Consider the following 72089-nt stretch of genomic DNA (forward strand, 5'->3'; position numbering starts at 1 on the left):
TCTGGTCTCCTTCCAATCAGCACTGTCATCAGTCTCAGGATCAGAAGAGTCTCCAGTCTGGTCTTCAGTCTCTGGTTGTAAAAGTGGATGTAGATATGAGTTCCTGGCTGGTTCTGGTCCTCCACAGTCCTCTCCATCAGCTTCTGTTTCCATGTGTTGACTTTGTCTCTGATGAAGCTGTGAGGACTGAGCTTCCTCTTCATCATCTTCACTCTTCACAGGGACAGGAGTGAATGGGAACTTGGTGATATCAGCCTCCTCCAGCCCTTGAAGCTGCTCTCCCTCCTGACTGATACACAGTTCCTCCTGTTCCTCTTTAATGTGTGGGGGGGGCTCTGGCTCCTGCTGGTCCACACTGGAGCTACACTCCTGCTGGTCCACACTGGAGCTACACTCCTCTTCACCAACAATCACTTTCTGAACGTCTAAAGGTAAAGCTGAAACACAGACAGACAGTTGTTAATGCTTATTTTATCTTTATATGCTCCACTAAAGGTCCCATCTGCACAATCTATCAGTTTTTTATCGTCATCGCAATATCAACCGGCGCTATAAACTCATTTTGAAAGGCTGCGACACATCGCGAAAGACACTCAAGATTGTTTGTTAGTTCAAAGAAAATATCTGTAGAAAACTGCACTTTAAAATGTAGCTTTTATTCTCTTTTTAGTTCTGCCTTTTATATTCAATTCAATGTTCAATAAAATAATGAATAATGGAAAATGACTTCCCTTTCATTTGTTTTAAATTCAACAAGCAGCTTGTTGTTTACATTGAAAGCAGCAGAAATGAGTACACTTTGGTAGATCTCTCTGCTGTTTCTGCGCACAGGAGATTTCTGGTGGCCTTTTTAGGCGTACCAGGGGTTCTGAGTGGATAAACTTTATACCTCAGCTGACATCAAAGGCTCCAGCATAAAGACCAGGTGACCTCAGGTCCTGCAGTAAAGCAATGTGAGGGCGCAATAAGGTGCCTAATAAAATGTATAATACGGATCTACTGTGACACCCTTCACTTAAAGCTGTGAATGACCCTCGTGGAGTTACTGCAGACAGATATAGCCACCTTCTTGGCCAAAGCAGTCATAAGGCAGGTAGACTCTGGGGATCTGCAAGCTGGGCCTTTTATCCACAGGGATCCTACCAGACATCACAGGGGCACAGAGGCCTGTGCTGTGGCGGAATTCGGCCAACATAAACTCTGGTGGATTTATGAGCATAAGTGAATATACCCATGCTAAAGTTGACTAAAAAGAGGAATATAAAAAAAAAAAAAAAAAATTGGAAATTGGTCTTAATGAATTAATTATAAAAATGACATTTAAGGACACCAATTTTCTTTGTGAATGAATAATGTATCGTGAATAAATAAATGTTCTTCCTTAAAATACTGGGGGGATAAGTCAGTACACTCCTATATTAAATTCCCATAGAGTCAGGCATATTTTTATTTTTAAAAGGCCATTGAGAGATGATCTTATGGAAAGTACCCCATGACAATCTCTAGCTATGGTGAAGGGTATGTGATGATGGGTGATGGCCACAGAAGAAAGCAGTAGCCTGCATAGGATATTGCTGTGTGGTGGTGTTCCCTGGTCGAGGGCTGCGAGGACAAACGGACAAGCTAGGAAGAGTGCAGCAGCATCGGAAGAAGCACCTCGGATAAGAGAAGGGGAAGCTAGCGGAACAGCAGAGGGGTGTCATCGTGATACACCCCTCTTCCAGCTTAGGCCTCCTGCACACTGCCTGCGTGACACGCACATTTTCGAAAAAGCGTGCATGCTAGAAATAGAAACGGCACCTATTTTTTTATATGTCATTTAGACACAAAAACATATTAATAAATTACATTTTGATGTTTGAAAGTCTCTATGTTTTGACATAAATGCAGATATAAATGTGATTTTTAAATATTGCACCTTGTCAATACAGAAGGAAATATTCTGTAGCCTATTTTGCCGTCAACACTGCAGATGTTTTCTTTGCTGTAATCAGATCATTACATATTTATGGGAAACACACGTGTCCAGACAAGGCTAGCAGCAACAGCGCCGCGTCAGTAGGGCTGTAGCGATACACTAATCTCACGATACACGATATTCAGCTCACAATACGATATATATCACGATATTCAGCCAACGATACGATTCGATACGATATATTTCGATACACTTACATCATTTTCTGAAAGATTTAAAGGGGACCGAGTGATTCTGGTGACATCTTGTGAGTGTTCCATTTACTTGGATTTAATTAATTGAACTGAAAACATCAATTACACAATATACGTCTCTGACTGGACAGAGAGTCTACAGCAGGGATCATCAACTACATTTTTTTCAGAATTTTTCTAAGCACTATGGCGGCCGGACTTTCAAATAAAGAAAATGAAATGAATTTATACCTAATACGCCTATTCTTGTTCGAAATTTTCAATTTCTTACTGAATTAATGCTACTATTTTTTAACATGTATTAGTGTGAGCAAACTCCTAAAAAACATGGAAACTCCCTAATGATAACTGGCTCTTTAACTAGAGAAAGATCTCAGACTAGGAGGCAGTTCACTGAGGAGTGATGGTTAAAGTCTGTGATTATGGAAACATTATTGTAGTATGCAGCATCCTGATTGGTGGAAAATGCTTGCAGAAAGAAAGGCTGTTGTCAGGTAAACATGTCACTGTCAAAGAGGCTGAAGGGAAAAGTTGACGTGGAAAAGCCAAAAGCCCAGCTTTAATGATGAATGGACTGATAAGCAGGCTATGCACTCGTCACGTATGCCTCATTTGCAATGAAACGATGTTGTTGCAAAATAATACAACCATCATCACTTGAACATAACGATCGCGTCATTCACGTGCATATTAAGTAGCTCCAGATTGTCGCTCTAGCGGAGAGTTTGGTTTGTTCAGCCAGCAGTGAGCAGGCCCGTCGCGACAAGGCAAGCAAACCAAGCAATTGCTTGGGGCCCCGAGCTGGCCTGGGGCCCCAAGACAACGACTGGTTAAGAATAAAATGCAACGACAAACTGTGTGAGCGCCCCTTTGATAGTCAATGCAGTAAAGTGCAATGACACGGTTATCGCGATCCCCCCGAAGGGGCCCCTCTCGTGATCTCTGCTGCCGGCAAAATACAAAACCTCCTCAGTCGGCAGCATAGAATAAGTCATCATGAAGCGGAATTATGCTTCAGGAAGCCAGAAAAGGAAGAAGAGAAAGGAAGAGGAGGATAAGAAAAAACAAGATGGTGGTAAGTGATAAATTACACTGGATAAAATAGCTCTACTTGTCTTGGTGTAATTTTGCAGCAGGTAGGCTAGCAAAAATATGTTTATGTTAGCTAACGTTATATGTTTAATGTTACATACTGTATGTGACATACTGTATGTGGCACAGTAAATCTAGGATTAACTGTATCTGTGGGCTGATATCTTATATAAATGTTTATAATAAAAACATTATTTTTCCCCTGCTACACCGTCAATAGCATCTCTCACAGTGGAAGACACTGCATCCAGAACAGAAATTGAGTCTGCACCACTTCCCAACACTGAGGTTACCTCTACAGCTCAAGGTACCACAAGCACTGCAATTATAGCTGATGACCCTGCACAGTGGCCAGCAGTCCTGACTGATAGTGTGCGCTGTCAAATTGTTAAAAAAGGACCAGTGCAAGTCACAAACATTGTATTCCCTCAAAATTCTGAGAATCCACCTCGAAGATTCACAAATGACAATTACATCAGAAGCATGAAAAATGGGGAGAAAATTCTTCGATCATGGATGTTATATTCCATGAGCACAGACTCAGTGTTCTGTTTTGCTGCACTGTTTTTGGGAAGCGTGACAATGCCTTAAGCAACTGTGGCTTCCGTACATGGAGGAACCTAGCTCATCATTTAAAAGTATATAATAAAATATTCAAAGGGGCATTGTGACAATATGAAACTGGCATGAGCTGCAGAGGAGACTGCAAACCAGTACAACCATAGATCAAAGACAACAAGACTTGATGCAGATCGAGATTGAGCATTGGAAAGGTGTCATAAGGAGAGCCATTGCCATAATTTGTCACTTAGCTGAACGCAACCAGGCTTTAAGAGGGACCACAAGTGAGTTGTATGACCCACAAATGGGAATTTTCTGGCACAAGTTGAACTGATGGCACAGTTGGATTCAGTTATGACTGAACACATAAGAAGGATACAAAACCAAGAGACAAGAGTGCATTACTTGAGTGGAACTATTCAAAATGAAATAATTGCACTAATTGGAAACAAGATACTGGAAGAGATTGTGAGAAGAGTACACAGAGCAAAGTATTACTCTGTTATTATGGATTGCACTCCTGATGTCAGTCATAAGGAACAGCTTTCCATTGTTCTGAGAATTGTCAACTGCGAATCATCTGTGTCCATTGCAGAACATTTCTTTGGATTTTTAGATGTTGAAGACACAACTGGTAAGGGCCTGACTGAAGTCCTGCTTGACCACCTGCAGAAACACAGCCTGAGTCTTTCTGACTGCCGTGGTCAGTCCTATGACAATGGCAGCAATATGATGGGCCATAAACAGGGTGTTCAGGCAAGAATTTTAAAAATTGAACAGCAAAGCATTTTGCATTCCATGCAGCAGTCATACACTTAACCTGGTTGTGGCAGATGCCGCCAAGTCCTCAGTGCTGTCCATCTCCTTGTTTGGTGTGTTGCAAAGACTCTATAACTTATTCAGTTCCTCTGTGCAACGCTGGGCAGTTCTAAAAGGAACATGTGAAGCAGCTCACTTTAAAACCTTTGTCAACAACAAGATGGGAAGCTCGGATTGACTGCGTGAAGGTGGTGCGATACCAGTTACCAGAGATCCTGGATGCATTGTCTGCACTCCAGACGTTTGCTATAGAGAAGGGGGACTCAGAGACCATGTCCACTGCTAAAAGTTTACATGGTGAGTTGAAGACCTGGTCTTTTCTGCTTTGCACAATGACCTGGTACCATGTTTTGTACCAGATCAATCATGTCAGCAAGCTGCTACAAAGTCCAAATGTTTCCATGGAAACACGTAGATCAGAAACAGAAGGAGTAAAAGACTACCTTGAATACTTCAGGGGAAATGGAATTGCTTCCTGTCAAACTGATGCAAAAGACATTGCAGAAAATCTGGATATGGAAATGACCCTTCCTGAGAAAAGGCAGCGTAAAAAGAAAAGACAGTCTCTATATGAAGGTACAGAGGACACTCGGTCTACTCCAGACGAGACTTTCAGAAGAGACCTCTTTCTGCCCACGGTTGACACAGCCCTCTGAAGCCTAAGTGACAGGTTTTCAAGATCGAAGGGTGTTTATGACCTTTATGACTTTCTGTTCTCAAAGGACAACATGAAGCAGACAATAAAGAATGGAAAGCTTCATGAACGACGCAAAAAATTGGAACAAACCATCCATGACATTGATGCTGATGACTTGGCCCTAGAGATCAATTCATCGCTCTACACTTTTCCAGACCATGTAGCCACTTCCCCATTTGACATGCTTTACTACATATACAGTGAGAAGCTACTGGATTTGTACAGTAATTTAAAGTGCCCATATTATGAAAAAAAACACTTTTTCTGTAATTTGGGGTGTTCTTTGTGTCTCTGGTGCTTCCACACACATACAAACTTTGAAAAAAATCCATCCATGCTGTTTTGAGTGAGATCTGGTTTCTGAATGTGTCCTGCCTTCAGTCTCCTGGTGAGCTGTTCAAAATCGGCTCGGACTCGGACTGTGACTGTGAAAAGAGGATCTGCAGCAGTGAGAGAGAGCTGTGCAGTACAACAAAAATATGGTGTTTTTTGAGAATTAAACCATGTAAACCTATTCTGGTACAACATTAAAATACAGTTATGAACCTGAAAATGAGCATAATATGGGCGCTTTAAGCATTGCTTTGCGTCTACTCCTGACTCTCCCTGTGTCAGTAGCCTCTGGTGAGAGGAGCTTTTCAGCTATGAAGCTGATAAAAAATTACACGAGGTCCACCATGGGCCAAGAAAGGCTCACAAGACTGGCACTTACGTCAATTGAGCGCGATGTTCGCCAGTCTCTGGACATGGAGGACATTGTGATTGCCTTTGCAGAAAACAAGGCTCGCAAACAGAAGTTTTAGATAACTTGCACATGTTTGTGAGAACTGAAAAATGTTAAGGTGTGTGTGTGCGTGTTTTTTAAGTGTGTTGGATTTAGTTATTGTGCACTTTTTTAATGTATATTTGATTTTATGGTCCAGTGGTGTTTTTTTTGCAAATGTTCAATTGTTGAAAATGTTAACATTTTATGGACATTATATGCAACAGCAGTATTTGCACTGTATTTTTTTTTAATTTATGCACAGTATATGCAACACGAGTATTTGCACTTTAAACATTTTTTATTTATGCACAGTTTATGCAACAGCAGTTTATGCACTGTAAACCTTTTTTTATTTATATAAAGTGTGGGTGAACTTAAACTTATGGCTATGCTGTGATTCCTGTAGGCTTTGCATGCGTGCGTGCGGGGCAGGGGGTTGGGGGGGCCTCCATGTCCATTTTGCTTGGGGCCCCCAAATTCCTTCAAATGGCCCTGGCAGTGAGGTTTACAAGAATTTCGTCAAACTTTCCAGATTCCCGGCAACCTAAAACAGTTAGACTACAAACCGACAGCTTTTGTTTTAGCCTGTTTGTAAAAAATTCGCTATTTGCAGAGTAGAGCGGTGTTTGGTGGACTGAGCAGAGAGAGCAGATTGAAATATGGCTTTCTACATGTTTATGTCGGTCTACACAGGTGAGTGCATTGATAAGTTTTGACTTTCTACTCACGAAGGTTTAATTGGAGCCTATTTACAGAAAAGAGACCAGCGTGAGTTCATCTGCCCCAGGGCCGTTGGTAACTCTGTATCGTTCCCAGTCAGGTGCTGCGTGTTTTAACCTTTAACACACACACACACACACACACACATAAACCTCAGCTGTGTGTGTTTTAACCTTTAACGCACACACATCTCAGCTCAGCTGTGTGTGTTTTAACCTTTAACGCACACACACCTTGGCTCAGCTGTGTGTGTTTTAACCTTTAACGCACACACATCTCAGCTCAGCTGTGTGTGTTTTAACCTTTAACGCACACACACCTTGGCTCAGCTGTGTGTGTTTTAACCTTTAACGCACACACATCTCGGCTCTTACTGTGTGTGTTTTAACCTTTAACACACACATCGGGCATCGCTGTAGGCTACAGAATCCCGGCATGTGAATAGAGATGTAAATACAGGGGCTGGGTTTTTGCTCCAAATGCTTGAAATGATAAATAACAGAACGCATTTTTTCCTCTTTACATTTTGTGAATTCGTGATTATTCTGCGGGCCAGACTAAAAGCTTTGGCGGCGGGCCAGTTGACGTTGGCTGCTCTACAGCGACACTAGCGGCTGGCTGACCAAATCGCTCTTCCTGCAACGTGAACGGGGGTAAACATGGGGGATTTGAATGGGACTTATGTATCGTACTCGCGGTATAAAAATCAATACTTTCTTGGGGGGAAAAAATATCGATTTATATCGCAGAATCGATAAAATTGCTCAGCCTTACGCGTCAGACACGTTTCTAGTAGGGGTGGTACGGTTCACAAAACCCACGGTTCGGTTCGGATCACGGTTTTAGGGTCACGGTTTTCGGTTCTGTACGGGTCTTGTTGTTATTTTTTCTTTAATCTTTAACACTCCAGAAATATATTTCAGCATATGATATATAGCTTGATTATCCACAATGTAGGACCCAGTATTAAAACATAGTTCTATCTTGTAATCATGCACAAATAGAATTTGACTTTAAGCCCATTATTGGGACCATCTCTGAGGAAAGCCAGGTGAGATTTTGATACAGCAAGAGGGAAGACAATGATGATTTCAACAAGCTTTTCATTTATTTGGCAAAAAAATGAGTCTGTATCGCCATTTACAGGAACATATGTGCCCTTTTTAGCACATGAAGATTGAAATATTACAGAATAACAATTGAAATAACTTGCATTTATCAAACTAACAACTTCAGTGTAGCCCTTACAAAAATACAGGTGACATGACCTGCAGCACTCCACACACCACCGTTGAGGAGAGGTCGGCTCGGCTCGCCGCCTCTCAAAATCTGACAAAAATCGTTTAAGCTGAGCTTTGTCGATCTGAAATGAAGACAGATTCAGCAACTGCACGGCATATTTCTCTCTTAAAATGTTTTTAGAAACACGTTTCGTGAACTATTTTCGTAAAATATGAGATCGTATTCACAACGAGACGCCATTAGAGTCCGTTTTGAAATTTGAGAGCAGCCAGCCCCATGTGACGCGTTCGTCCAAGAGGGCAAAACGGCAGTACCGTATTTTTCGGACTATAAGTCGCTCCGGAGTATAAGTCGCATCAGTCAAAAAATGCGTCATGAAGAGAAAAAAAAAAACATATATAAGTCGCACCGGACTATAAGTCGCATTTATTTAGATTATAAATACAAGAGTTATTCAACTACACAATAGCACACAGAAGAATACGCTGAATACGGTAGGTGTCCGGTATGTTAACGTAACACATTAACAGTTATTGAACTATACAATAGCACACAGAACAACTAGCTAGCAGGGCGTGGAGCATGGAGGTATTAAAAGGCGTGGAGACGAAGCTGCACCGTGAACGAGCCCCTCCAGACTCCTTCCTCCTCCTCTGGCCATCTTTCAGCCCACGATTAGCCGATTAGCCGATTAGCTTTCTTTGTTTTCTTCATTGCAGTAAGAGTCACCTTTTCTCCAGTCTCCCTCATAAGTTTCTCCCTCATTTCAAACTCTCTTTCTGCTGCTCGATTAGCGTTTTCGGGGCTGCATATTTTACTACCTGCAGTTTGTCTCTTTTCTTTCTCAGTTGTCTTTAGCAGCAGCGTTGTAGTTGTAACAAGCCTAGAGCGCCCTCTCTCCGCTGTAGACGGTAATGTTTTCAGTATGAATTAACATGTAAAAACATGTTAAATTATATATATTTTGATATATAAGTCGCACCTGACTATAAGTCGCAGGACCAGCCAAAGTTGGGAAAAAAAGTGCGACTTATAGTAACAGTAACGCAACAGAAAAAGTGCAGCCGGCCTTAGTACCCTGTACAAGTTCAACCTTTGAACTTCGTTTTTTTTTTACTATTGTGAAATGAGAAATTTTATTGTATTATTTTATGGGGGGCGCTTATAAGCTCTTTTGCTTCTGCCCTCTCCCTTTGAGCAGAATGATAACTGCTCAAATAAACTAAACCAAATAGTTTTTAGCAGATCCCTCCTTTTAAATTGAACATTTTTACCCGTGTTGTGATTTTACTATTGAAGAAACGCCCTTGTCTTTTGAATCATTACTTGAGACTCTGGGCTCAGTTTTTTTATTCTTTTTACTCAAAATACATTTTCTGTAAAGTTTCAAATCTTGATGGTATTGTTTTTTTATTTTTATTTTTTTAACTCTGCACACCCCTGATTTTACAGAGTCCTATGCTCTTTTAACCTAGGTGGTATTGTCAGCATTTTTACTATATTTTAGTCTTTTAATATTTTAAATTTGCTTTTGATTAACCGTAAACTCCCGGCCACAACCGTTCCCTGGTTTCTCAGAGGCTTCCAGGAGCCGATCATTATGAGAACGTTTAAGGGCTTGAAATCAGGTTTATAATCGAGCTGCAAAGATAAACTGATAAGTTGTAAACTATTAAATTAATCTCCAACTATTTTGATGATCCTATTTATCATTTTGAGTCATTTTTTAAAATAAAAAAAAAAAAACAGGTAAATTTGTGTGATGTCAGCGTGTTAAATGTGAATATGTTCTAGTGTCTTCTCTCCTCTGGGACAGGAAACTGAATATCTTTGACTTGTGGACAAAACAAGACATTTGAGGACATCATCTTGGGCTTTTTGGGGAACACTGGTCGACATTTTAGAGACCAAACTACTAAAGCATGATTTATGAATCTAAGCTGTGTGTGCCTGTGTGTGAAATCTGTAGCAGGTGTTCTTGATTTCATGTTGTTTATGGAGAAGAAGAGTCGGGGGAAATCCAACGCTACCAAGCCACGATATTCACATCAGGCTACAGCGTAGGGTCTGTATTTCCACATACCTACGTACATAGCCACGGCCTGGACTCTCTTCCTTGGGTGATATTCCTTCTATAAGCCCCTAATCTCAACTGCAAAATCTTTATTTTTATTACTTTATTTTCTTACGTTAGTGTTGTCTTGATTTCATTGTGCAAAATACACAAATTCCCGAAAATGTAACACAGAAGCATAAATCACGCTTCATCCATTAATCCAGAAAACAATCTACAGGAATCCAGACTGCGACCAAATGCGCATTTGCTCTTAATTTAATTTTAAATTAATTAATTGTAATTGTAGACTGGAGACTAGAGCTGGTATATTTTTTTAATATTTGTACTGTCAGCAATGGTTCTGTCAGTTTACCTTTTATGTTGCATCTTCAAAAGTGCACAATAAAATGTGAAACTAAATTTGAAACAGCACATTGTAATTTCTATTATCAAAGTTTTTATTAGTAATACAGTGGAAATTAGTAGAAATGTGAATATTTGGTTAGCATGTTGATTTACGGTGTGTGCCCCTAAATATTCTGGTTGCGCCCCTAAAAGTTTCAGTTGGGGGCCACTGTGCTCCTAGTGAAAAAAAGTTAGTCTGGAGCCCTAATCTACACATTAATCCACCATGAACGTAATCAGTAGTCGCAGTACCTACAATACCATGACACATTGCAATCTGCACTATTAAACATTAATCTGCAACATTTGACGATGGGGTTTAACTGATGGCGCAGTGGATATGACACATGCCGTTGGTATGTTCGCCTCAGGTTCGATTCCCACTGCGATACATCAACTCATGTGTCCCTGAGCAAGACACTTAACCTTAAATTTAACCCCTAGTTGCTCCAGCGGCGTGACATATATAGCAATTGTAAAATGACATGTAATGTAATGGAACAGCCAAATGAGAAGCTAACTCTAGCGTCACAATAGCCACACACACACACACACACACACACACACACACACACACACACCCCAAATTAACAACTAATGTCCGGTTCTAAAGGTGAGTGTTAATACCAGAGAGCCTTTCCAGTGTGTAGCAGCCTGGTTCTGTTACCTTGGTGGAGGGAACAGGGAGAGGACTGTGTGTGCTGACTGTTCTCAGAGTCCATGTCAGAGTTTAGAAAAGTCTCTCTTCACACTCACTGCTGGCCCACCTGGGTTGGACAAAATACGGAGAAACAGCAACACGTTAGCAGGAGCTAGCTGCTAGCGGCTAACCTTAGCTTTACAACAAGCTGGAGAAATAACACGTAAGCAGGAGCTAGCTGCTAGCGGCTAACCTTAGCTTTACAATAAGCTGGAGAAACAACAGCAACACGTTAGCAGGAGCTAGCTGCTAGCGGCTAACCTTAGCTTTACAATAAGCTGGAGAAACAACAGCAACACGTTAGCAGGAGCTAGCTGCTAGCGGCTAACCTTAGCTTTACAACAAGCTGGAGAAACAACAGCAACACGTTAGCAGGAGCTAGCTGCTAGCGGCTAACCTTAGCTGTAGCAACATGTACCGCGTTTTAACAACAGACCTGCTCTGTGTAGCTTCGTTTCAGCTTTTAAAACCACATCCAGCAGTTTGGGGCCTTTCTTTCTTTTAGGAATCTGAACTAATCGCGTTACGCTCCTCAGGCTTCATAACGCGATAAAACCAGTGACATATATACAGGATAAAACACAGACAGTTAGTTCCATGGACGGACGAATTACAGGTTGTACCAACAACTTCCGGGACCCGGAATCACAAACACAACTTCCGCCCCTTCAGAATAAAACAGATTTTTCAGTATTTTTTTTACCTATGTCTTTATACATTGCTCTGGAACAATTTGGGGCGTCACTATACAGAAAGCAGTTTCTTCTGAACATTTTGATATGCAACACACAGGGTTCAGTTATATGCAAATACCCTAAAAAGGAGAATTCAAAAAGATAAAAAAAAAAAAAAATGCCCTCAGACCTCAGAGGGTGAAATTGTTCATGTTTCTATTTTATTTTGATATGTGTGTGAGCCATGAAGACCAGCAGCAAACACTTTGTAGAAGCTGATTCGATCAAGAAAAAAAGAGAATCACTTTATCAATAACTGCATGTTTGAGCAGCCGATCCAACAAACTTTATCCAACAAAGTTGTAGTCAGAAACAGAGACAGACAGGAAGGTCCCAGTTTGTGTTTTATTGTCATCTTTCTGCAGAAACAAATCATCTAAATGTTGGTTTGAAAGGTGTAAAAGTATCCAGTGATGAACACATGGGTTAGGGTTAGGGTTAGCACACGCACACGCACACACACACACACAACACATTTACTTATTCATAAAACACACTGCTGGATGACAAACAGGACTGAATGCTGCCGTCCATATTTCAAAGTTCTGTCAGTGGCACAAACAGAACTTTTACGGGAAGCCAACTGACGCTGAACATTTGTCCTATAGGCACCTGAATGCCTTTCCTGTGATAATGCCCCTTACTTCTATCATACTTCTTTCTCCTATTAAGTGAGATCACATGTTATGGTCATTTATTCCTAAAATGAACTGTTTCACATGAAACCTCAAATGCAGGATACTGATTGCATGAGATGAAGTTTGTCTGTATGAGTTTGTAAATGGCAGCCTGACATACTATTTCTCATCAAACTGTGATTAAATTCAGTAAATATACATCTGTTGCCACCCCATAAATATTTTTCTAGATCCGCCCCAGCCTATAGGGTTACACTGCAGCCCGGTTCACGGATCCCAACTGAGGCGGTCAACTTCATCCACTAAAAGTTCTGTTTCTGCCGCTGACAGACTCAGATTATTATTCTAAGTGTTTGACAACATTATAGAAAGGATCCCTACAGAGATAGACCTTTAAAACCTCTTTGAGACCTTTCTGTTTAACCAGAAACAGCTCTGAAGTCGCCAGCTCTAAACCCACCAGACTCCATGTAAAAAAAAACAATACTTGTGAAGCGCCTGGTGCAGGTGTGTTAAGGGCGTGTCCAAATCCATCCGCTGCTAGTTTGACGGCGCAAAAAAGTGTCCGTGCACCGGGCGCATGGTCCTAAAGGGTTGTCCTTAGTGTCTTCATTAATCAGAGGTGTGTTTTTGGGCGTAACATGCAATCAACCAATCAGAGATCATCTCCCATTCTCTTTAAAAGCCAGGCGCGTTTGGACCTTGGAGCATCGCTGTTATGATGGAGGATTTGCACCGTAATAATGTTATTTGTAATCTTCTGCATGTGTGTGTGCTGCTGTGCATCCCTGTGTGTGTGTGTGTGTGTGTGTGTGTGTGTGTGTGTGTGTGTGTGTGTGTGTGTGTGTGTGTGTGTGTGCTGCTGTGCGTCCCTGTGTGTGTAACAAGCATAGTGTGTGCGTGCTGTGCACGAGCCTATAGGAGCATTTTACTAATGCTCTGTTAAAATAACAATGAAACGCTGCGTTATTGACTTTAGACCAGGACAATGGCACGCTCACTTCCCGCTGCGTCAAGATAGCAATTCAAGAGCATTTGTTATTTAAACGACGTGGGCGCTGGACGGGAAATTGACAACCGCGTCGGTCTTAAACTAGCAAAGACACTTGTGTCTGGCTTTGCGCTGAGCTGGGTGCGAGATAGGGCCCTAAAACCCTTTGACATGCTTACATCTTTTGTGTTTAGCCAGCTACAGGCACTTTTGTTAGCATTTCAACCCTTAGTTGCCTGTCGTTCCCCCCCTCCCCTCCGGAGGGTGTGGCTTTGGGACACCACGCGACCACGTATCTATGCATGTCCATCGGAGGCCTCCCCGACACACTGGTGGTACTTGAGCTCTGTGTACCAAGCGAAGCCGTGGCCGCAGATGCTGCAGCTGTAGCGTTTCTCCACCGTGTGGACGGCCGCCATGTGCGACTGCATGCTCGCCTTGTGTGCGTACTTTTTCCCACAAACTGGGCACGGGAACGGCTTCTCCCCCGTGTGAGTCCTCATGTGGATCTTCAGGTGGGACCGGTATAGACACTTCAGGCCGCAAACGGAGCAGAAGAAGGCTCGCTCTCCTGTGTGATATTTGGTGTGGTTCTTCAGGTTGCAGAGGTTGAGGAACCTCTTCCCGCACTCCGGGCAGCCGAACGGCTTCCTCAGAGGGTCATCGCATCTCACGTCACGTTCGGAGCTGCCGTCGCTGTTGTTCGGAGAGTCTAAACCGGACTGAGGTTTCCTGTCGTCCTTCCAGAAGTCGCTGTCAACGCTGTCGTCGCCGCTTTCGGGTTTCCGACGTTCTCTGGTCTCCTTCCAAAAATCACTGTCGGCGCTGTCGTCCGTCTCCGGTTGTACAAGTGTACGTGGATGCGAGTTCCTGGATGGAGGCTCTGCCTTTCTGTTCTCCTCAGTTTCACCGTCAACGCATCGATGTTCTTGGAACTGCGGGCGCCGGGCAAATCTTTCGTTACAAAATCTGCAGCTGAATCGTTTCTCCCCTGCGTGGATTCTCGTGTGTCTCCTTAGAGTTGTCTTGCAGCCAAATCTCCTCCCACACTCGGAGCAGCTGAATGTTTCCTTACATGTTGAATCATGTTTCAGAGAGTTTAAAGCTGACTGAGGTTCTCTGGTCTCCTTCCAATCAGCACTGTCATCAGTCTCAGGATCAGAAGAGTCTCCAGTCTGGTTTTCAGTCTCTGGTTGTAAAAGTGGATGTGAGTTCCTGGCTGGTTCTGGTCCTCCACAGTCCTCTCCATCAGCTTCTGTTTCCGTGTGTTGAGTTTGTCTCTGATGAAGACTGTCGAGACTCTCCTTTGTGTGAACTTCCATGTGTTTGGTCAGATACCGTCGCCATGCAAATTCTTTCCCGCAGACGGCGCAGCTGAACTGCGTTTGCCTCGTGTGAATCCTCATGTGTTGGACCAACGCCTCGCTGTCGGCGAAAGCCGCGGCGCACACCGAGCAGCGGAAAGCCGCCTCCGCCGCGTGTGAACCGTCCCGCTTGGGAAACGTTTTGCCGCGAACTGAGCGACCTTTCAGCGCCGCGTGAAGTCTGATGGGAACCTGCAGCTGGTGCTTACGGTTATACCCTCTCCCCAACAGTCTGTGCCGCAGCTCCTCAGTGAAGCTTTTCTCAAAAACGCTGCCGCTGCTGAGCGCTTTCTCTCCCACGTGGACAGCTTTCCCACAAAATGATAGAGGTTTCTCTTCTGCGGGGGAGTTCTGGTGTGTCAGCAGAGTGTCGTCACATCTTTCCTGGCGCTCAGAAAAGCTGAAGGGTTTCTCTTTTGTATCCCCGGTAGAGATGTGCTCAGCTTTCAGCGCATCACGACCGGACTGAGGCTGCCTGCTCGGTTCCACACTTTGCTCGGCGCCGGCTGCAGTTCCAGTGTTACATCCATCCCTTACGTTTTTATTCCTCCGATAAGTGAACCCTGACTGATGTCGCCGGGTCTCTTTCCAAAACTCAGCATCAGCTTCAGTTTCGGGCGACGCTTCAGTCTTTCGATACGCACCCGCCGTTAAATGTCCAGCTGCCTCTGCTCCTCCGTAGTTCTCTCCATTAAAGCCGGCTCTTCTCCGCTGCGAGAACGCGCCGAGACACTTGTGCTTTTTGATCTGGAAGTGCCAAAAGAAGCGGCGGCCGCAGACGGCGCAGCTGAACGGCTTCACGCCGGAGTGCACCGCCATGTGCTGCGACATGATACCTCTCTGGGAGAACGTTTTGCCGCAGACGGAGCAGCTGTACGGCTTCTCGCCCGTGTGGGTTCTCATGTGTATCGCCAGGTGGGAACTGAACTGGCGTTTCTGGCCACAGATGGAGCACGTGAACAGTTTCTTTCCTTTGTGCATTCTCGTGTGGGTCACCAGGAGGTAATTGTTTGGAAACGTTGCGTCGCACTCGGAGCAGCTCAGCGGCTTCCGGCCCGCCTCGCTCCGTTTCCCGTGAAGCTCCGAGTGCTCGCCCACGCACTTGTGGGCTCTGAGCTGCGATGCCGCCCGGAATCTTTTCTTGCACGCGCCGCAGCTGAACGCTTTCAGCCCTGTGTGCGTCGCCATGTGGTATGTCACGCCTCCTTTGTTCCTGAACGTCTTCCCGCAGACGGAGCAGCTGAACGGCTTCTCTCCTGTGTGAGTCCTCAAGTGGTAGTCCAGCCCGGCTTTCTGCGTGAACGTTTTGCCACACAAAGAGCAGCGGAAAGGTTTCTCTCCTGTGTGCGTTCTCATGTGTATGTTCAGATTTCCCCTGTGTTTAAATGTCTTGGCACACACGGAGCAGCGGAATGGCTTTCCGTTGGGATCCTCGCACTCTTTTTCAGTTTCAGAAGAGTATGAAGTCTCGTCTTCAGTATCGCTTTCGAAATGTACATCTAGGTGTGAGTTCTTGGCTGGTTCTGGTACTCCACAGTCCTCTCTATCAGCTTCCTCTTTAATGTGCGGGGGCTCCTGCTTGACCCCCATGTGCAACCCTGTAAAATGTTCCTCTCCTGTGCGAGTTCTCATGTGTCTGTTCAGATTTGACTTGCAGTTAAATCTTCTCCCACACTCGGAGCAGCTGAATGTTTTCTTACATCTTGAATCATGTTTCAGAGAGTTTAAAGCTGACTGAGGTTCTCTGGTCTCCTTCCAATCAGCACTGTCATCAGTCTCAGGATCAGAAGAGTCTCCAGTCTGGTCTTCAGTCTCTGGTTGTAAAAGTGGATGTGAGTTCCTGGCTGGTTCTGGTCCTCCACAGTCCTCTCCATCAGCTTCTGTTTCCATGTGTTGAGTTTGTCTCTGATGAAGCTGTGAGGACTGAGCTTCCTCTTCATCATCTTCACTCTTCACAGGGACAGGAGTGAATGGGAACTTGGTGATATCAGCCTCCTCCAGCCCTTGAAGCTGCTCTCCCTCCTGACTGCTCCACAGTTCCTCCTGTTCCTCTTTAATGTGTGGGGGGGGCTCTGGCTCCTGCTGGTCCACACTGGAGCTACACTCCTGCTGCTCAGGGGGAACCTCTTCTTTAACCACCAACAGCTGCTCAACATCTGCAGGAAACAGGAAACACACATTGAGGAAAACTGGGACTTTAGACAAAACCTAAAAACAACCGCAACATTCAGGAGAACCGGGGCTATCATGATATGTACGCTGCAGGGATGTCACATGAATGTATAACTGTTATATGACTATAAAGACAAAACTAAATGAAAAATTGAATCTCACATAAAAGGTATTGAAATCACACAGATATCAATAATGTGTGAGGCTTTTGGAAGTGATTCTCCCAAGTCTTGGCAATCAGAGGAAAGAAAAATAAACACTATCTAACACAAATATAAAACTCCCCCCTGGTACGTCTAATTATTCATATTCCCTTTCCAGTGACTCATATTTCTGCTTGTACGTTACAGGAAGCTTTCAAAGCTGCAGTTTGAGTTTGATGAACAGATAATCTTCGGTGTTAGTCTTTTAAAGCAGTTAAAACTATGGATTGTCAAAACAGACACATGTCAGCAAAACTAAAACTATTTAACATGTATGTATTCTGTTGATTTGCAACCTTAACAGGCGTATTAGGGGTGGGGTGTGGGAATCAATTTATCAATGTATCGTGTTTTTGACTGACCTAAATGTTATCTGTTAAGGCCCGTAGTCAGCGTAGTGGAAGGGAGGGGATAGGGGGGGTTCTTTTGGCAGTTTTCCCTCATTTGGAATTTAATTATGAGGCTCAAATAGTTCATTATGGTGACTTTATTATGGTATTTATGCACTAGTTTGTGCTGGATTAGTCTGCTGGTATCTTAACCACAGGGCTCGAGAGTGCGACAAAAAATTTGTAAGGGTGCGACTAAGATTTTTCCCAGGTCGCACCGGTGCACCTAAGGTCCTCGCATCCGCTGCCTCTCCACTAACGAAGCGATGTCGTTTATATCGATATTGTTTAATGTTGCGTTACATGACCCATTCCTTCTGGAAAGCCGTGCCTGTGTTTGGATCTCTCCCACACACACACACACACACACACACACACACACACACACACACACACACACACACACACACACACACACACACACACACACACACAGAGAGAGTTTGACTGTACTGACGGATTTATATTTATTCATATAAATTTTATGTATTTCGTAAATATATTTCGAGATATGAAATAATTTCATTGATCCTCAGAGGGGAAACTCTTACTGCCTTTCCTGTCTTTTCTCTTCTACGTGTGACAAAATAAATAAATTGGCTAATTCTGGCATTTTTTCCCCATGTGTAATCATGCTTTTTTATTCATTTGCACTGCCCCCCCTTTCTTAAAGGGGTGATAGAATGCAAAACTGATTTCACCCTGTCATAGTTGAACAACTATGTGGGTAAATAGGACATACATAGAAGCTCAAAGTCCCACTGACACCCCTTTACTATGAACATCTCATATTTTGAAACGGGCGAATTTCAACAAAGCTGGAAGTTGACGTCAACCTCCCAAAAACCGGAGCCCATGGGTGTATTAAGAGAACAGTCACGCCCCAACATTTAGGCTACACAACTGACCTGAGATCAGGTAGTCTTCTGAATCTAGGTCACGCAGATCTCTGCTATTCCATTACAAAATTCACTTCTGAAACTTTTTTATGAGAGAAATCAACTATGCAAGGCTCAAATGTGGGCCGTTTTACAGAAAATGGATGGCTAATTTCAAATTTTGTCCTACTGTGTGTTGGAGGTCAGCGCCGGTGCTGCCTGTGTTGCTGCCTCGCCGCCCGGCCTGCCTTCCTCCCCCCCCGCCCCGACCTGCTCTGAGGTACTGGGAGCTCCGTCACGACTGGCTCTCCATACCCACGCAAAGTCACCGTCTCTTGGGGTAATAGACAACCAAATGCCCCTGTTCTGACAGAGTTCCAGGGCCTGCAACTCCCCTCTTCCTGCTAGCTAAATGCCCGTGTGTAATTATAACGTGTTGAGTTATTTAAAAAAACAATTGGGGAAATAAACGCCGCTTGTCCGCGAGTCTCATTGATAGAGCCGGCGGCTGGATGGAGCTCTATCAATGAGAGCTAGCTAGCCTCCTCTTAGAATTCACAAATATTCATTTACTTGAAATCGGACACCGTTGTTATCTTTATAAAACATTTAGTTAGATGTTGTATACGTGGCGTGACGAAATTCAAACTGTAAATATACTCGGAATTACGCCGAAAATGAAGCTAACTATCCGTGATTTGTAGCTACAAACGGGTTACCTCCAGCAGCAGGCTCTATCAATGGGACTCGCGGACAAGCGGCGTTTATTTCCCCAATCGTTTGTTTAAATAACAACACATTATAATTACACACATTAAAAGATTAACTGGAACCTGTGGTAAGAGATTGCTGGCGTAACAAGCTCTCTGACCACGCTCTCACTCACATACACCGGGCATTTAGCTAGCAGGAAGAGGGGAGCTGCAGGCTTGGACAGTACATAAGGTTGCAGGCCCCTGGAGCTCTGTCAGGGCAGGGGCATTTGGATGTCTATTGGCGCAAAAAAAACAGTGACTTTGCGCGGGTATGGAGTGCTGTGGGCTGCCGTGACGGAGCTCCAAGTACCTCACAGCAGGCCGGGGTCTGTATATAGTTGATTTCTCGCTAAAAAAAAAGTCTCAGAAGTGAATTTAATAACGAAATAGCCCGATAAACAATGTATAACTTTGCAGTGTCTGAAATATGAGCCCTGCTGTCGAGTCTCCCATGTGTTTCTATGTAGTTTACTCAAACCAATCAGCACATAGCTCATTCTGAATATTCATGAGCATACCATATTTGGAAGAAAAGCACTTGTTCCATATAGAGCCATATTCACAGGGTAGTTAAGGGCCTAATAAAATAGCATTTGGGCAATTTTCAGCCCAACCAATGTTACATACCCCATTAGGAGACCTCAAGGAACAGTGTAAAATACCCTATATAATCATTCTATCACCCCTGTAAATGAACGGAGTAATGAGATGGAGTTGTACTTTCTGTCCACTAGATGGAGCCAATGAGCTGGAGATCAGCAGCAGCACATCACAGAGTAGAGAATCACTGGCTACAGGCATACACTCACACAGACAGAATATATTTACTGCAATGTTAATATGCTTACCAAGATCATGTACCACACACACGCACGAACACAGACATGCATACACTCACACAGAGAGACACACAGACATACACACACACTCTCACACAGACACACAAAAGCACACACACACAGACATGCATACACTCACACAGACACACACAGACACACACAGACACACACACACACACACAGAGACACTCACATGGACAGACACACACACAGACACACACTTCAACCCGTGTGTCCCGGATGTAAAGTGTGTTGTTATAAATGTGCACACACACATGCACTAGTTTGTAAATGTGCACACACACATGCACTAGTTTGTGCTGGATTAGTCTGTTGGTATCTTAACCAGCACCGAAAATATTTCCTACAATGTTGTTAATATGCTTACCAAGACGCACGCGCGCGCGCACACACACACACACACACACACACACACACACACACACACACACACACACACACACACACACACACACACACACAGTTGTTTTAAATGTGTTGTAGATGCTAACGTTAGCTTAGCAAAAACAACAGTATCAGAGGCTACAGCTGTTTTCCAACCTGCTTCTCTCCGCAGCTTCATCACATCCGGGCTCCTTTTCATGTCCAATCAGATGTCCGCGAGCCGCGGTCTGAACACACCTCTCATATCCTGAATGATCGAGTCAAAGGAGACGAAATAAAACCGTTTCTGTGCTTATTTACGCTCAAGAGACATGCTAACACCAACACAGGCTATGCTAACTGTGTTCAGTCGGAAAGAAGCGGAAACAAAAACACAACTTCCGCCACATGCTTCTGGCTTTCAGAATAAAAGCATTTACAACGTTCTGTTGAGTTAAACAGATTGGTTGGTCGTGTTAACCTTTGTGTTGTCCTTGGGTCAAAATTGACTCGTTTTAAACGTTTTCTTACATCAAAAATATGGGTTTCTTTCAACCACATTGTCCAAAGATAAAATGGATAAAAAAAATAATGATTACTTTCATTGAACTTTGGGTGTTTTGTTCAACTTCATAGCATTTGAAAAAAATATTTTCATGGTTTCAAAACCATTTCCTGACTAAACTATGACAGATAAGCCAGTCGGTTATCCACTCAACATCCCCTGATCTTAACTCTTATAGTCAAAATAATTCATAATTTTTGCTTTTTTTCAACTCAAAAATTAGATATAATGTCATACAAATTAGATATAATGTCATAAACACATCCTGCACGCACTCTCTTTAACCTCCTCCCCTCTGGCAGACGCTACAGATCCCTGCAGCACACAAAAACAACCAGACATAAGAACAGCTTCTGTCCCTCTTCCATCACTCTACTGAACTGTAGATAAGTGGGCTCATCCCCACTTTGGCCACTCACCCACTTTATCTACACATTACTTATCATTCCAACATTCATTTTGCACACCACTTTGCACTATTACTTTTTGCACTTTACATCCCACTCCATGTGTACTTGTCTTGATATTATGTCTTATTTGTAGATTATGTTGATATGTGCCTATATGTATATTGTTGTCTCTATTGTACACTCTATTTACATAACCTGATGTATAGATATCTGAGTCAGGAAACGACGTTGGCTAACCCTGTACGCAGTTCAGTCCGATTTTCTTCCACACCGTGGAACCAATGGCGAACATGTCTGTATGTTAGACGCTGAACATTGCGGAAGACTTTGTATTTTTATGTTTTTACTCTGTGTGTTTCTTATTGTGATGGATCCCCCTGGGTCTGAAATAAATAATAAAGTCTATTGTACAGTATGTGTCTATATTACTATTTGTGTACAATGTTTACTACTACGTCTACATGTCTATTTGTTGAATGTAAAGAGAGTTAACGCCTACCGAAGTCTATTTGGATCCACAAGGACAACAAGTGGATGACAACACAGGTTAACAGGATCAGATCAGATCAGTGGTGGAATGTAACGGAGTACATTTAAGGAAGTTTGCAGTGTTTTCCCTCACTTTGTGGAATACTTATGGGTCATATCTGGCGGGGGTTTTAGGCATCTTTCCTCAAGAAAATGTATTGTCTTTAAATTATAAAAAAAACATGCCATAGTATACCTGTGTGTCTTTGTGGTAGTTTTGAGTCTCTTTTTTCACATTATTTTGGACCGTTTACCCAGAAACAACTCTGAAGTCGCTAGCTCTAAACACACCAGACTCCATTTAAAAAACAATACTTTTAGCGTGTATAGAGCCAACATATTTTCACATGTAAATCGGTAAACTATGGGTTTATTTCAACCAAAACTAGAGTTGTGATGATTGGAAACTTCGAAAGACGACCGAAAACGGCTATTCATAGTTTTATTTTGTTTCTGTCGACATTGAGTGAAGTGTGTTTTACGATGCTAAAATCACTGATTATTTACATGGAGTTTGGTCGGTTTAGCGAACGCAATTTCGCGGATGTTTTTAGGTTTCAAAAAAGGATCTTACTCTTTAACAGAAAGGTCAATCTCCTTAGAAATCCTCTAAACATAAATACAAGCTGCACAATTGTCCTATTAACACACATTGTAGCTTGTTTCTCCGCTGCCGACTGCAGCGATCTCTCTTAATACCAGACCAATGTCAAAGATTGTTGTTCCCCATCAGTCACTTGGACACAAAAACATAGGCAAATAGGATCCAGGTTGAAAACGTTTTAATTCAATTCAATTTTATTTATAGTATCAAATCATAACAAGAATTATCTCAAGACACTTTACAGATAGAGTAGGTCTAGACCACACCCTATAATTTACAAAGACCCAACAATTCCAGTAAATCCCCCAAGAGCATGCATTCAGTGCGACTGTGGCGAGGAAAAACTCCCTTTTAGGGAGAAACCTTGGGTGGTCAGGAAAACTTCCTTTTTAGGGATAAACCTCAGACAGAGTAGCCTAGTGCATAGGCACACTGTGTGTGTGTGTGTGTGTGTGTGTGTGTGTGTGTGTGTGTGTGTGTGTGTGTGTGTGTGTGTGTGTGTGTGTGTGTGTGTGTGTGTGTGTGTGTGTGTGTGTGTGTTCCATCAGAGCCCCAGTGTGTCTGACTCTGAATCGAGTTGTGGTGCGTTTACTGAGACAGGAGGTAAAATGTGTAAAGTCCAGATGCTGAGAGCGTTGGTGGAGCAGCGACTAACTGCGGCTGCTGAAGAGATATTTGGGCTGTTTGAAAGAACGATAGCAGAGTACGAGGAGGAACTTTGTCGTTCAAAAGAGGAGAACGAGCGACAACGGGAGCTACAGGACGCTGTTTACAACCCTCAGCTTCGGCTACACAGAGCAGGTTTGGTCATTAAACCTTCAGTTGATCTTTCTCTCCTTCCTGGGATCTCTTCTCTCAGCGACGATATGACGATAGGACGTATGGAAATAAGCATTTGCTCATAAGATCTATTGTAATCTTCGCTCTTCAACAGGCCGTGGCCAAATCCACCAGACTCCATGCAAATAATTGTCATTTTAACATCGTAAAACACACTGTATTCAAAGTGGACAGAAAAAAAAAATAAAACTACCAAAAGCCGTCTTGGTTCATCTTTCCACTGTGCCAACAATCACCACTCTGGTTTGGTTGAAATTAACCCTTAATTCACCTATTTACATGTGGAGATATGCTGGCTCTATACACGCTAAAAGTCCTGATTATTTACATGGAGTCTGGTGGGTTCGGTGATGGTGACGTCGGGGCTGTTTTTCTTTTCTCTCCTCCCTCTAACGGTTACGTTGTTTACGTTATTTACGTTCTCTACGTAGCCCAGGAAATTCGACGTGTAACGTTCGATCCGTGGTAACGTAGCATAGCTCACAGGGGAATTTCAGGTTTTATTTTTAATTTCTGATGATGATAGAGGACTTTTGGGAAGAAGCAGGTCAAGGAAACCGTGTCAAAGTGCATTCATATAAACCTGGAAATAAGACAAATAGAGACGTCGGACGGATTCAAGTCCCTCGGTTGTTTCTGCCCCGGAACACAGTTAGCTTAGCATGTCTGCTGAGGGTAAACACTGACAGAAACCGTTGTTATTGGTGTGTGGAAAATGTCCAGATGTCAGGCTCTGACACAGTGGTCCAAACCGCGGCTCGAAGACAGCTGAGTGGACGTTTTCAGACATACGTATCCGGATATTAAACATGGAGCTGCGGAGAAAAGCAGGTTAGTGTCTGCAGCATTAGCTCCAAACTCACAACTACAGCATCGTGCTGGAACATAACAAATATATAATGTAACACACTAAGAGCCGATTGATTGTGTGTGTGTGTGTGTGTGTGTGTGTGTGTGTGTGTGTGTGTGTGTGTGTGTGTGTGTGTGTGTGTGTGTGTGTGTGTGTGTATAATCACTGGAAGTTGTGCAGTTGAGTTTGTTCTTCCCTGTATTGAGTCAAATGAAAACAACCTTTCTCAAATTTTTATATATATGCGCGTTTTGTAGCTACAGAGTTAAGTACAGTAGACAGAGGATAGTTGTAACATATTTGACATTTGTCTGTATCTGATGTGGCAGTAGCTCAGTCCATAGGGACTTGGGTTGGGAACCGGAGGGTCGCTGATTCAAGTCCCAGTGCGGAGCAAAGTACAGCGTGTGAATTGGTAGCTGGAGAGATGCCCGTTCACCTCCTGGGCACTGCCAGGTGCTCTTGAGTACGGAGCAAGGCACCGTACCCCCCAGCCGCTCAGGGTGCTGGTCCAGCACTGGCAGCCCACTCACTCTGACATCTGCATGTGTGTGTGTGTGTGTGTGTATTTCAGGCCTTTGTGTGTAGTGATTTTTTTGTGTAAATTGTGATTTCCCCACTGGGGATCAATAAAGAGTATAAATATAAATAAATAAAATAAATCTTGGAGCTCTTTTAAGCCAGCACGTTCAAAATTGGAAACAAACTAGTTCTATGTGTCTGCTATTAAATGGTGTAGCTCAGGGGTGTCAAACTAAACTACCCTAAGGGCCAGCGAGAGCGAGAGAGCGAGAGAGCGAGAGAGAGCGAGAGAGCGAGCGAGAGCGAGAGCGAGAGCGCGAGAGAGCGAGAGAGCGAGAGAGATGTGGTAGTAGTTCAGGGTTTTCCCTACCATTATAAGCCGCAGCACCCAACTTGTTTGAGCCAAATGAATGTAAAATCAATTTAGTCTTTTACAGTGTTATTTATGTATTATCTGCTCTAGCTTTTCCAATGTTTTAGACACAGATATGGAAAAAAAGAGTCAAATTATGTGAAATTGCAATTTTTTTTTTTTTTTATTGAGAAATTTAACTTTTTTTTAAAAATGTGATCCATAAAATCCCCTGCCAAATGCAAACCTACAGTGAGTCTTACACACACAGCCTTCAACTCTACATTTTTCTGAATGTTCGCTCTGCTAGAATACAAAAAAAAATATAATGTAATGTACACCGTCTGACAGAAAAGATGGCTCGACTTTTGAGAGACGTGACACGGCTGAGTGTGAAGCTGTTTGATGCTCAGTAGTCTCATGTCTAGACCTTCCTCCACAGTGCTGCGGAGGAGATTCAGAGACAGCATTCCTGGATAGGAGACAAACGTGCTCCGGTTTATTGGCATTTCTTTAAACCAATCAAAATCGTCTCGGGCGGTGCTAAGCGTCGGACGGAGCCACGGTGCCTCTGCAAAATAGTCTCAGGAAGGAACTGGTTTTGGTGGAACATGTGTACATTCAAAAGTAGTTTTAAATTGTGCAACAGAGAACTCAGATTGGACAGATAGTCTAGCTAGCTGTCTGGATTTACCCTGCAGAGATCTGAGGAGCAGTTAACCATAGTCCTCACAAATCCACCGGAGGTTAGAACGCCAACACAAAGAAAGAGGAAGAGGACAGACATCCGGACCAAATGAGGGACGTTCGGCAGAATTTCGGCGGCACCGGAGAAATCCCGGAAGTGGAACTTCTTGGATGTAGACTAGATGCTCCGTGATCTGCAGATAGGCTGTGGTTTTAATGCAACATCTCTCAATGTGCGTTTCCTGTTTCCTGCAGATGTTGAGCAGCTGTTGGTGGTTAAAGAAGAGGTTCCCCCTGAGCAGCAGGAGTGTAGCTCCAGTGTGGACCAGCAGGAGCCAGAGCCCCCCCCACACATTAAAGAGGAACAGGAGGAACTGTGCAGCAGTCAGGAGGGAGAGCAGCTTCAAGGGCTGGAGGAGGCTGATATCACCAAGTTCCCATTCACTCCTGTCCCTGTGAAGAGTGAAGATGATGAAGAGGAAGGTAGGAACAACGTGGGCGCTGTTATTTAACCTTTGTGTTGTCCTCCTGGGTAAAATAAAACCCTTTTTTAGACTATTTTTGAAGTTTATATGCATTTATATGAACATTTTACCTAATTTTGAGTTTAAAAAACCCTGAAGTAATGTATTTTGACGAATGTTACGATTTTAGTCTCTTAATTGTTTTTTCAAATGCTATAAAATTAAAAAAATTAATTGAAAGTAATCAGTGAACTGATCCTTAAATTTTACCTGCGAAGAGTAAATGTTGTATGGAACCATTCATATTATTTTTGGGCAATTTGGTTGAAAGAAACCCAAATTTCTGATGTCGAAACTTTGAAAAAAGGGTCAAATTTTGACCCAAGAACAATAGCAGGGTGGATAGGTTTTTAGGTTTTTAGGGGGAACTGAAACAATCCGCAAAAGTCAAGAGCATGCAAGTTCAAGTGAAGCTGGTTTATTTTATCTTAAGAGTGGAAAACACGACTGAACAGTTTCTGAAGGATCTAGCATGGAAATGTCATGTTCTAACTTTCATTACGTTACGGTGAAAGAAAGCGTTTGCTACGCAGCTACCGCTGACCCCCTAATGAAATAGTTTTCTTTTCTCTCACTTGAACAGGGCTTCAACAGAGACAGTCTGAACACATGGAAACAGAAGCTGATGGAGAGGACTGGGGAGGACCAGAACCACTCTTACAGCCAGAGACTGATGACAGCGTCGACAGCGACGTTTGGAAGGACGACGGCGAAAGTCGGTCAGGTTTAAACTCTCTGGAACGTGAGGAAGTTCCCGTCTGTGATGGCAAAGAGTCATTTAGCTGTTTTGAGTGTGGGAAAAGATTTGGAACAAAGCAACATCTGAAGAGACACATGAAGTCCCACACTGGAGAAAAAGCTTTCAGCTGCTCGGTTTGTGGTAAAATATTCATACAGAAGGTGCAACTGACGGAGCACATGAGAACGCACACGGGCGAAAAGCCTTTCAGCTGTTCGGTGTGTCAGAAAGCGTTCGCACGCAGGCAGCATTTACAGAGACACGCGATGATCCACACGGGAGAGAAGCCTTTCAGCTGCTCCGTTTGCGACCAGGGAGTCTTGAGCAAAGAACACCTGAAGACGCACATGAGGACGCACACGGGCGAGAGACCGTTCAGCTGCTCGGTGTGCGGCAAAGCTTTCATCGGAAGTGGGAACCTGAAAAGACACATGAGGAATCACACGGGGGAAAAGCCTTTCAGCTGCTCGGTATGCGACAAAAGCTTCGGGCAGAAGGTGCAACTGACGCAGCACATGAGGGTCCACACGGGAGACAAGCCCTGCGTCTGCTCGGTCTGTGATCTGAGGACTCTGAGTGAGGCGCATCTGAAGGTGCACATGAGAACGCACACGGGCGAGAAGCCGTTCAGCTGCTCGTTTTGCGGCAAAGGTTTCACCCAGGCCGGGAACCTGACGCACCACATGAGAGTCCACACGGGGGAGAAGCGATTCAGCTGCAACGTTTGTGACAAGACGTTTGCCTGGCTGAGTCAGGTAAAAACTCACAAATGTGTCGGTCGTCCGTGCTCACAGCAAACTCAAACGGAGGAGGACAGAGAGGCAGAGCCTCCGGCCAGCAGAGACACTCAACACATGGGAACAGAAGCTGATGGAGAGGACTGTGGAGGACCAGAACCAGCCAGGAACTCACATCCACTTTTACAACCAGAGACTGAAGACCAGACTGGAGACTCTTCTGAACCGGAGACTGGTGACAGTGTGCGTCTATCAGGTTCAAACTCTCTCAAACATGACCAGTTCTCTCAGAGCGATGAAAAATTTAACAACACTACCCTGCAGATCAACAAAAGGAGTCAAACAGGAGAGGGACATTTTACAGAAGCAGGAAGTCTGAGGAGACACATTAAAGAGGAACAGGAGGAACTGTGGAGCAGTCAGGAGGGAGAGCAGCTTCAAGGGCTGGAGGAGGCTGATGTCACCAAGTTCCCATTCAATCCTGTCCCTGTGAAGAGTGAAGATGATGAAGAGGAAGCTCAGTCCTCACAGCTTCATCAGAGACAAACTCAACACATGGAAACAGAAGGTAATTGTGACGTTTTGAAGGAGAGCGGAGAACCTCCGTCAGGTTTGAGAAGTCATGTTAACGCTTGTAGACAAATAATCAGTGCAACTTTCTTCTGTTATCTGAGCCGGTGGAAGCATGTAGATGTTAAACAGAAGAGGCCCCAGGATTTCATATTTATCCGTTCAGATGTTTATCTGTAGACACAAAGTAGTCCCTGTTCTTTAAGTAGGATTCAAACCACACCAGACAATTAAATAACAATAAGTAAAGCCTCAGGTATAATTGTCTTTACAGCACTCGGGCTGAAAGTTAGAATGCAGAAACGTGAAGTACCAGTTTATTTTACCATGTAAAGAGATTTGAAAAGAGACTCTGTACTGTTGATGCTGTCTCTCTCTGTGTCTGTGTTAACGTCTCTCTCAATGTGCCAGAGATGGCGCCGTTAAACCCGGCACTCTCATCCACCGCGGCGGCTTCAGCTCCCCGTTCTCCCGACGACGTTTCAATTCCCCGGCAGCATCCGGACGTGGAGATCCGCGACGTGACACCGGAGGATCACCTGACGCTGCTCAGGATGAGCCAGGGCCGGGCGGATCGCTACGGCTGCTTGCTGTTCCGGTTCGTCACCCCGGAGGAGAAATACCGGGCGTGGTGCGTCACCACAAACTGGGACGGGTCCAGAGAGAAGTGGGCGCTCCCGGGGAACCTGAAGGAGTTTCTCCTGAGCACCCTGCGTCAGAGGTTCCCCCCCGCGGCGGCGGCGACAGAGGAGAAGATGCTGATCGACCGTGTCAACGAGGTGCTAAGGACGGCGCGGCAGTTTCCCGCGGGACTCCTCCCCGACGCCGGCGGCTCCCAAACTACAGCTGCAACCATTGGATCAGTCGACTCATCGATTAGCATCGACAGATCAACATAATCACCAACTGCTTCCATAACAACATTCCTACGTCAGTTGCGTGGCGGCTGCGTGGCGTTTTCGTCCAGAAACGTGTCTGAGGGCCTTGTCTGTACACATGTATGTTTCCCATAAACATAAATATACACCGATTTGATTACAGCAAAGACAACATCGGCAGTAGTGACGGCAAAATAGGCTCCGGAATATTTTGTTCTGTACCGACAGGTGCAATATTTGAAAATCGATCATTATTATTTTTTTTAAATACATTTATATCTGCCTTTATGTCAAAACCTCGAGACTTTCAAACATCAAAATGTCGTTTATTAATATGTATTTGTGTCAAAATGACATAAACATCTTTTTTTCTATTATATTTTGCCTGGAAACGCTTCCAACACGATTGCGTCTCACGTGAAAAATAGGCGTCGGTTCTATTTCTAGCACGCACGCGTTCTGTAGCCTCGCCTGAGACGTGCGTGTCACGCAGGCGGCGTGCCCACTCTCACCCGTTACCATGGGAGCCCAAATAAACACTGACATGCCACCCAGCCAGTGTGCAGGAGGCCTTACACATTCAAAGTGTAGCGCAGCCTTTCAGCACACAGCATTCACACCGCCATTTCTTTAGCAGTGCATTCTCTAGTTGTTCAAATGAATGTCAGAAAAATGCTGTTTTTAGCTTCTTAAATATGGATGTTGTCCTGCTCTTCTCCGATTTATATCATATTAATCTAAATATCTTTTCGGTTTTGGACTTACAAGACAAGACTTTTGACGACATCAGCTTGGGCTTTGAGGAACTGGGAATGGAAATGTTTCACCCTTTTCTGGACATTTGATAGAGCAAACAATGAATCCAATAATTGAGAAAATAATGGGCAGATGAATCCATAATGAAATGAATTAGCTGCAGCCCTCGAGCAAAGCTTTTCCCCTTTTTGTAGATGAAATATTTTGCGACTCCTGCAATCAGGGAAGAGCCCAAACCGATATCGGAGATCATTTGTTCCCTCGGCTGTTGGGTTTTCAAACTAACTACAGGCAAAAACATCAGTCTTCAGTGTATAGATTTTGGGCTGTTTATCTTCCATCACAGTAGAATGCTGGACTTTTACTGTAACAGAGTATTTGTACACTGTAGTATTAGTACTAGTACAACACTTTTGTGTTGAGTGTGGGAACACAGCTTTGTGTTTCAGAGCTACGATACCAAACAAAGGAGAAGAAAGAGTGACTGACCATTTACGCATGCACACACACCGAGACAAACGCACACAGACACACACACACACACACACACACACACACACAGCCCATTTGGGGACTTTAGCCTTAAGTGTGCTCCCTTTTGCCAGAAGTCTAGGTTTCATCTTTGGCCCAGAATTAACATTGTTGTTAATGTAGCTTTTTCTCATCTCAGGACTATTGCTAAACTAAAGTCCTTCCTCTGTCCTAAGGATCAAAAAAGGATCAAACTTTATTCTTAAATCGTCACATACACACAGTACGAAGTAGTGAAAATCTATTACTGCATTTAACCCATCCTAAGTATTAGGAGCAGTGGACAGCTATACATACAGCATCCGGGGAGCAACCTTTTCACCCGAGAGACTCTGTGATTGGTGGACAGGATATGGAGCAGGGGGACTGACGGCGACATAACCAATCACACTAAGACACCAACTGCAGTGTTTAAAAAATGTCATTAGAAATGAAGGGAGCCTACTGGCAGTCTGGTGCACGGTATCGCCGCCTATTGGCTTCTCTTCACTGGTTACCGGTCACCTTTAGAATCTATTTGGTATATAAGGTAATGTTACTTGTTTTTATGTTACTTGCATTACATGGATTGGCCCCTTTTATATATTGCTGATCTCCTCACCTTACATCACTCCTCCATGTAGTTTCGGGACATCTGTATAGAAGTGTGTTGTCTGTATGATGTTCATTGTGTCTACGCTTTTATTGTCTTCCTTTGTTTTTATAACATAATATAACTTTGTACAGCCTAGGTTGGTTTTAAATGTGCTCTATGAATAAATTGACCACACACACACACACACACACACACACACACACACATGTTTCCCTCCACACGTTTTTATCCGAATTACGTGATATCGAATGAAAAATTTCATGAATATCGACTCAAATGAAATACGTTGGATTTTCTCTTGATCTCGCTCTATATACAGTGCAGGCCAAAAGTTTGGACACACCTTCTCATTCAATGTGTTTCCTTTTTATTTTCATGACTGTTTACATTGTAGATTCTCACTGAAGGCATCAAAACTATGAATGAACACATATGGAATTATGTACTTAACAAAAAAGTGTGAAATAACTGAAAACATGTCTTATATTTTAGATTCTTCAAAGTAGCCACCCTTTGCTTTTTTATTAATAAGGGAAATAATTCCACTAATGAACCCTGACAAAGCACACCTGTGAAGGTAAAACCATTTCAGGTGACTACCTCATGAAGCTCATTGAGAGAACACCAAGGGTTTGCAGAGTTATCAAAAAAAGCAAAGGGTGGCTACTTTGAAGAATCTAAAATATAAGACATGTTTTCAGTTATTTCACACTTTTTTGTTAAGTACATAATTCCATATGTGTTCATTCATAGTTTTGACGCCTTCAGTGAGAATCTACAATGTAAATAGTCATGAAAATAAAGAAAATGCATTGAATGAGAAGGTGTGTCCAAACTTTTGGCCTGTACTGTACATGACAACACATACATATATATATATATATATATATATATATATATATATATATATATACACACACACACACACACCAGCGAGGAGACGAGAGACTTTGAATTTAATTTACGAGCAAAATATAACGGCTATTTTAGATAGCAAAAGAAATGCCATAATTTATCAGGAACTCGCGAAAGAAATGACCAACAAAGGTTAGGACAAGCCGTGGGACGTCCTGTGGAGTAAATGGAAGGCGCTCAAACAGCGATACATGTCTCAAAACAGAGGGTTGTCTCTCAAGTTCTACCTTTATAATGAGCTGGATCAGATCCTCGGCTTCTAATATTAACAATAACTACTTTTGTCTAGCAAAACTTTGTTCGCAAATGTTTGCTTGAATGTTGTGCGATTCAGTGCGAAAATGACCACTATTTTCTGACATTTTTGCCACTATTTTCCGAATTTTTTGCCACTATTTTACCTTTTTTTGCAAATGTTTGCTTGAATGTTGTGCGATTCAGTGCGAAAATGAACGGAAACACCTTAAAATGTCTCAAATCAATTCCATATACCAATTTAATCGCAAAACAGCATGTGACGTCATTACGCAACAGGTTTTTATTTGCTTTAAAAGCTGTTGGATTGAAACACACTTCCATCGGCTTTATTCGCAATATATATATTATGAGTTTGTTTTTTTTACCGAAATTCAGATAATTCGATTGACAAGTGGATGGAGACTTAGCTACAGACACAGAGACACACACACACACACACACCTGAAGCAAAGAAATCTAATGATGAACCATAATTTAACAACTATTTGAAGCACCTAACTGCCCTTCAGTGTGCAGTACCGTTCCACCAGTCTTTCCTAACATGGAACAGTGTCATCACAGAGTCCACGCTGATCCCGGCTCTCTGCTGCCTCATCACAGGAACACATATCTACATCTTGTATTTACGTCTTGCGTTTAGCGTTTGTATGACGTGTGACGGCTGTGTTGACAGCGTTGTCTCTCTTCTTTCTACTCTCGGGATGGTTTTTGATCATGCACGGCGAAGACTAAATCCTGTCACCCAGGAAACGCTTGTTTTCCTCGGGAGAGTTTGAATCCAAACCACCATCTCTTCCCTGAACTGAACTTAACCCTCCCATGGTCTTCATGCCGACCACGCACTTGTTGTCCTCGCAGGTCAAAATAGAAAATGAACACTTTTTTTTTTTCTAAGATTTTGTCCCTTTTTCTCTCACTTTTTTCAGTGTTTTTGTCCTGTACTGTATACGTGTCACTCACCAACTTATTACCAACTATACGGTTACACTTATTTTGGGATTTCATGGTCAATAAACCTCTTTAAAAAAAAAAAAAGGAAAATTATACCAAATGTTTTAGTTAAAAAAGCTGAAATGAAGAATTATTTGGACTAATATTAAAGTCATGTATGTTGATGAATAATCACAGACTGGTGTATGTCGAAGTTTAGTCCGAATACGTTTAAGAGACATTTTTTTCAAATGCTATAAAATTGAAGAAAACAGTCATAATATATTGAAAGTCTAGTGATCATTAATTGTACTTGCAAAGAGTGTTGCATGGAACCATTGGTGTTATTTTGGGGTAATTTGGTTAAAAAGAAACCCATATTTCTGAAAAATATTTCTCAAATTCGACCTGAGGACAACATGAGGGTAAACTTAACGAGTCATTTTGGTGCCTAAACTTCACTGTCAGCAACCATTTCTGATGTTTTTTTGGGCACCTTTTGTTGCTTTTTTTTTTTATAAACGTTTTTGTTGCTTATTTCCATGATGGCTAAGGAAGTTTTTTGAGGGCTTTATGAGGCCCAAACTGTAAATAAGAAAGCTATATAAGACATACAATAACACAGTCAAGATATTAGACGGTTTCTGTCATCTGGCCCTAAGTGAAGTTAAACTCTCCGGTTGTCCTCGGGGTCAAATCTGACCCATTTTCAAAAAGTTTCTATATCAGAAATTTGGGTTTCTTTCAAACAAATTGCCCCAAAAAAATAACGTGGATGGTTCCATGCAACGCTCTTAACAAGTTAAATAAATAATCAGTGACATCAAAAGTGACACAAATGTTACAAACAGTGACAAATATGTACAAATAAGTGAAAATAAAGTGACAAAATGTCAGAAAAGGGACAAATGTAAAAGAAAATACTTTAAAATAAGGGGCAAAACTTCCAAAGGCTCAAACAAAGTCGACAAACGTTGAAAAAAGTGACAAAAACGTTGGTGGAAAAGCCACAAGAGGTTTTTCATTTAAAAAGTTGCAGGTCGATGGGAAGAAATCACGAAGGTTAAGTTTGATGCCCCTGATTCAAACTAACTTATTTAAAGACATGCTCACCGTAGTACAGGTGTGATCCAGTTTAGTTCACTTCATCTCAGGTAGGCTTCATTCCTCTTTTCAGTTAAACACAAATCAAACTGATGCTGCTGACACGCGGACTCTGCAGAAAGCTGTTTGCTGATTGCCACACACCTGTACACACCTGTACACACCTGTACCTGTGGCTGCTGATCACCTTCATGCATTCCCTGCGGCGCTGCTCCCCCCCAGTGGTCAAACACACAACTGCACCCACAACTTGAGGCTCCAGAGGGATAGACTCCTGAGGAGATGGGACCCCTGTCCTACTGAAAATGTTTTGAAAGAAGAGAGCGATCAAACCTGAACCCTTACTTTATTTTATTTATTTTTTGGTATTTACTGTTAACACCAATGCATCTTGGGAAAATAAAGGAAAAGGCGAGAATGACAACGCAGCCGGTATATTACTGATACCGTAACATTTAAAAACTGTACGCATACTGCTGTCAGAATATTACTGTAAATTTACTGTGAAAAGTTTTACAGTGATTTTCTGGAGCTATTTTTCAGATGAAATCACACACAGACACACACACACACACACACACACACACACAATCACACACACACACACACACAGTGTTTTTACCTTTGAGACAGGAACGTGATGGTGGAGCGTTTTTAACCCTTGTGTGGTCCTTCGGGTCTTTGTGACCCAAAGGACAAAACAAGGGTTAATACAGCACCTTAGTGCTTGTTTGTACAACATTTTGGCCATCTTAAACTGTGTTTAAATGTGCTCTAGAAACAAACTTTCTTACTTACTTTACAAGAGACCGGGTTTAGAGAGCAATTCTCAACAAAATAAACGGAAGTACATAACCTTTGTGTTGTCCTTTGGGTCCCGGTGACCCGAAGGACAACAAAAGGGTTAAGATTTGCACTCTGGAGGGTGGTTTCACTTTTTTGCATTTTTAAGTCCCAAAAAGGCCATTGGCGTCTAAATGAAAGGCACATCTGATAAAATATTTTGTCGTTTTCACCCGCAAGCGTATTCGAGTAAGCAGGGCCTTAAAGGGTGACCAGTAGCCCGACAGTGACGATATGCATCCTAGTCACCAGCGCGTGCCATCAAGGTTCCAATCGTTAACGAAAACGAACGAAATAACGAAAACTAATGAAAAATGCAAAACTCTTAAAATTAAAAGCCACTAACAGGAAACATCGCTTCACTCTGTAATCAGAATCAGATTTATTGGCCAAGTATACTTACACAAGGAATTTGACTTTGGTAGGTGTTAACTCTCTATACATTCAACAAATAGACATGTAGCAGTAAAACATTCAGTAGACAAATAGTAATATAGACACATCCAGAGCCTCCGAGTGGCATGCCACACAAGAATTTTAAGTTTCACGTTGATGGCATGTATATTGGACGAGATATGCAAAAGTTTGTTTTAAAAGCTAGCTATAAAAGTTTGTTCGTTCACAATTTGCGCTTTTTTTTTTGTTGATCCGAGCTTAATTCTTTTGATAACTTGTTGTCACAGACATGTGGAGATGCTGTATGCAGTTTCAGGAAGATTGGGGGAAAACCCGAGCAGGAGTTGGAAAAAGCAGGTTTTGCCCATTTAGCGAGGTTTGCGCTCCATTCAAGGAACGCGTGAAAGTAAGGTTTTTGAAGTTGTGGTTCTTGGATCTCTGACCATAGTTACATTAATAGATAATCTAAAAATGCGGAATAACTGTTGATAATAATTACATTAAATCCAGAAGTGTCATATTTAGGGAAGACTGCATAAATACAAACTGATGAACATCAGGCTATAAAAACATCACATTAACAACATATTCAGATCAGCACTTTGTTATCGGTGCTTCTTGGTTATTAATGTTAAAAGTGATTATCTGAATTTACAGAAATATACAGTAGATGGCAGAGATAACGGCGGAAATGTTGATTTAATACTGAAAAAATGTATATAGGTTTTACGTTATTGACATAACGGAATTCAGGCCACAAAAGTGCAGATGGTTTTCAAAATAAAATGTTTCAGCGCTACAAGTTCAAAACTTTGTTCTGCTTTTAGCTTCTATACGGCAATGCAGCAACTAACGATTATTTTCATTGATTATTGATTAATCGTTAAGTCATTGTCAAAGTCCAAGATGATGTTAAAGGTCCCATGGCATGAAAATGTCACTTTGAGTTTTTTTAACATTAATATGAGTTCCCCCAGCCTGCCTATGGTCCCCCAGTGGCTAGAAATGGTCATAGGTGTAAACCGAGCCCTGGGTATCCTGCTCTGCCTTTGAGAAAATGAAAGCTCAGATGGACCAATCGGGAATCTTCTCCTTATGAGGTCATAACGGGAAAGGTTACCTCCCCTTTCTCTGGTTTGCCTGCCCATGAGAGAGAGAGAGACATCATGGCTTTCAAACGAGCAAAGTGGCAGTTGGTCAAGACCACACCCCCACTCTCCACCCCCCCCCCCCCCTCTCTCTCCTCCTCAATAGCTACAGACACAGAAATGGTACATCCTAAGGAAAGCTCATTGTGGGACTTGCTCTAGTGGCTGTTATTCTGCACCAAGGCTGAATTTCAGGAAAGAGACTTCAGATACAGTATTAGGGGACCACTAAGGTCTATATAAAAGAGACTTCAGATACAGTATTAGGGGACCACTAAGGTCTATATAAAAGAGACTTCAGATACAGTATTAGGGGACCACTAAGGTCTATATAAAAGAGACTTCAGATACAGTATTAGGGGACCACTAAGGTCTATATAAAAGAGACTTCAGATACAGTATTAGGGGACCACTAAGGTCTATATAAAAGAGACTTCAGATACAGTATTAGGGGACCACTAAGGTCTATATAAAAGAGACTTCAGATACAGTATTAGGGGACCACTAAGGTCTATATAAAAGAGACTTCAGATACAGTATTAGGGGACCACTAAGGTCTATATAAAAGAGACTTCAGATACAGTATTAGGGGACCACTAAGGTCTATATAAAAGCTTCCAAAAAGCAGCATGTCATGGGACCTTTAAACATTTTGTTCATTCCGTGGCTTCAGAGCAAGAAAGTTGCTGTCAACTGTCATCATACAGATGGCCGCCCACCAAGAGCCAGGGTCTGTCCGAGGTTTCTCCCTAAAAGGAAGTTTTTCCTCGCCCGTCGCACCAAATGCTTGCTTATGGGAAATTGATGGGTCTTTGTAAATCATCGAGGGTGGTCTAGACCTACTTTATCTGTAAAGTGTCCTGAGAACTCGTTTTGCGATTTGACACTATGAATAAAATTGAATTGAATAATAAAAATAAATAAATAGTGTTTTAGTTTTAGTTCCCTAATGGACACTTGTTTGGGGCTGCTGTAGTCTCGCTTTGCCAGACCATCCACACGCTGCGGGGGGGTTGGAGGGGCCGCCTAGTCCACACAGCATTCCTGGATGGGAGAAAAACGTTCTCTGGTTTATTGGCATTTCTTTATTTCTTTTGCATGATTTCAGTGTTTGTGTTGTGCACTCCAATTTGTACAGCACTTTGGTTGTTTTAAATGTGCTATATAAATAAACTTGACTTGACTTAAACCAATCACAATTGTCTTGGGCCGTACGGAGCCACGGTGCCTCTGCTAAATAGTTGTGCGATAGAAAACTCTGATTGGACAGATAGTCTAGCTAGCTGTCTGGATTTACCCTGCAGAGATCTGAGGAGCAGTTAACTGTAGTCCTCAGAAATCCGACACAAAGGAAAGGAACATCGGCGAAAATACGTGCATCCGGGGGAATTCCTGCAGCACCGGAGCAATCCCGGAAGTGGAACGTGATGACATAGACTAGGGCGGATGTGCCTCAGGTGGTAAAGCAGTAGCCGGTAGCCTACAAATCAGAAGGTTGGTGGTTCGATCCCTGGCCCTGCAGTGTGGGTTCAGTGTCCTTGGGAAAGACACAGAACCCAGAATTGCCATCAGAGTGTAAATGTGTGTAAATGTTTATCTGATGAGCAGCCTCGGCCACAGTGTATGAATGTGTGTGAATGGTTCCTGTACTATGTTAAATCGCTTTGAGTAGTCGTTAGTAGTAGTCCTAGACTAGAAAAGCGCTATATTAATACAGTCCATTTACATTTACACTTGTTCTTTGTTTCAGGAGCCAGGAGTGAAGAAACTAGAAAATATGTCACGTTTAAGTTTTCACTTTTAGTTGTCAACTATTAAATTAATCTCTAAACTTGTTAAAAGTTAATATTTTCTAGTTTCTTCTCTCCTCTGTGACAGGAAACTGAATATCTTTGAGTTGGGGACAAAACAAGCAGAGGTGTCAAAAGTATTCACATTCATTACTCAAGTAGCAGTATAGATACTAGGGTTTAAAAAGACTCCTGCAGAAGTTGAAGTATCACCTCAAGCTTTTTACTCAAGTAAAAGTGTAAAAGTACTGGTTTCAAAACTACTTTAAAGTATAAACGTAAAAGTAATGTAAGAGGGAAAAAATAATATCAATATGCTTTTTCAAATTGGACGGCGAGTTTTGGAAACAATTCGCTCGCGGTACTTGGGTGCGCAGAGAGGAGTTGTTTTTGCATTCAACCATTTTGAAAAATTCCTCCAGGTACGGCCAGGGATGTAGAAGGGTTGGCTGGTCTCCCTGGCTACCAACCTCCTCGCTGGGGCTTGGGCGGGGCATTTCGCTCGAGTTCTCTGGAGTCTCTTCCACGGATGTCTTCGTACTAGGCTACATACGTCTGCTATTTCCTTGCTGGAGTGTGAGGTTACCTGTGTCACTTGCAGGTGCGATGGATCGCGTACAAACCAATAGGGAAAGGTATACTGTATGTTTATACTTCTCATCCGACCACAATCAAATTCACTTTATCCGGATGGCGCAATTTATCGGGATAGTTTTTTTTTTTTTTGTGTGTTTTTTGAACGATGACAAGCCGGAATGAAAACAAGCCAAACTGAAATAGGAGTAACGAGGCAATTTTTTAAATGTAAGGAGTAGAAGTAAAAAGTCTGCTGTAAAATAATGACTCCGGCAAAGTATAGATACCAAAATGATTACTTAAGTAAGTACTTTGTTACTTGACACCTCTGAAAACAAGAATTTGAGGACGTTACCTTGGGCTTTTTGGGAGACACTGATCCATATTTTAGAGTGAAAATAATCATTAGTTGCAGCCCTGCTGTCTTTAAATGTCTTGTTTTTGTCCAAAACCCAAAGTTATTCAGTTTAATAAGATATAAAACAGATACATATTTGTTATTTTTGCATGAAAAGTTTAACTTTAACAATTAATTGGTTATCAAAATAGTTTGCAATTATTTTTTTTAATCGATTGGCTGATTAGTCGACTAATCGTTGCAGCTCTACTATTCCGGGACATGATGTCACAGCTGCAGACAAACTCATCACTTGTTATCTCTGTAAATATGACTCGGTGAATTTAGGATGTGATCAATATCTGACCAAAAGGATTAAACACACGAATGATTTTTGCTGAGCGACTTCTTATTTAATCCTTTTCCACAAACGTTGCACTTATTATTTCAGGCCACAAATGTTCAGATGGTTTTCAAAGTAAAATATTTAGTTCAAGTAAAATAAGTTCAAATTTGTATTCAGCTTTTTAGCTTCTATACTGTAGAGCTTCAACTAATGATCATTTGCTCAATTAATCGATTAATCATTTGGTCCATAAAATGTCAAAAAATAGTGAAAAATGTCAGAATTTCTTAAAGTCTGAGCTGATGTCTTTAAATGTCTCGTTTTGTCCAAAACACCAAAGATATTTAGTTTAAAGGTAAGTAAGCGATGCTGTGCAAAGATTGTTGATATTTGAACTCAACTGCCAAACAAATACAACCCCCCATCACTTACTTTACCTTGAATATGATATAAAACTGAAAATAGCAGGATGCCTCAATATTTGAGAGGCTGAAGAGCACATTTTTCTGTTTTTGCAATTAATTAACCGATTATGAAAGTAGTTGCAATAATTGTTTTTATCGATTGACTGATTAGTCAATTAATCGTTGCACAGCTGCAGACAAACTCGCCCCACCGCAGCAAAACAGACACTCATCAGTTGTTATCTCTGAAAATATGACTCAGTCAGGGTTTCTGCAGGTTTCACCAACTCAAATGTAAGACTTTTTAAGACCTATATGAATGAAATTTAAACAAACAAAATCCATTTTATGTCTGTTGTAAAATCCCAAAGAGACCAATAACACAAAAGCTGATTGGCTGCAATATAGGTTGCATGTTGTTGTTCATAATACAGCGAATTATATATATTTGGACTAGCGAAAGAAAGAAACTACAACACGGGAACATTGCAGAGCATTCGAGGCGTTAAGCCGCCTACACATGATAAGCGATTTGCTGTCTGCGCACTGCTAGGTAGGGCGCAGAGCGCAGCGCAGGTATATGTCATCAAGGGTGCCAAGGAAGGTATTTCCTGTTGCTAGGTAACAACATGCTGTTATCTCATTGCAGTCCCTGCGTTATGGGCGGGCTTTAGGGGGCCATGATATTCAGAACAACATCATAGACATTATGAGTACTATGGTCACAGAGCAGATTGTGAAAGAGGTTGGCGAGTCATTTTACACTATAAAAGTGGATGGAACTAGAGACTCTACAGGAACAGAAAATATTTCCATCATTGTGCGTTTTGTCAATGACCTGTACGAGCCAACTGAGCGCCTTCTGACCATTTCCACGAGTGACAAGGGGGATGCAGCTACATTGACTGACACAATTATTGAGGAATTAACACAAGCAGGACTGAGTCCCCAAAAAATCATCAGTCAGGTGTATGACGGCGCCTCCCTGATGTCGGGCAAACACGGAGGAGTGCAGAAACTTCTGCAACAGAAACTGCACAGAGACATACCATATGTCCACTGTTTCAATCATCAACTTCATTTGGTGGTCATTCATGCTTTGGCAACTGAGCAAGCCTTTTTGGATTTTTTCACAATGTGCAACATGCTCTACAAGTTCTGCAGAAAACCCACAATCTCCCTTCTCTATAAGGGACAGACCCTGAAGAGACTCTTAGATCAACGCTGGACTGGTCATCTTGGCACGGTCTCTGTTATTTTAAGATCATTTGATGACCTTGCCACCCTTTTGCGCGAAGTCAACAGCACCACAGCCGATCCCAAAGACGTGCGAGTTGAAGCAACAGGTTTACTGCAGGCCATGTCCGAACCAAGTTTCAGATTCATCGCTGAGATGGCGCAAAAAAATCTTGTCATATCTCGCCCCCCCTAACACAATGCTACAGGCAGAGGACATGGATCTGTTTACACGTTTGCAACTTGTAAATTCAGCATATACATGTGTTGAAAATCTGCGCTCTGAGACAGAATTCATGGCACTCTTTCAGTGTTGCAAGGATGCAACAGAGGAGCCCGCACCAAAGAGACAGCGAACACCAAACACATCCTTTGCTACGTATGTAGTTGAGGAAAGAATTACACGTGAAGATCCCAACAACGAAACCGAGCTGCGCAGGCTGTATTTTAGTTGTATTGATGCAGTTTGTGGGGAAATGAAGGAGTGTTTTGGGGAGCGCAACTGTGTGCTCAAATCTCTCGACCCGGAGGATTCTACTTTTTTGGATGTGTCCAAAGTGAAACCTTTACTGGACCTTTCTAATACAGCCATTGTCGAGTCGGAATATACAGTGGCTCGCCGGTTCCTAACTGAGCAAATGAAGGTCTCATCCCCACCTGACGGGGGTAGATGGACAATGAAAAAAGTTCTAAAACAAACCTCTCGAAGCAATGCCGAGCGTGATGACAGCGCTGAAACACGCTTTGACTTTAGGTGCAAGCACTGCACTCTGTGAGAGCTCTTTTTCCACACTAAAGAACATTCTCACAGAACATCGTCTCAGCATGCTTCATCGAAGAAAGGCCAAATTAATTAAGTTGGCATTTGAAAAGGACTTAAAGAAATTCAGGGAGGAGTGGAAGGACAGCCTTTTGAGAAGATTTCACTCTGCAGCAAAGCGTCGCCTGCCGCTCTACTAACGGTGAGCTTGTATTTTATGCTGGCTCCCTGTAGTCCATGTTAGAGGCTGAGAGACAGTAAAACAAACAGCCTAAAAAACACCCAAAATGTAATAAAAATGTTACGTTAATACTTGTGATTAAGATGCTTAATGATTGCCAAGGTCTACATTATTCTCCCTGTTTTTATTTGTATTGCCATGTTGTCCATGATTTAGGCTAACGCAATTAACCCTATTTGTATATGCTGTATGAGCCTATGGTGGTTGTGCGCAATAGTTGAATGTTCAGTGTACATACTGCGCAGTGAAAATTAAGTCTAAATTAATGCTGTTTCAATACCAAATAAAATTTGTTAAACATGTAGACCTGTATGCATTCATTCAATACTCATTTGCAAGATAATTAAGATAATGTTACATGATGAGATTTATTTAATTTGTGCCCCCCCAAAAATAATGGCAAGCCCGTCCGTGAATTTGTGTCTGTAGCCGGGTCTGTCTCATTGGTTGCGCTTTCGAAAGGTCAGTGGCAACTAGGTCAAAGTTGAAATAAATTAGATTTTTGAGCGCAGCGCAAAAAGGATTGGTGTGCGACGCCAGGGAGTAGCGCAGCGCATAGTTGGGAACCCCCCCCCATAGAAAATCAATGGAATGGCCGGCGCAAAGCGGTTTTGCCACCTATCATGTGTAGGCTTAACATGGACATTTAAAATGATTTTAGACCTAGACCACAATACTTTAGCAAATTTAAGACTTTTTAAGGCCTATATTTACATTTTGTAATTTTAGACTTTTTAAGAACCCGCAGAAACCCTGACACACACACACACACACACACACACACACACACACACACACACACACACCAAAGGTCAGGATGTGATCAAAAGCTGACAAAAGGGATTAAACACAAGGATGTTTCTTGACGAGCGACTTCTTATTGAATCCTTTTCCACAAACGCTGCACTTATACAGTTTCTCCCCGGTGTGGATGGTCATGTGCTCCGTCAGGTGCACGTTCTGTTTGAAGCCTTTGCCGCAGACGGAGCAGCTGAACGGTTTCTCTCCCGTGTGAATCCGCATGTGTGTCTTCAGGTTGCCCTTCAGGCTGAAAGTTTTCCCGCACTCGGAGCAGCTGAACGACTCCTCGGCTCGAGCCTTTTTGCTCGGACTCTGCCGCTGTCGCTGCGACGACTCGCTGACACACTTGTGGGTCTTCAGCTGCGTGTACCACGTGAACCGCTTGTCGCAAGCGCTGCAGCTGAAACGCTTCTCCTCCGTGTGGACCGACATGTGCAGCGTCATGCGTCTTTTGTGCGCAAATCTTTTATCGCAAAAGGGGCAACCAAATGGTTTCTCTCCTGTGTGAATTCTCACGTGGAGCTGCAGCGTTCCTTTCTGGCTGAAGCTCTTGTTGCAAAACGAGCACTCGAACGGCTTCTCGCCCGTGTGAATCCTCATATGTGCCAAAATGTTTCCGCTGCAGCTGAAACGCTTCTGACACACAGAGCAGCTGAACGGTTTCTCTCCGGTGTGCGTTCTCATGTGGCTCATCAGGTGGTCCCTGCGACAAAACGTTCTCCCGCACTCAGAGCAGCTGAACGACTCTTTCTCGGCGTTGCGTCCCTCCTCGGAGGCATCGTCAGAGTTTGACCCTGAGAGAGGCTCTCCGCTCTCATCCCAACCTTCGTCGCTCACTTTGGCTTTTCGTTCGGGCCGCTTATCGTCAGCGTCCGGCTGTGAATTACTTTGTGGCTCCACGTTCCCCGCCGGTTCTGATCCTGTGTCGCTAATGTTGCATCTGAGCCTTTTCTTCCCTGTGTGGATCCTCATGTGTCTGCTGACATCTCCGCTGTATCGGAAACTCTTTTTACACACCGAGCAGCTGAAAGGCTTCTCTCCCGTGTGGAGTCTCATGTGACTGATTGAGTTCCCCTTTTGAGAAAATCTTTTGCCGCAGAAAGAGCAGCTAAAAGGCTTTTCCCCGGTGTGAATTCTCATGTGTGCGTACAGATGTGGCTTGCGGCCGAATCTTTGACCACACTCAGAGCAGTTGAACGATCTCTCAACGGAAGTACAGGTAATATCACCGATGGTGACTTCATCATTCTTCAGAGAGTTTAAACCTGACTGAGTGCTCTCCTCCCAATCACCATCACTGACTTCAGTCTCTGAAGAGTCTGAAGCCTTGTGGTCAGTCTCTGGTTGTAAAAGTGGATGTGAGTTCCTGGCTGGTTCTGGTCCTCCACAGTCCTCTCCATCAGCTTCTGTTTCCATGTGTTGAGTTTGTCTCTGATGAAGTTGTGAGGACTGAGCTTCCTCTTCATCATCTTCACTCTTCACAGGGACAGGAGTGAATGGGAACTTGGTGATATCAGCCTCCTCCAGCCCTTGAAGCTGCTCTCCCTCCTGACTGCTCCACAGTTCCTCCTGTTCCTCTTTAATGTGCGGGGGGGGCTCTGGCTCCTGCTGGTCCACACTGGAGCTACACTCCTGCTGCTCCTCTTCACCAACAATCACTTTCAGAACATCTGGAGGTAAAGCTGAAACAAACGGAGAGACATCTGTTAAAGGATACCCACAAAATTCTGTTTGCAATTCTTTATGTTAAAGATTCTCTGTGGAGTTTTAATCTATCAATATTTACATGGAGTAAGGTTTCTGTAGTCTCCCGTAGCTAGCTCTATCTCCACAGCGCTGTGGAGTGAGGTCTGGCTACGGAAAGGACCTTGTTTTGGTGGAACATTAGCACCGAGCAAAAGAAAACGCCACATACAATATTAAATGAAGTTAACTGTTGACACAATACAGTAACAAACATGATGCAATTTCCACTGCTCTCACTTCCTTGTGTTTATAGTTTTCAACAGCGATGTGAACACTTTTCTATTATTATTATCTTAAGTTGTACCTAGGCCTGTATGTATATATGTTACACTTTACTTGTTTTCACTAATCTATCTATAAATTGCAGTAACTGTAATTGCATTGTCTGTCTCTGTGTTATGCACATATCTCTCGAACCGTTAGTCCGATGGATTTCAAACTTGACAGGTGTCTTGCTAGGGGCACAAGTAGGTTTGGTGCCAAGTTTGACGTTGTTTGGATCAGAAATGCAAAAGATATTGTCGGTAAAAGAAGAACGCTGGCCACTCCCCCTCTCACACTGCACATTGACTGAGCACCGTGCAGGACCAGAGACCGAGAGGGGCAAAGAAAGCAGCTTTGGCAGCTAAAATGTGAAATACACCTCAGACCCACAAAAATGTGCAAAGTAGCACTACTTTGGACTGCCTTGGACTTTAAATAAACAAACGACAATTCCCGAATTTAAGGACGTTTCAGAATCCCACACATGCAAAGCACAACCAGCTACAGACAACGCTTTACAACAGGGGGTGTTACAGCCTTTGACTCTTTTCCTGCTATTGTATTAAATTGCTGTGAGCTCTCTCTCTCTCTCTCTCTCTGCACACACATACACACACACACACACACACACACACACACACACACACACACACACACACACACACACACACACACACACACACACACAGTCCGGTTCTGGTGGTTGATAACGCAGATATGTGCCGATTAGCTCTCATTTTGTGATTACATTCTGAATCTGCCCCTCTGTCAGGTAAATAAAGTAGTGATAATTTTGGGGTACAATTTGGTTTGGAAGCAGCAATACCACAGGCCAAGCAATCACCCGGTCCAAACAGGCACATTTTCAACAGGCTCTGTACTAGTTGGATTACAATGTCACACAGCTCTGTTTACCCTTTATTCTAGCAAATCTTTACTTATTGTTTTTACATTTTGGTGTTAATTCACACTTTATGTCTGTGTCTGTCACCCTAGTGGCAGCAAATTTAATTTGCAACCAGGGGGGTCTAGACACTCTCCGTTCTGGAAGACTTGGAGTTCAGCTTTTCTTTGAGAAAAGAACAAAGAACGGCACAGAAATCATTCTTAAAAAAGGAAGATGTGTTCGGAGTTTTGCCGACCGGATAGGGTCAAAGTTGAATCTATCAACTAGCTTCGCTACCTTCTTCGTTGCTCTGGTTGGTTGTAGCGCTATCCTATTACATGCAGAGGGAATTTGAAAGATTGTGTGTGTGTGTGTGTGTGTGTGTGACCATGTGTGTGTATGTGTGCGTGTGTGCATGTGTATGTCTGTGTGTGTCTATGTGTGCGTGTGTGCTTGCGTGTGTACTGTATGTGTGTGTGCGTGTGACTTTTTATCATAATGGAAAACCAAAAAAGGTGAGTAGAGTTGAGTTGAGCAGGTATAACTGATCAGCTGTGTCTGAGAGAGGTGTAAATAACAGAAGATGTTGTGTATTCTAACTGTAGCTACACACAACCTTTCTGTTTTTAATTTCGGGACAAAGTCTGCCAAAACTTTTTGTGGTATTCTACAGATGTATTTCTCAGAGTGTTTCTCATCAACCTCGACCAACAACTATTACTGTCACTGCTTTGGAACAGACAGACAATCTCTCTCTAGCTCTCTCTCTCTCTCTCTCTGTCTATCTATCCATCTATATCTATCTGTCTATCCGTCTATCTATCTACCCATCCATCCATTTATCTGTCTGTCTGTCCATCTAGCTACCTATCTATCTATCCGTCTATCTAGCTCTCTGTCTATCCGTCTATCCATCTGTCTATTTATCTCTCTCTCTCTCCCGGTCTTTCATTCTCTCTCTCTCTGTCTATCTATCCATTTATCTACCTACCTACCTACCTATCCATCTACCTGATATTTTCTATCTCTCTGTCTATCCGTCTATCCATCTGTCTGTCTGTCTGTCTGTCTGTCTGTCTATCTATCTCTCTATCTATCTCTATATCTAGCCATCTATCTATCTGTATCTAACCGTCCGTCTATCTATCTATCTATCTATCTATCTATCTATCTATCTATCTATCTAGCCATCTATCTATCTCTATATCTAGCCATCTATCTATCTCTATATCTAGCCATCTATCTATCTATCTATCTAGCCATCTATCTAGCCATCTATCTATCTCTATATCTATCTATCTATCTATCTATCTATCTCTATATCTATCTATCTATCTATCTATCTATCTCTATATCTAGCCATCTATCTATCCATCTATCTCTATCTATCTATCTATCCATCTATCTCTATATCTATCTATCCATCTATCTATCTATCCATCTATCCATCCATCTATCCATCTATCTATCTATCTAGCCATCTATCTATCTCTATATCTAGCCATCTATCTATCTCTATATCTATCTATCTATCTATCTATCTATCTATCTATCTCTATATCTAGCCATCTATCTATCTCTATATCTATCTATCTATCTATCTATCTATCTATCTATCCATCTATCTATCTATCTATCTATCCATCCATCTATCCATCTATCCATCTATCTATCTATCCATCCATCCATCCATCCATCTATCCATCTATCTATCTATCCATCTATCCATCCATCTATCCATCCATCCATGAAATGTGTTTCCAAGTGAAATCGTTCACAGCTGCTTTTCAGGAATAATCTCAACAACAGAAACGACTCAATGAGTCTTCTGATGGAAACACGTTAGCTTCAGGAGCTAGCTGCATGCTAGCGGCTACCAGGCTAGCGTTAGCTTAGCGTGACTGTGAGAGCAGTTAGCCTGTCAGACTAACCTTCTCCCCTGGGCTTGGTCTCCTCCGTGTGTTCCCGGTGTCGCTCCATCTCTGGTCAACAAACTAAGAAACGCTGTTTGGGATTCAGCTAACGGCTTCTCTCTCCTCACTGGGAAACAACAACAAACACCACTTCCGGGAGGACCGCTGTCAAAATAAAAGCCCCGTTATTCTATTTTCACATGTTTTTGTGAATGAGGATATATTTTGTTACATTTAGGAACCCTGATTTACTGGTTCACATATCTGTCTATATGGTTCATACTGAATATCCATATTTATTCTGTTTCTCTTATACTATATTCTGTTAATACACCGCATATATCTACATTATTCTTACTACTATTATAATGTCACTGCTGCTACATTGCACATATCTATACATGTTGTTCATACATTGTACATTGCTCTTTTAAGATAACTGCTAATACACTGCACATATTAAATTAAATTTATATCACTTTAAACCACCTTCTGTTAACCAACTATACATTACTGTCTACATTGCACTATGTTTCTTGTCCCGTCTATATTTTGTATATCAGATTGCACTTTTCGGCTCTTTTTTCACTTCTGGTTGGACAGAAACTGAATTTTGTTGTCTTTGTACTTGTAATCTGCACAATGACAATAAAGTAGAATCTAATCTAATCTACTGTTGTATATTTTTTAACTGTAAAGATTATTAGAACGACTGATTGATTGATGTATATTTATTTAGATATGTTTATAGTTTGATAACCTACATTTGATGCATTACTTGAGTTGAATATATTTTGCAACAATATCCGGATAGAAGACAAGATGTTTTTTATGTTACTGTGTGTCACAAAAGCTTTATTTTTCTGGGTCTTTGTTGAACTTTGATTAATAGGGTTATATAATAATATAATAATAATGGGAGTTGGCCTAATTCAGCCCTGCAGGCATTGATTGTTTGTGGTTTTTCTGCTTTAGCAGAACTCTAAATGGATGATTTAGAGTTTTTATTTGCTGCTGAGATAAAGCCCAATCCCTGAGTAACGTGATTTGAAGTGACAGCTGATGTAGCCATGACAACATAATGGTTTAAAGCAACTTTAACCCAAGAAAATTGGTACTAGGACTCTTTCAGTCCACTAGATGGAGCGGTTAAGTTATTTTATTATAGGAAGAAATGTTAGTCCAGTTTAAGGCAAAAAAAAAAAAAAAATGTTCATGCATCTGCCAGTTTTTTTAGATTGTTTAGCAAAATAGCATCCAGAGGACTGTTTCACAAAAGCTAGACAGCGGATTAAGCCGGGATTTCCCAGTTCTCCTGGATGACTTAAATCTTGACTCGGTTTCAGGAAAGCAGAAGAGCATAAGTTACCATGGAGATTTATTCTGCTCCTGATTGGCTAACAGCCTTTTCTGTTCACTCTGCAGTGGTTTTACCTTATCGTTATTATTGTCATTAGCCTGCATTAAAATACAACAGGTACATATTGCTGTTCAGTTTAACAGTTATTATTTGAAACATTATTCATGTGACAGTTGTTGTTGCTGTTATATTGCTGTATGAAGACTGCTGTTCATACTGTTGTTAGACATTTGGTGAATATATTACGGCAGTTGAGATAATTAGAAAAGGCTGATGAATTTAAATGAAGTCAGTGATGAAGGGTAATATCTAAAGTCCTATACATGTGTTTCTATAATGGCAGACTCCTCAGAGACCAATACTGTCCTGCAAAGGCAAAAGACGTTAACTCGCTAGAGTGTGAAACTTAGAAAAATGACTAAAGTTTCTGTTTTGTCCAGACAAAAGTGTTATAGGCAGGACTCCCAAAATTTGCTAGTTGCTATAATGAAGAAATGTTTGTATGCAAAAACTCTTGAGCTCAAAATTGACCTTTGACCCTTGTTTGGCAGTTACTGTCCTCTGTCTTTGTATCATGTGCCAAAAATAAGGAGTCATGCAAAGGCAAAAGGCAGTAACTGACATATAATCAATATTTGCTTGCTGTTTACCATACTTACATCCATTATGAGAACACCTAACCAAGGTCTAGTCATCATGGTATATGTTTTAAATTATATAGAAGGCCTTTGGTTGTTCCTATTTAGTGCTTTAATGATCAGGATAGTGTGGCAACACCATCACAGTTGAACACTGTCAGATGACATAAGTTACTTTGCAGTACAGTATACAGTATGAATAAGTACAAGGAATATTTTCTCAATAAAGAGAATTTAATTATAATTGAATGCAAAGGTATATTTATTGTTTAACAATAAATATATTATGTTTAACACTTTTGCAAGGCACTGTATCCGTGTCATATTCTCATTAGGGGCTGAGCCACAACAACACCTCAATGGGTTTTGACCTTATGTTTTGCTGGGGGTAATAACTGATGAGTACTCTGTTACAGTCAATGTTTACAGTGTGCATTTCATTTACTAGTTTCTAGATTTTAGAGGAAAAAAAGCATATATGTGAAGAAGGAACTCGGCCTCTTTATAAAACAGAGACATTACGTTTTACACAATAGCGAACGGAGAGAATGATAGTCTAAAGATATACATTTACAATGTTAACTGTTAATGTGTGCAAATGACTTGTAGCTTAACTCCTTGAATGGTATGATTATGTCGGTTACAGTTCAGAGTCCTGGTCACATAATGTCTATTTTTTAGGCTGCTTACACATTCAGTCGGTCCGTGATCGTCTGCGACGTTTTCTCTCGCTGTTTCATTACAGCGCCCGTGTTTCGTTTTTACAAATAATGTGTTTTGCTTCATCAAACTTCCACAAGAAGCTGCTGCTCACTCTGTAAAGTATATGCACAATGCGTGCTCTCCATTTTCAACGTGACACCATGACTTCGCGTAAACATATGCTCCACTTTCCTAAAGCCAAGTGGCGTGTTATCTGTACGCGTGCATGTCTACGCCGTATTGATAATGAGGACATACGTCATGGTAGCTTGCTGTCACGTGACGATTTGGGAGGTGTCTGAGCCCGCCCACCATTTTGGGATCCTACATTATTGGTTGCCAGGGGCAACAGTGTAAGAGCGACACAGAGACGGAACAGGAAAGACGGCTCGAGGAATTAGCATCACAGCGAATGGATTAGGTTTAGGAGAAGAAGAAAGTGACGTTTGGGTTTAGTAAACGTGACCCGAGGGACACGATCACCGGTCTTCTGGGTGAAAGTCCTGTGTTGTTTGCCCGACTCGACCTAGTTGCTGCTCCTCAGCTCGGCTCGGCTTAGTCGCTCCTCGTCAGCCTGTGACTGATGGGAACAACAATCTTTCATATTGGTCCAGTATTAAGTCAGACACTAAGAATATTAATCTGAGTTGGTCAGGGACAAAACAAGCACTTTAGTGAACATAAATACAAGCTGCACAATTGCTCTATTAACTTACATCGTAGCTCGTTTCTCCGCTGCCGACTACACCAATCTCGCTTCATACTGGACGAATGTCAAAGATTGTTGTTCCCAGCAGTCATGTAGACAGAAAAACATAGGAAAGTTCAAGAAAAAAAAACAGTAGTTACCCTTTAATGCTGCAAACTGGATAGCTCCAACTAAGCTTCGTCACAGTGTAATATATGCAATGACAATAAAGATCTATCTATCTATCTATCTATCTATCTATCTATCTATCTATCTATCTATCTATCTATCTATCAGCGGATCCCTCCCACACAGACACGCATGAGCACCGCGGTCACTACAGAGCAATCAGTAGGAATAGAGCATCTTTTAACATCAGTTTTGTCACTTATGCAGCGATCATCAGGCTTTTCTCATGAAGTCAGAACATGTACACATTCTCAGAATTTTGTCTTCACTGGGAGCTTGACACTAGTTTTATAATCTGTTTTTACAGCTGTTCTGATTGAACCTTGAATGCACTTATTGGAAGTTGCTTTGGAAAAATACAAAAAGGGTCTGTGAACGCCTCAGTCAAAGTCTGAAGAGTGAAGCCTCAAGTCTCTGGTTTCTGACTCGGCAGTTAGCTCAGGCATTTAGAGTAGCGTGTGGCCAGGCAGCGCTGGGGGGCGCGGGTGTAGTTCCTGTAAGTTCCTCTTCATCATCATCCACCTCCTCCTGTGGATTCTCATGTGTTTGTGTAAACCTGCACTCTGTGTAAAATATTTCTTACAGACTGAGCAGCTGAAAGGTTTTTCTCCTGTGTGTGTCCTCATGTGTCTCTTCAGGGTTCCACTTACAGTGAAAGCTTTACCACACTCAGAGCAGCTGAAAGGTTTTTCTCCTGTGTGGATTCTCATGTGTTTGTGTAAATCTCCACTCCGTGCAGAAGATTTCTTACAAACTGAGCAACTGAAAGGTTTTTCTCCAGTGTGAGTTCTCATGTGTCTCTTCAGATTTGAGTTGCGGCCAAATCTCCTCCCACACTCGGAGCAGCTGAATGTTTTCTTACATCTTGAATCATGTTTCAGAGAGTTTAAAGCTGACTGAGGTTCTCTGGTCTCCTTCCAATCAGCACTGTCATCAGTCTCAGGATCAGAAGAGTCTCCAGTCTGGTCTTCAGTCTCTGGTTGTAAAAGTGGATGTGAGTTCCTGGCTGGTTCTGGTCCTCCACAGTCCTCTCCATCAGCTTCTGTTTCCATGTGTTGAGTTTGTCTCTGATGAAGCTGTGAGGACTGAGCTTCCTCTTCATCATCTTCCCTCTTCACAGGGACAGGAGTGAATGGAAACTTGGTGATATCAGCCTCCTCCAGCCCTTGAAGCTGCTCTCCCTCCTGACTGCTCCACAGTTCCTCCTGTTCCTCTTTAATGTGTGGGGGGGGCTCTGGCTCCTGCTGGTCCACACTGGAGCTACACTCCTGCTGCTCCTCTTCACCAACAATCACTTTCAGAACGTCTGGAGGTAAATCTGAAACAAACAGACAGACATTTATTAATACAAATCTTTAGGATACTCATTTAGAGAGAATGAGGCTCTGCTCAGTTTCATGATTCAAGGTTTGGACCTGTGTAAAAATGTTCTATCCAGTTTGATATCAAGCCAAACACCAGACCACTAGTTGACACACTTGTCTTAGCTGCTCCAGAGTGAGACTGATGAGAGTTCACAATGAGAGTGTAGCGACTCCAGACCACATGGTGGTGGTAATGCGCCTCTAAGCCAAGACGTTTACCTGCATTGAGCTTTGATAACCTCTATCTGTGTTTTGATTTAACTATAATGGAAAAGATAAATATTAAAAAATTGCACAAGTTTTGCTCCACTACATCTTTGTAGCCCACTTGATAATCCGGAAGATGCTCTCACTCAACCATCCCACAGAGTAATTTAGCAGTTTATCTCAAGTATGCAAATTTGGGATATGTACACATAGTCCTACAAAACAGATCTGATCATCTGGTGACCCAGTAACTGTGACCCAAGTGCATCTGGCAAGAAAGGAAAGCCCTTATGACAGCATGCAGTGGGAGAAGCAAGAGCGGGTGGAGAAGATGGCTCCTCAGTAGACAACTCGGTTATCGACATAGGAACGGAACAGACTACAAGTATGATGATCAGCATACCTGAGGCTGCAGCAGCAGCTGCAACAAGGCACAAGCTGCATATGTGGCTGGGCAAAGGTTACCACCACCACCACCGGCTTAAAGATGCATCAGGGCAGGAAAGGGTATCTAAAGAAAGGGCAACAGGGTACTCGCATCGGCAGCTACTTTCTGAGAAGCAGCTTGAGTCAGTCGACTGAAGTTCAGCAGCTTTGGCTCAGTCCCCCACTGCCTCCTCTGGACAGCTTTCGACTACTTTAGGGTCCCAGCAGGCCTCACAAGCCTCATCAAGGCCTACTTTTGGGACGTGCAGCTGTGCCTGACAACATCAGAATAAACCACAGTGTGGCAACATCTGGAAGTGGATACCATGGCTGGTTGCATCATCTCCCCACTAGCCTTCACCATGTCCATGGAGGTGATTATTTGAGTATCTTGCTAGGGAGTCAGTGCACAAGACCTGGCCTGGGGGTGCTGCCTGTTTGAGCATACACGGATGACCTAACAACACTTACAATGACCAAGGCTTTTGAGAAAGCTTCAAGAGAACATCGAGCTGGCTTGGATGAAGATCAAGCTAAGCAAGTCCAGAAGCATCTCCATCGTCAAGGGGAAGCTGTCAGACCAACATTTGTTGGGGTTTACGGGGATCCTAAAAAGAACTATTTTAGTGTTGAGAGAAAAGACTCATTTGCTGCTCTAAGTTAAATTTATAAAACTTAAGACATATTTTTTGTTACTTTGATTACGGAGTTATTTTTGTAAACAATAAAACAGTGTGCAGCTCTACTATCTGAGCAACTACAAGTATCGGATTGGGACTTGGTATCGGCAAATCAACACTCAAACTCCCTGCTAATAGCCAATCTACACTGTTAAACATGCTACTGCTGACAGCATGTTCCACACTGAAGTTGCAAAATTCCCCAATCCTGTTAATAACAAGCCTCCCCAGTTACTGTATGTGACTTAACATTAGCTTGCAGTGTTAACTAGACTGTAAGCATTAAAGGATTTTATGAATGTGGAGCGATAGTTCAATGTTTAATCTTTACATAACATTGATTCCAATGCAATAGGGACTAATTAAAGCTTCCACCCTGCAAATAGAACATTACTCATCTGTATTTTTTTTATATGTTATATGCAATATTAGCTGACAATAACGTTGACTCTCAATGCTAATTTTAACGCCCTAGCAAACATGCATAAATGCTGGTTCATTAGGCTTATACCACCTGTGTGACACACATCTCTCTGCAGTCTCTCTCCACTGTGTTATGCTGTAGATTCAGATGGATTCTGATTGGTTGACAGTGTGTCTATCATCATCACATCTCTCTGAAAGTGATCCCAACGACATTGTTCTCCACTGTCTTGGACTCCGCCATCCAATGAAGTTAGAATGATTTCTAAAACTATATATTTATAGTTATCGTTCTTGGTGTGAATGGCCCTTAACAGTTACATGGAGTTTATTCATGTAACATGCTAAGTGTTGCTTGTCTTTAATGTCCTAGTTTTAATGAACGTGGGTTAACATTACTGATAATACAGTCAGATTGAATCATCTAAGATAAGCTAAAGTTAACATTAGCTGTCTCTAGAGCTGTAATCAGGTCTTAAAGTTAGGCCCAACAAGGCCCGAGCCCGAGAAGTACATTTTGATTGACAGGTTTTGAAAAGCCCGAACCCGTTTACAGCCCGACATTATTCAAATGTGGCCACGCACACACAGCTCTTTTGCCTTTTGTCAAGAATGAGTCATTTATACATTTTTTAACATCATTTGTTCATGACTAACGTAGGCCAAGGCCACTTGGAAGTTGGAACAAAGAAATAAAAGAAGTCCTCCAGAGGCCAGCCTCCATTTCACCTCCTCAGCAAGCCGGAGCCCGGCCCGAGCCGTGTAAAATGACTAACCACCCCTCCCCCCCCACACTCCCCCGAGAAGAAAGAAAAATAAAAGGAAAACACAACATTTTCCCGGTGCTAAAATGATACTTTTTAAACGGTGCCTGAACTATATGTATATATATATATATTTATATATGATAAATAATCTTTTTTTTTTTTTTTTTTTTTTAAAAAGGAGCACCTTTTTCAGTTGTATTTGTCTGTTCTGTATGTCCAAAAATATAAAACAATAAAAAGTTGATCTAAAGAAAAAATTTGCATATCACAAAACGACAGTCTGCGACATAAAGAATGGCTTGTTTATTGCTAAGGCCACAGGGTCAAAATTAAATGATTTATTAAAAATGTAATAACAACTTATTTCACCAGTAAATTCCTGTTAAACGACAGAAACAACCACTGGATGGGAAAAGGGTATTTTACAATAACCTTGACTTGAGTTTCAAGCATAGACTGTGTACGGTCTATGGTTTCGTGAACGCAACATCTGTGTTGTTTTTCAGACAACGGCAGCAGCAGACTGTTGTTGGAATCCTCTACGGTGAACGGCACCGGTGCATATTAGCACCCGGTCTCGGACTGCCCCACCCCCCAACCCCCCGAAAATAAAAACTCTACATTTTCCCATTCAAAACGGCAATTTTCGCCAAAAAGCGACTAGTGTGCAGGTATGAATTTGCGGATGTAAGCACGGCATATAAAGAGCCTTTTTTTCATGCTTACACTCTAGTAACATTTGTGTGGTCCAGGTAGCTCTGCATAAAAATGTTTGTCGGTAGGCTACTTTTACTTTTATACTTTAAGTAAATTTCCAAGCCTGTATTTTGTTACTTTTACTTGAGTAAAGAAGTTAAATCAGTACTTTAAATCAGTATTTTTTTTAACACAAGTATCTGTACTTCTACTTGAGTACGGGAAGTGAGTACTTTTTCCATCTCTGCTCGTGTGTAAAAAGGTTATTTCTGCCACAAAATGACTTGATTTCATTAATGAGGCTTTAATCTGACAAATTATAGTCCACACTGAACTTTCTACCTGTTGAAACACCTTCTTAAAGGCAGTACATCCAACACACGTTGACGTTTATAAACACGCTCCTGTGGACAGCGATCACTTTTTGCCAGACACCCGTCCAGCTGGTCCTTGACAGGATCAGATGAACAGCTGAAGGACCTTGAAGATAAAGTTAGCACGCTAATAAAGACACATTAGCTTCAGGAGCTAGCTGCATGCAGCTAACAGGCTAACGTTAGCTTAGTGTAATTCTCAGACTAACCTTCTCCCCTGGGCTTGGTCTCCTCCGTGTGTTCCCGATGTCGCTCCATCTCTGATGAACAGACTAAGAAACGCTGTTTGGGATTCCCTGATCTGGATTCAGCTAACGGCTTCTCTCCTCACCGCTCCCGCTGCTCAGCGCTGGCAAACAACAACAAACACCACTTCCGGGGGGACGGGTGTCAAAATAAAAGCCCCGTTATTCTTTTTTTTTTATTTCTTTCATGAAGACACAGGCCCAGAGCATAATATTTAACTATGAGGTTCAACTCATTCATTTTGGGGACTTTTTATGTATAAACTTACCAAGATCACGTACAACCATTTTTAGTCCAAACGCACACACGCACACTCACACAAAGAGGAACACACATGCGCGCACACACACTCACACACACTTTATGATTCATAGTTTTATATACATTTTATGGATTTCTTAAATATATTTCGAGATAATATGGAGATATGAAATAATTGTATTGATCCTCAGAGGGGAAACTCTTACTGCCTTTCCTGTCTTTTCTCTTCTGTATGACAAAATAAATAAATTGGCTAATTCTGGCATTTTTCCCCCATGTGTAATCATGCTTTTTTATTCATTTGCAGTGCCCCCCCTTTCTTAAATGAACGGAGTAATGAGATGGAGTTGTACTTTCTGTCCACTAGAGCTGAACTGGAGCTAAGGGACCATCTAATGAGCTGGAGATCAGCAGCAGCACATCACAGAGTAGAGAATCACTGGAAAATGAGACATGCTATATAGTGGACATGTCCCCAGCACCATCGCCCCCCCACCCCTTACAACATGTCTGAGTTGATTTGAACGCACCATAAGTAGGCGAGTGTGCACGGTACTCATGTTGAAACTGTTACTCTTATTGCCTTGTCTTTTCTCTTTTACGTGTGACAAAATAAATCCTCATGAATTAAATAAAAATGGAATCATTGAAGAAAGAAAGACTGATGGAATAAATTATAAATTATATATATATATTAGTAATTTTACCTGCTCTTATTTTCTACGGTTAATTTCAGATTGTTTATTGTTTAACTATATAATTTATTGTCCATTCTGTGTATCTTGTCTGTGTTTTGAGTTGAAGGCTTTTTTATGTTGTGTTGTAACGTATTCAATTATAAAGTTAATTAGAAACACTGATGTTAAACCTTATATTTATTCAGATATGACACATACGCTTTGTTACACATTCGTTTATCTATTTTGCTTCTTTATCTTTATCTTGCGTAATGGTCGGAATCGGTACTCACTAAAATCAATTTTTACTGGCCCATATATACGACTTAAGACGAAAAAATACCCCCGAAAAAAGTCCAACTTTCATAAAGAAAACCCAATAAAAAATCCCAATGTCAAACATTGAAGTCATCAAAAGTGTAAAAAAAAAAAAAAAAAAAAAAAAAGTCCAAAAGCATCAAACGCCAACTCAACTCTTGATTTACAGCATCAAATCATAACAGGAGTTATCTCAGCACACTTTACAGACAGAGTAGGTCTAGACCACACTCTATAATTGATAACAATCTTCTAAATAAATGTCTCACTGTGCTTTATGGTGGTTTTCACCATAGAGCACTGGTTCTCAAGCTTCTTTTTCAATAATGTTCCCCTTTGAACAGTGTTTTTAAGCCATGCACCCTCTAACCAGCATGAATATTTTTTGGTAGAAAAAAAAAGAAAGTCTATATAAAGAGGAAGAATACAGCAATGTCAGCGATAGATTTACTAAACAACAGCCTTGGACCTGGAAAACATTTAAATGCTGATGAAAAAAGGCAAAAAAGACATGGAAAAAGACGGAAGGAAGGCAACACTAGGGTGAGAAAAGTGACAAAAAATTCAAACTTCAAAAAAAGCTGAACAAAAAACTTTGAAGAATAAAAGACAGTAGATAAAAATAAGGAAGAAAGGCAAGAATAGGTCCAAACAAATGACAAAACTTTCAAAGACAGTAGAAGTAACTACAGCCTTGTAACTGAAAAACATTTAACAAAAAATGTCACATACCCCCTGCAGTCCTCCAAAGTACACTGGTCTAGACCACGCTCTATAATTTACAACAACCAACTTCAAATTATTGTTAATTTTTGAAAATATTCTCAAAAATGAAAAAGTCTCAACATGAACTCAACACATAATCAAATATAAATCCCCACTGCTGACAGGCTTACTGGCCTATAGGTAAGGTAGCCTTTCATATATCCAGTTCATCTGAGGATTCACTTTATGTTCAACAATAAAACATGATTCATAAAATCATGCCAACAATTATCTGGGTATATTAATAGTAATATGTATGTATAAAGGCTTTAGGCTGCCCTACATGGTACTGTAGGCCCAGTTTATTATCCAACTTAACCTTTTACAACATACAGTATGTAGTAGGGGGTCCCTGATCCATCTCTCTTTCAGTTAAGTGGTCCTTGGCTTAAAAAACTTTGAAGACCCCTGATTTACAAACGTCAAATTTATTTATTTTTAAATTTCTTTTTGGTTCATGGCTGCTGGTTACATTGTTCACACTCTACACTGAGCCAGTCACTTAAGCCCTATTCGCACGGGGTTAGTACCATCTGGGGACCTCGTGTAATTTAGAAATGACCAGACTACGTTGGCCATGAAAGGCAGCGTAGGCAACCCACCCCTGTAATCCCATATCCGTCTTCGCCAGAGGGATAATTCTTGTTCTGACTTATAAAGCTTTGCATGGTCTGGCACCGGTTTGTATCTGGGACCTGTTCCATCCGTACACTACTAACATGTCCCTCATGTCTTCTAACCAAGGATTACTGGAGGTCCCACGCACTCCCTTAAAAACTAAAAGGTGACCTTTGCTTTGAAGCGGTGGCTCCAAACCTGTGGAACACCCTTCCTATTGTCTTACATTCTCCAGTCTTTGTTGAAGCCTTTAAAAAGCAGCTGAAGACACACTTGTTTAAATTCGCTTTTGACTCATGTTTGTAACTTTGGGTTTTAGGTTTTAATCTTTTAAATGATTTTCAATGGTCTTTCGATTATTTTTTCCTTGCTTATTTTCTGTTAGATCCTACTCTATTATTTTTTTTTTTTTTTTTACTCTATTATCATGTGAAGCACTTTGTGATTTTGTCTGTAAAAGGTGCTATATAAAATAAACTTTTATAACTATTAAGGTGCACAGGAATCATAAACATTGAAAAATGATATACGACCCGCCAAATCAGAGACATGTCGATTCGCACGGGACTAATGTTATCCCAGGACCTCAGTGTTCGGGGGAATACGATAGGTAGAGTGTGGATCAGGCAGCATTTTTCAGTCCGAGCCCAGCCCGCGTACAACAGAGCAGTAACCAAACCCAGCCCGAGCCCGACAGGCATTAAGATATTTATGTCCGAGCCCGACATAGTTAAAATCATTTTTTTTTGTCTCATACTAATGACACATGTACATTTGTAGGAAGGCTTTTGGAAATGTCAACAGATGAGCGCATCAGCGCACACGGGGCAACAAGAGCACGTTAACACAGGCATGCACCTACATAATAAGCTTTTTTAAATTTAAAATGTTCAATGCCTTTTCGCGTGACCGAGCCCGACCCGAACATCACTTATAAATATCTGTCCGAAACTGGCCCGGCCTGTCGGGTAACGCCGGGTCCCGATGGGCTCGGTTCGAGTATCCATCCTCTAATGGTAGGACAATTGCGGGGGAAATTTTCATTTCACAAACTACAGACATGAGATTAAGATCACAGACAATGTCTGTAATTATTACAAATGACTAGAGGTCACCAGGTAATACTAATCCTGTGCGAATAGTGCTTTAGAAAACACAGGGTCCAGGGTTGAAAAACAACAAAGTTACCCTTTAATAAACCATGAAAATAATTGTTAGTTGCATCCAGACAGCAGCCCGGCTGGTAAAGCTGTGTGTAGTTCGTCTTCATCTTCGTCCTCCTCCTCCTTCTTTCCTGTGGATGCTCATGTGTCTCTGCACATCTCCGCTCTGTGTGAAAGATTTCTTACAGACTGTGCAGCTGAACGGCCTCTCGCCTGTGTGAGTTCTCCTGTGTCTCTGTAAGTCTCCGATCCGCGCAAAAGATTTCGTACAGACTGAGCAGCTGAAAGGCTTCTCTCCGGTGTGGATTATTATGTGTGTCTGTAAATTTCCTCTCTGTGTGAAAGACTTCTTACAAAACATGCAGCTGAAAGGTTTTTCTCCTGTGTGAGTTCTCACGTGTCTCATCAGATTTCTCCTGTCCTTAAATCTTCTCCCACACTCAGAGCAGCTGAGAGGCGTCTCTCCTGTGTGAGTTCTCATGTGTCTCTGTACATCTCCTTTCTGTGCAAAAGATTCATTACAGACTGAGCAGCTAAAAGGCTTCTCTCCTGTGTGAGTCATCATGTGTCTGTTCAGATTTCCCTTTTGGCCAAATCTTCTCCCACACTCAGAGCAGCTAAATGATTCCTCACGCCTTGAATCACGTTTCAGAGAGTTTAAAGCTGAGTAAGGTTCAGGCTCAGCCTCTCTGTTCTTCTCAGTTTGACTCTGATGAAGCTGTGATGACTGACGACCGACACATGTATGTCTTTTGAGCTGTAGACGCCAGGCAAATCTTTTGTTACAAACACTGCAGCTGTATGTTTTCTCTCGTGTGTGGACTGTCATGTGTTTGTGTAAACTTCCTCTCTGTGTAAAAGATGTATTACAAACTGAGCAGCTGAAAGGTTTTTCTCCTGTGTGGATTCTCATGTGTGTCTTCAGATGTGACTTGCGGCCAAATCTCCTCCCACACTCAGAGCAGCTGAATGTTTTCTTACATCTTGAATCATGTTTCAGAGAGTTTAAAGCTGACTGAGTGCTCTCCTCCCAATCACCATCACTGACTTCAGTCTCTGAAGAGTCTCCAGTCTGGTCTTCAGTCTCTGGTTGTAAAAGTGGATGTAGATATGAGTTCCTGGCTGGTTCTGGTCCTCCACAGTCCTCTCCATCAGCTTCTGTTTCCATGTGTTGAGTTTGTCTCTGATGAAGCGGTGAGGACTGAGCTTCCTCTTCATCATCTTCACTCTTCACAGGGACAGGAGTGAATGGGAACTTGGTGATATCAGCCTCCTCCAGCCCTTGAAGCTGCTCTCCCTCCTGACTGCTCCACAGTTCCTCCTGTTCCTCTTTAATGTGTGGGGGGGGCTCTGGCTCCTCCTGTTTCACACTGGAGCTACACTCCTGCTGGTCCACACTGGAGCTACACTCCTGCTGGTCCACACTGGAGCTACACTCCTGCTGCTCATGGGGAACCTCTTCTTTAACCACCAACAGCTGCTCAACATCTGCAGGAAACACACAGAGAAAGACGTTAACACAGACACAGAGAGACAGCATCAACAGTACAGAGTCTCTTTTCAAATCTCTTTACGTGGTAAAAAGAACAGGTATTTCACGTTTGAGTGCTGTAAAGACTGACAATTATACCTGAGGCTTATTTTATTCTTATGTAATTTTCTGGTCTGGTTTGAATCCTACTTAAAGAACAGGGACTCCTTTGTCTCTATAGATAAACATCTGAGCAGACAAATATGAAATACGGAGTTCCCCAAGGCTCCATTCTGGGGCCTCTTCTGTTTAAAGCTCCATTGTGTCATTTTTTGAGTTGATTCTTAGCAAAAAAAAAAACTTTGCTCTTTCACAAATATGTGCTCATTCATGTGTAATTACTTCCACCAACTAATCAAAGTATTCTCGGACGCATAGAATCTGCCATTCAGAATACATACGAGCGACTCACTCGAATGACGGCCGCCATGTTGCGCCTCCATCTTTAAAATACATTAGCCAAAGAGGGACATACCTCCGTCTTTCGCACTTTTATACTCAGTGGCACAGTGACGAATGCCAGGGAGGGGGAGGACATGTAACGGAGTCTCCAAGGAAATTAAAAAGAGAATTAAAACGACAACGCGACAGGCAAGGCAACAAGACCAAAGTTAATATTGGAGTGGCTTTTCCAAAATGGAAAGAGCTCATTAGGAGCAAGGATTTTAAAAGGGACTCTGAAGTTGCCTGCTTTCTTTGTGTGTGTAAATTCAAAGATTGAATATGGTGATATCAATGATGAAAATGTAACATAAACGTAATCATATGTGTTGTGATTTCCCTGGCAGACAACTCGCGTAATGGAGTTGTAACACAGAATAGCTACAGCTAGAAAAGCTGCGTGTAAAGATTTTTCGGTTTTCATTGACATGATTGTTCATACTGCTCAGAGAAATATATGAAAAACACAAACCTCCGTTGCTTGTCTCCTACGCTGTAAACATTGCCTTACACTATTTATCTCGTACAATATACAGAATAATGATAGCACTGATACTTTACTAACATTAGCTTGCATATGTTTGGGAAACTGATAGCTGATGTTAGCAATAAAATGGTACCAAAATAACATTAAACTATTATTACACAAGGAACAGTCATGGACAAAGTCGTACTTTTTGGAATATTTCGGCCACAATAGGAGTTAAAATGCGCTAGGAATGGGAGGGGCTACAAAGTTATGGAGCTAAATCGGGGCCAAATGTTTTGTTCATTCGAAAAAAATATATATAGTTGAAAAAATAAAGCTTGAAATTGAAAATTTAAGTTTTGGTCAAAACTTGGAAAAAATAAAACCATGTATTTGAACTAAAAATAAGTGTACCAATTTTTCTTTCAGTCTGAATAAAATATAGATTCAATTCTGGAATTATTTTGAATAAATTATAAATTTTCATTTTTCACTTTTATATTTGTTTTCAGTTCCACATTTCATGTTTTCAGATTCAAAAGTTATTTTTTTTACGGCTTCAAATCTTTTTTTTACGGCTTCAAATCTTTTTTTTCGGTTTCAGATCTGTTTTTCACTTTCAGATATTTTTTTTTCGTTTTGAGACTTTTGGCCCTGATTTGGCGTGGGGGGCGTGGCTTCAACTCAGAGGGGCGTGGCATTATGAGTGACAGCCTATCAAAGAAGGCAGAAGACTCCTCTGTCATGTTGACTTCAGGAAATGGTGTTACTGTGAGAACTATAACTGAATGCTTTCTATCCACTATATACATGTGATTTTTACTTAAACTGATGCCAGTGACAAAGTTCCATTTAAAAAAATGTTTTGGACAACAAAGGGTACCAATTACATTATAAGAGCAATAAACTGTGCCAGATTGTGCAGTTCAGCAGGAACAATGACTTCTCCCACTTCCATGTATGACTTATAGCACCACAGTATTCACTGGCACCAGCCCACAGGTAGGACATGTGAAAGATATTAGCATTTTTGAATAGATACTTTATGCGTTATCCCCTCAGTGGCATTTTTTTTTGATTAACACATAAAAGGAAAATAGGTGGACAGCTGGACAAAGCTGGCAATCAAGCATCGCTAGCACTAAAGTTAGCATTAACTAACGTTAGCTTCACACTAGCTGGTGTTTTTACACTAATTTCAGTGTCCAGCTCAAGTTTTTTTTACTTTAACGTGTAGTGGTCTTTGTTAACCTCGGTTTGTCAGAATGACCATAACTTGACACTGGCTGCAGTGAAGAAGGTCTCCTTTTATAGAGTAGACAAATATGACTTTACATTAATGCTCTGGCCTGATAAATTCGTTTTACACTATAACGTTACATGTAACAGCATGACAGTTATGCCTTACAAAATATGCCAAGTGGGCAAACTTTGAAGGCTTCTACCACAGCCTAACTTAAGTATCAGAATACACTAACTTGTCTTTTTGTATTTGTATGTCTTACTGTCTGTTTTCTGGACCGTGTGTGTCCGTAATAAAAGCTTTAATTGATTGATTGATTAACAAAGCGGACCAGGACAAGTTATGTTGTTTAAACTAACCATGAAAAGGTAACACTAGCAATGTTAGTTATCTATAATGTTTTACATTTATAAGGCTGTACGGCTGCAGGCAGCCACTGTCGAGTTATGGTCATTCTGACAAACAGAGGTTAACAAAGACCACTACACGTTAAAGTCAAAAAACTTGAGCTGGACACTGAAATTGGTGTAAAAACACCAGCTAGTGTGAAGCTAACGTTAGTTAATGCTAACTTTTGTGCTAGCGATGCTTCATTTCCAGCTGTCCACCTATTTTCCCTTTATGTGTTAATGACAAAAATAATGCCACTGCGGGGATAATGTCCCAAAGTATCTATTCAAAAAGGCTAATATCTTTCACATGTCTTACCTGTGGGCTGCGCCAGCAGGTTGCCTTGGCGGAGCGGACGCTATGCTGACTGCCGAGTGAATACTGTGGTGCTACATTCAATGTCATACATGGAAGTGGGAGAAGTCATTGTTCCTGCCGAACTGCACAATCAGTTTATTGCTCTTATAGTGTAATTGGTACCATGTGTTGTCCAATACAATTTTTTAAATGGAACTTTGTCACTTGCATCAGTTTATTAAGTAAACATTACATGTATATAGTGGATAGAAAGCATTCAGTCATAGTTCTCACAGTAACACCATTTCCTGAAGTCAACATGACAGAGGAGTCTTCTGCCTTCGTTGTTAGGCTGTCACTCATAATACCACGCCCCTCTGAGTTGAAGCCACGCCCCCCACGCAAAATCAGGGCCAAAAGTCTGAAACCGAAAAAAATTTATCTGAAAGTGAAAAACAGATCTGAAAACGAAAAAAAAAGATTTGAAACCGAAAAAAAAAGATTTGAAGGCGTAAAAAAAATAAGTTTTGAATCTGAAAACATGAAATGTGGAACTGAAAACTAATCTTAAAGTGAAAATGAAAATTTATAATTTATTCAAAATAATTCCAGAATTTAATCTATATTTTATTCAAACTGAAAGAAAAATTGGTACACTTATTTTAAGTTTGAATAAATGGTTTTATTTTTTCCAAGTTTTGACCAAAACTTAAATTTTCAATTTCAAGCTTTATTTTTTCAACTATATATATTTTTTTCAAATGAACAAAACATTTGGCCCTGATTTAGCTCCATACAAAGTAATATTCAGTTGGTTGTCATATACAATTTCACCGCTAGATGAGAGAAATTCTTACACAACGTAGCTTTAACATCTAAATGCTGGCTCAGAAAACAGAAGACAGTTGCACTGATTATTTGTCTTTAAGCGTTAATGTTTGCTGTGTCATCACATCAACACACAGTCACGACATCTCAAACTTGACGGAGGTTCTCCGCTCTCCTTCAAAACGTCACAATTACCTTCTGTTTCCATGTGTTGAGTTTGTCTCTGATGAAGCTGTGAGGACTGAGCTTCCTCTTCATCATCTTCACTCTTCACAGGGACAGGAGTGAATGGGAACTTGGGGATATCAGCCTCCTCCAGCCCTTGAAGCTGCTCTCCCTCCTGACTGCTCCACAGGTCCTCCTGTTCCTCTTTAATGTGTGGGGGGGGCTCTGGCTCCTGCTGGTCCACACCGGAGCTACACTCCTGCTGCTCCTCTTTAATGTGTGGGGGGGGCTCTGGCTCCTGCTGGTCCACACTGGAGCTACACTCCTGCTGCTCCTCTTCACCAACAATCACTTCCAGAACATCTTGAGGTAAAGATGAAACACAGACAGTGTGAATATTTGTACAAATTAACATCTACAAATCCCTTAAATGTGGCAAAATCCAATACTGAAAATTATTCAGCAACAATTTTAAGAAGATGGTTCCTCAAATTTAAGGATATGTTGATTTAGTTTTGTCTTCAATGACTGTAGACTAAATATATCTGGGTTTGGCGACTAAAGGCCACTTTAGTCTGCGTTCACATGTCCTGCATTGCTGCTTCGGGGTAGATTCAACACCAGGGCTGGTTCTAGCCTGCTATATTAGGGTGGGCTGAATGAAATAGGTGGGCTGAATGCTTATTAACTAAATGCAGGGTTTTCCCTGCTATTATATGGCTTAGGCGCAACGCCTAACTGTTTTTGTGCACCGCCTATGCATATGAAGGTAAAAACAATGGGAGAGCATTTGGACAATGAACCGACCGTTATTATCATACATCCAGGGAACCGACGCACCACTCGTTGTCTTCGGCACATACGTGCCGCGTGATGGCTCACGAACAAAGCGGCAGAAACAGTGTCCCACACACACAGCCATACACACACACAAACAGTCACACACACACACTAGGGTTGCACGATATTGACAAAATGTGATATTGCAATATTGATTATTAATAATAATTTAGATATTTTAAAACATAAGTAAAATTACATAACAATATTCATAGATTCATAACAATATAGTGTATAGTGAGACTTATATGGCTCCATAGTGCGGCTGAACCACAGGTAGGTTGTGGATGAAAAATATTCAATTTATCCGACTCTAAACTCTGCCTGCACAGCCTTTTATAAAGTTGCGGGATAGCTAGCTGTGAGAAATAGGTGCAGGATGGGATGTGGTACCGTTTGTCTAGTTCATTCAGAAGCTTCTTGAGGCCTTTATTATCCACTGTGTGGATGTGCAACATATCTTTGGCCAAATAATACGTTATAGCATTGGTGATCTAGGTATGTCTCTTCAAGTTCTTGTTGTACTTTGTGCCACTAGCGAGGCTTGTTTGGCTAGCTCTGGCATATTAACTGTAACAGGTTTTTTTTGGGATAGAAGCATGCACTCATCGTAAAGTGGCTTGTGGTGGTTTTTAAGATGCGAAAATAGGTTTGTTGTAATGCCTCTTGTGCGATTTATCACCATTCGACATGTTTTGCATAGTGCATTAGCCTGTGAAACATCTGTTGGCTTAAAGTTACAGATGTATTCTCAAGCTACCAAGGAGGCATTACTTTTATTTCCTCTTCATTCTGTTATTGTCTTCTCCCTAAGCAACTCATTTTCTTTCTTTTGCTCCACTGACTCCCTTCGCTCTCTCTTTAGGTCTTTTCTTTCTGATTCGTTCCATTTTGTTGTCTCTATCTATTTCTTCACTTACACTGTCACTCTGTCGAAATATGCACACACGTGGTCCATAGGGTTCACGCTCCATAGGGTTTGTCACATAGTGGAACTGTGCGCTGACGTGCATTAACATGTGCAAGTGGCACAGTAACTGGCCAATGAAACATGATCATTGTAGTGTTTCAAGCTCTAAGTCAAACACAACTAAGCCACACAGCCAACAGACAGGACGCAGCGCTCCACAAAATAAACTAAATATTGCATACTTATTGTGACACTTTCAATATAACATATTGTATTATCGCGATAACGATATAGACCCTTTGCAAACACGTGACCACGGCCACGTGACGACGCCATGACGGACGGCAGAATCACCGGAAGCACAAGCTAAACAGTGTAGTAGACTGTCTCGATCCTGCCGGTAGCTAGCTAGCTTGCCCCGCTAGCTGCCGTCCGGTGAGTGTAGTCAGCCAGGCTTCTGTGATAATCATCTCAATAACAATCCATGGAGCGGTGGTGGTGTGGCTATGTCTTCCAGTTACTGAAGGCTGGCTTTAGCTTGCGCTTGGAGCAGCAAGTTCATCTGCCTGTTGCCCCTCTGTCGGTCTCGTTCTTTCCAACTCTTGTGAGGCTAGTTCTTTGTCTGTATACTCGGATACAAATAAATAAGGAAGACCATATAAAGGCCAAAAGGCTCTTCCGTGTGTTGTATATCTGCTATATAAGCCATAGTTACGTTACTCCAAGCTTCTTCCCTTGTAAACAAATCTGCCCTTCACTCTTCACTCACTACGCTCCGATCGGCACACTGTTTACCTTTTCTTGCTACAACTAGCAGCTACTACTGCACTATGTTTTTTTTAGGGGGGAATACACTTCAATACGTGACATGACCTGTCCTCTGGACGACATAGCCACACCACCGTGGATTGTTATTGGGATGATTTTTCACAGAAGCCTGTCTGAATACACTCACAGGGCGGCAGCTAGCAGCTAACGGCTATCAGCTAGCAGGGCAAGCTAGCTACAGGCATGTACCATTGTTCACTGGCTGAGCCGATGCAACTCTCTAATGGATGCCTGAACGCATCCCAGCTCTCGGAAATAATTAATCACACGTTAATCCATGCAGTAAATCACGGAGTGTCTATGATCAGTATTAACCACACATAATGTAACATCTAGCCATCGTCTTATCTGTGATTATATTCGCTGTTGACCGGTGGATATTTCGACAGCTAGCTGGTCGGCTAACCGGGGTAGGAGCTCCGCAGACCCGCATTCAATTCAGTTGTTTGGCCTTTTTGAAGCTAGTTTCCGTGCCATGTCATCTTTAATGTAACCAATATTTTTTGTATGCGTGTTAAGTTAAATGATCAAGGGAACATCTTACTTTTTGGGATCTGTAGGTCAAAGAATAACCGATGACGGTTATGTGGGACCTGTTAGCAGGGACAGCTGGTTAGCACGGCAGCTAGCTGGGTGAGGAAGTTTTATTATTATTATTAATCAGTCATTTAAAACAGGCAATACATACACATGCTTGTGTTGGTGAGGATTACTCTGCAGATTGTGTATGTGAGAACACGAACAGCGAACACGTTCTCGTTTGACTTGCCGTCCGTCTACAGAATAGCTCTTCCGCCGTCCGTCATGGCGTTCATAATTCGCGGGAGTAGAGTTTGATGTTACGTGCAAAGGGTCTATAGAGTTGATATATCATGAACCCCTAACACGAACACAGCCACACACACACACACACACACACACACACACACACACACACACACACACACACACACACACACACACACACACACACACTATGCGTGATGCGCACACAGCGGCTGCTGCAGCCATCTTGTTTACCAGTGCGCGTTGGAGAGAAAGGAAAAGAGAGAGAGGGAGGTGTGTTTGTTGATGAGTATGAAATAGCAGTAAAGTTATATCTGTGAACGTAGCAGCACAGTCTGTTTACAGTTTTGTTGCAAAAGACACTCCACTGATACATTGTATAAGTGGAATACTCCCTTTTACCAGCCATGGAAAGAACTTCTATATACTGTACATGTATACACACACAGCTTCTATATACATGTATACACACACAGCTTCTATATACATGTATACACACATAGCTTCTATATACATGTATACACACATAGCTTCTATATACATGTATAGACACACATAGCTTCTATATACATATATACACACACATAGCTTCTATATACATGTATACACACACAGCTTCTATATACATGTATACACACACACAGCTTCTATATACATGTATACACACATAGCTTCTATATACATGTATACACACATAGCTTCTATATACATGTATACACACATAGCTTCTATATCCATGTATACACACACAGCTTCTATATACATGTATACACACACATAGCTTCTATATACATGTATACACACATAGCTTCTATATACATGTATACACACATAGCTTCTATATACATGTATACACACATAGCTACTATATACATGTATACACACACAGCTTCTATATACATGTATACACACATAGCTTCTATATACATGTAAACACACACAGCTTCTATATCCATGTATATTCACACATAGCTTGTATATCCATGTATACACACATAGCTTGTATATATATATTTCTATATATATTTGAGATGTAAACGTGTCCCACCTGTCCCCAGGTCCGCTGACAGCTTCCTCTCAGACTTCATGTTAAAGTTCCTCGCGGCTCTGCTCCTCTTCTCCCCGACCTGTTTCAGGATATACAACAACAACACGTTAGCTTAGCAGGAGCTAGCTGCTAGCGGCTAACCTTAGCTTTAGCACCGACTCCTTGCGACATTAAAAAAGAAAACCAACCTGCTCTGTGTAGCTTCGTTTCAGCTTTTAAAACCACATCCAGCAGTTTGGGACCTTTCTCTCTTCTTAAGAAACTAAACACTGACGCCTTTTACTCCGCCGTCCTCATCACGATGTGACACACAAACAGTTAACGTTAGTTCCGGGGACGGACCGTATTTCGGGTCGTACCAACAACTTCCGGTCAGATGTTTGTTTACTAATGTAACCGAGGGTTTCTTCGGTATCGTTCGTTCATTTCTTTTTTGAAAAAACGAAATTATGACTTGATTTTTGGTTTTTCCGTTCTTGCACGGAAATCAGAAAAACCACTTAATATTCCGATTTTCCCCTGTGGGTGGTGCTAAATCTGATTGGCAGGATATGCATTCATTGTTTTTCAAATTAAGAGTTTACCCACACTGTATTTGTTAGCCTGTAAAATTAATAGTCTATATCTGATCTGTTTTTGTAGGAGAGGGGAAGACCCATCTCATCGTTTAATCCTGTTGTGTTCAAAGTCATGTTAAACAATGTTTTGTTTTGTTCCCAGTCAAAATAGATAGATAGATAGATAGATAGATAGATAGATAGATAGATAGTATAATAGATACTTTATTGATCCCCGAGGGGAAATTCAAGGTCCCAGTAGCTTAAGACATCACACAGAACATACACATACTTCACAAACAGGATCATTAAAAAAAGCAACTCCACATGAATAGCATGGACAATAAAATAAAAAATACTAAATCAATTAAAACATAATACTAAATAAATTAAAAAATCCACATGAATGTACTAAGGGATGTATAAGCATGAGACGCTTGCAGTGATAGGGCAGGGACTGACACTGTGATTCAGTATGAGATTGTGTGTCATGGTGGTAGTGCAAATGGATCCAATAAGTGCAAGGATAAAGTCTAGAGATCAGCATTAACCACCCATTAAGCCACAGTTACTTTGAAAAGGTAACTTAGTTACTATACAGATTACATGATTTTAAAAGTAATTTAGTTACTTTACAGATTTCTTGATTTTAAAAGTAACAAAGTTAGATTACAAGTTACTTTATTAGTTACATTCAGCAACTGCCGACAACCCCCCCACAGCCTCAACATAAACATGACCCCTGTTTACTGTGAGGCAGCTCAGCATTACCAGTAGTAGGATCTGGTTCATTATGGCACCAAAGAGAGCCAGTCAGCCGTGTTTAAGGGCAGCATTTCCTCTACAACATACTGACCCAACAACTTCTTCAACTCTCCCCCACTTACTGGTTTTGCACCTAAGTCCAGCTTTAATTGTTTGGGTGGTGGGGGGGGGGCCTCCTGCTCTCTCCTTCCCACCACCTGCTGGGACTTGCTCTGTAGGTTTGACTGCAGCGCTGAGACTCCAAATGGTTCTTCAGATTTGACGTAGTGT

General features: G+C 41.8%; 3 protein-coding genes and 2 long non-coding RNA genes across 5 annotated transcripts; 1 reads left to right on the plus strand and 4 right to left on the minus strand.

Annotated features, from left to right (window-relative positions):
- Positions 1-333: 333 nt before the first annotated feature.
- LOC114567681 (uncharacterized) lies at positions 334-11860 on the minus strand. The gene is made up of 3 exons (XR_003694217.1): positions 11667-11860; positions 11198-11297; positions 334-437 (listed from the first exon to the last, which is right to left on the minus strand). It is a non-coding gene; the product is annotated as an uncharacterized LOC114567681 (long non-coding RNA).
- Positions 11861-13525: 1665 nt separating this feature from the next.
- Positions 13526-16547, minus strand: LOC114568500 (zinc finger protein 91-like). Its single transcript, XM_028598115.1, has 2 exons — positions 14910-16547; positions 13526-14708 (listed from the first exon to the last, which is right to left on the minus strand). Exons 1-2 carry the CDS (start codon positions 16545-16547, stop codon positions 13890-13892), a joined length of 2457 nt encoding a protein of 818 aa, XP_028453916.1. The 3' UTR covers positions 13526-13889.
- Positions 16548-26382: 9835 nt separating this feature from the next.
- LOC114567649 (oocyte zinc finger protein XlCOF6.1) lies at positions 26383-28382 on the plus strand (the record flags this gene model as incomplete). The annotated part of the gene is made up of 2 exons (XM_028596756.1): positions 26383-26418; positions 27043-28382. A coding segment is annotated over exon 2 (1314 nt), but the record flags the coding sequence as incomplete, so codon positions are not given.
- A 14958-nt stretch (positions 28383-43340) lies between these two features.
- On the minus strand, positions 43341-44752 carry LOC114567654 (gastrula zinc finger protein XlCGF8.2DB-like). The gene has a single exon (XM_028596763.1). The coding sequence runs from the start codon at positions 44488-44490 to the stop codon at positions 43393-43395; it is 1098 nt and encodes a 365-aa protein (XP_028452564.1). The 5' UTR covers positions 44491-44752; the 3' UTR covers positions 43341-43392.
- Positions 44753-66357: 21605 nt separating this feature from the next.
- Positions 66358-70865, minus strand: LOC114567680 (uncharacterized). The gene is made up of 3 exons (XR_003694216.1): positions 70686-70865; positions 70498-70576; positions 66358-66448 (listed from the first exon to the last, which is right to left on the minus strand). It is a non-coding gene; the product is annotated as an uncharacterized LOC114567680 (long non-coding RNA).
- Between the last annotated feature and the right edge of the window lie 1224 nt (positions 70866-72089).

This window comes from Perca flavescens, chromosome 14 (assembly GCF_004354835.1).
Source record: "Perca flavescens isolate YP-PL-M2 chromosome 14, PFLA_1.0, whole genome shotgun sequence".
Lineage (NCBI taxonomy): Eukaryota > Metazoa > Chordata > Actinopteri > Perciformes > Percidae > Perca > Perca flavescens.

Coding starts and splice junctions, on each gene's coding strand:
- LOC114568500 (XM_028598115.1), bottom strand. CDS start 16,547: ATGGGGGTCAAGCAGGAGCCCCCGCACATTAAAGAGGAAGCTGATAGA. Junction 14,709..14,909: donor ATCTGACCAAACACATGGAA/GTTCACACAAAG, acceptor GAGACCAGAGAA/CCTCAGTCAGCTTTAAACTC.
- LOC114567654 (XM_028596763.1), bottom strand. CDS start 44,490: ATGAGAATTCACACCGGGGAAAAGCCTTTTAGCTGCTCTTTCTGCGGC.